This window comes from Perna viridis, chromosome 8 (assembly GCF_037379345.1).
Source record: "Perna viridis isolate PV_CMFRI_1.1 ecotype Kerala chromosome 8, ASM3737934v1, whole genome shotgun sequence".
Taxonomy (NCBI): Eukaryota; Metazoa; Mollusca; class Bivalvia; order Mytilida; family Mytilidae; genus Perna; species Perna viridis.
Genome location: NC_142452.1, coordinates 13,787,281 through 13,859,369, shown reverse-complemented (window position 1 = coordinate 13,859,369; position 72,089 = coordinate 13,787,281). Strand labels below are relative to the sequence as shown.

Here is a 72,089-nt window from a genome sequence, read left to right as displayed (position 1 = left end):
TTGTAAAAATTGCGTCCACCGCAATGGAAAGTATTTTGTCAATAAAAAATCTAAATTTTTGAAAACATTTTCTTTGCTATATATCAAATATGATTTAGAACTATTTTTAACAAATGATAAGAAATATCTACAGAGATGTATTTGTATACAGGTGTACCGTCTTATCTTCATCTACCAATGAAGTACATTTATACTTTTTATAAGTCGGGATTTCGATTTCTTACTGAGTACAGGGAAAAGTATAAAAGGTTGAAAAAACATAGGTCTTGGTGCTCTGTATTCTGATATTAATCTTGAATTGAGGGTTTCTAGATCTTTCATCTTTTTTCAGAATCCACATATGTGAGTATAGAAGTTAAGCGTTGTGAAAGAATTTTGGTGGTAATGTTGCAGATGAAGCTATAAAAAAAGTTTATTTGTATGGATTGAAATCCAATACATCGAGGCAAAATCATTGTCTTTATAAAACACAAACATTTATGATATATGTTGTTCCGCTATCTCTTCTTTGGAGAGTGTGGTAGCAGTATAGGTCTTGTTACAACTTTGTTTAGGGCTTTGTCTGCTGGTACGACACCATATTTTTCATGTATAGTAGACAAGGGGGATTAACATGTACATCATATTCAATCTAGAGTCTCATGTTTAAAATCAAAGGTGCATTATGGTATGTGTTGGTGTATTTACAAATGTACAGAATCGCATACGTTTAAGGAATAGTGTTCCTTATTTGTACCATGTCTAACCCCTAACGCATAATGTATGGTATTGTTTCAACGCCTGAGTTTTTATAGTGTTCCTGTCGTCAGAGGTAAAGTTCACAGATTTCTTAATTATACTTGCATGGTGAATGTAAAAAGCCAAGTATGCCATATTTTTGCTAATTCTCCAAGAGATGGTCTGTCAGAAACTTGTCGATTAATTTATTTCAGTTAATTCCTTACACAGCCCATGTCTTTCCACTGATAATAACCGGGAAATAACAAATAAACGGCGTTAGGAAAACTGTAATTTCGTCATGATATTGTGAAACCTCCGTTAGGGGTTAAACACGGTGTTTAGTTTTGGAAGAATGAATTCATCCGCTATTTATTTAAATAAAATTCATGTAAATAATACACACTTAAGTTCAAGACTGACTTAATTGACAGGGTAAACAAGATCGATACTATGGTGGTTTGTGTTAAAACCGAAACTGTTGTTTAAGACTTAAAACTCAGTACTAATAAATATTACTGCTTGGACGTTAAATACTAAACAATCAATTTATCATGGAACCTTTGTCTGAGTGAGGATACCAACATGTACATGTAGTTTTATTGGTGACCCTTGTGTGTTCCGTAACCTGTGATGAATAAAATAAGATCGTTTTCATGAAGCCACTTACTGTTATGAATGGGAATACTTGGTGACATCAGGGATCTCCTATATGTTCACCACCTTTGATTGCTATGAGACCTTTTTCATGATTGATTGATTTTTGGGGTTCAACGTCCGAGCAGTAATATTCAGCTATATTCAGACGATGAACATGAAGTGGATAATAAAATGAACATGAAATGATGATGAAATGAAAAAGGCATGTGACACAAGGACAATGGGGTCGACAAATTTTGATTGCCACTGGAAATAGGGAGATGGGTAGGGTCGGGCAATTTAGCCTCCTGTGGCGGAGAATACCACGGTAGGGTTCTTTAACGTGCGAGGAACGTGGCATCTTTCCCAACACGGTGCACCACTATGGTTTGCGGTCAGGTTTTCCGTATTATAGCCTGACAAACCCAGCATGTAACACGTCAGGGTACCCCATTCCACCACCTGGGGCACACAACCCAGTTGCTCTTTGGGCAGAGCGCATAAACCCCGGCTAGATTTCTGAGCACTATTTATTTTGAAAATGGATAGCTGATTACACTGTCTGATGTACCTTTATCTCAAGTTCTTTTGGCACAGCTCTTACATCGTGTGCCATCTCCCTATTCCCCACTGAGAATTCCCTATTCCTCTTAGAAAAATCCCCGTCTCTCCATTAAATCTCCATTTTATATTTATACATTCTTCAACATTTTAAATTCAATCTAATATATTTTTCACACCAATAAATACTTTAAAAAACAAATTTTATCACCCTCCACATTCAAAATCCCCATTCCCCCAATACAATTTCCCCATCCAGCATTTCCATTCCCCATCATCCAATAAACCATACTAGTACTGAAGATGCGATGTTTCAAATCCACGAATCTAAAATTTTTTAAACACGAATTGTTACAAATTTATATGTATGAAAAAATTGAATTCAAATGATCTGGTTAAACGATGTTTATTCTTCTCGGTGATAACCGACATGAAGTCAGCCGCATACAAGTAACGAAAGAGGACATTGTGCGAGCGACTGTTGAAATAACTGGACAAACATGCTGTCTATAGACAATTTAGCATATATTCAGAAGAAAGTTTTAAATCGTTTTCAAAATAAGAAGTATCTATCCAATGTACTACGTATATATATCCAGGCGTCAATTTCTTTAAAATAACGCTTTACCATGCTTTTGATTCGGGAATTCAACTGTTTTTTGTTTGTTTGTTTGTTTGTTTGTTGGGGTTTAACGTCCGAGCAGCAATATTTCAGCTATATTAAGACGATGAACATGAAATTGATGATAAAATGAACATGAAATGATGATGAAATAAAAAAGGGATGGGACACAAGGACAATGGGGTCGACAAATTTTGATTGCCACTGGAAATAGGGAGACATGGGTAGGGTCGGGCAATTTAGCCTCCTCTGGCGGAGCCCTATGGTTCCTAATCCGGGAGAATACCACGGTAGGGTTCTTTAACGTGCGAGGAACGTGGCATCTTTCCCGACACGGTGCACCACTATGGTTTGCGGTCAGTTTTTCCGTATTATAGCCTGACAACCCCAGCATGTAACACGCCAGGGATACCCCATTCCAAACAACCCAGTTGCTCTGTGAGCAGAGCGCCTAGTCCCCGGCTAGTTTTCTGAGCACTATTTAGTCGCCTCTTACGACAAGCTTAGCGCTGCTGCAGGCCTATTCTTTTAACACCCGGACCTGCACGGGGCTGTATGGTATGCTTTTAGTACAATGTTTTGGATGACTACTATTGGAAGATAAGTATTAGTGACTATAAGTAGGTTTTCTGTGAAGATCCATGGACATTTTCCCGTCTTTTACAAACGTAGTAGTATTCAAAACATTGTTGACATGTGTGATAAAATTGTCTAAATTTTGTTTCGACTCAGTCCATTTCATGTCAACTTCATCGATGAATCGAAACCAAGAGAGGGGTTTCGATAAAGATTTTGAAATTATTTGATTTTCTAATTCACCCATGAAGATTTTAGCATACTAAGGAGCAATTTTCGTTCCCATAGCTGTACTATTGATTTGGAGGTAGTGTTCGTCGTTGAAAGTGAAGTTGTTACACTTGAAAACTGAAGTGAATAAAATTACTAGGCAGTCAGTATGGGGGTCCAAAATATCTCGTGATTCCCAAGCTTCTCTGCAGGCTTCTATTTTTACTTTTAATTTTGATAAAAAGACCCCCTTTGTTATTTTCATTCAGGCTCCTTACCATTTGCTTATGTGTGCCTTTGATAACGGTACAATCACCCACAGCGTACGCGATTCAGCTTATGAATCTGTTTTGATCTTGTACTTTGCGAGTTTTATGCTCGTTAAGTCTTGTGAGTTTAATGCTCAAAAAGTTATATGAGTTTTATGCTGAAGAAGGATATCAGTTATCCGAAATATTCATTGTAAATTTTACCATCTTCTGGTGATGTTTAAACCTTACAATGTAATACTCTCGTAATACAACTTATTCACATTAAGATTTACCAGGTTTTTAAACCTTAGTGACAATAACAAAAAGAATTTGAATGTTGGGATATATTAAAAAGTATTGAAAGAATATCGGTCTGGTGAGCACACAATACGAGTACTTCCTGGTAAAACATCGTTATGAAAATACAAAATGTCAGGGATGATGTCAAGATTTTCCCTATGTCAATTTGTTTTTTTGTTTTCAGTTGAACAGGGTAAGTTTGTTTTATTTTATTTTTGTCAACAACTCTGTTTGAAAAATAATATTACTTTTGAATGATTAAACCTGTTCTTGTAACTTACAGATTATAATATCAAATACCCGGAAATTTGATCTAACCACTCCATGGTATTGTAAAATGCTTAATCTATTGTCATTTGTAATTGAGCAGAGTCCACTGTGGTTTCTAGAAACATAGGATATTAGAACCAGTTTAAGATTTCCCAGCTTCATGCTCCGAGTCGTATTGCATGTAAGTCAAATGACCAAAGCTGTTTGGATAAAAAATTAAAACTAGTCAGGTCAAATACTTGTTCCGGTTTGTAAGCTACACTGGTCATGAATGTTTATGCTCCTCTGAAATGATTTCTCTGTAGATTTATCTTCAATGAAAGATAAGTACCACGCAAAAAAGAAGTTAAAATTTCGCCACATTGAAAGTTAACCTAAATAGAAAAGGAATAAAAATAAAACATCAGTGGACATATCACACTTAGATTCTAATATTGCTCACTTATACTCTTGCCCCGTGCAGGTCCGTGTGTAAAAGGAATAGGCCGGCAGCGCTAAGCTTGTCGTAAAAGGCGACTTTATAGTGCTCAGAACCATGTCCGGGGGCTGTGGCACTCTGCCTACGGAGCAACTGGGATGTGTGCCCCGAGTGGTGGAATGGGGTACCCCTGGTATGTTACATGCTGGGGTCGTCAGGACATAATACGAAAGGTCTGATCGCAAACCATAGTGGTGCAACGTGTTTGGAAAGATGCAACTTTCCTCGCACGGCACATAAAAGAACTTTTCTATACATGGTATTCTCTCGGAGAAGGAATCTTAGGACTCCGCCACAGGAGGCTAAATTGCCCGACCCTACCCACCTCTCCCTATTTCCAGTGGCAATCAAAATTTGTCGACCCCATTTTTCTTGTGTTCCATCCCATTTTTCATGTCATTCATCATATCATGTTCATTTTATCACCCAATTCATATTCAGCACCTGAGTATGGGTGAAATATTGCTGCTCGGGTGTTAAACTCTAAAAATCAATCAATAAATCACTTATAACTCTTTAAATGTATATACTACTTTATAAAAGTGTTTCACCTTAGTTAAAAAAGCATGAAGCATCATTTATCATGTCGTCAAAGGGAAAAAATCAGCTACATGTCATATTGTGTGAAACTCTTTTGGAAAGATCTTCTGTTTAAAATATGTTAGCCTTAGAAAAACAATAAAATGAACAAAACGTGCATTTACATGTTTGTAGATATAAGGATTAATATATAGTAAACGTTTTTAGTAAATTTTAAAATTATAAATATTTCAATTTAACAAATATGAATCTTCAAAAACGATAAGATAGGTATTATTTAAGCCTTCAAGTGGAATGTGTTTACATTAATTTTAACTTAACCAAATAAGGCTTAGATGGTTTCGAAATCGACGAGAACAAATATGAATACTAAATGCAGTGTGTAATAAATAAACACCTAACAAATAATATTTGCTAACATTGAGTTTCCTTCAACGATTATTACATAGGTTGCTTATCATCTGAAACAAAATCTATACTAAAAGTGCTGTTTTCGGGTCAAATTTCAGCGGAACAACCACAAAGGAATGCTATATTAAACAGAGTTCCTTTTTTGACTTGTTCCTGTTTACCTGTTATGCTGTCGAAATGTGCGTTTAGCACAACCCACATGTATATCTAGGTGCGTGCATGACTAAACACATTTTATATTTATATTTCCCGGACGACTGTGTTTAGGAAAAAAAGTTAAACATTAGATTTTGATAACTAGATCTTACCACAATAAGTCTACTGGAACAGGGTTATGTTGTTAAAAGATTAAAGGACAGTACTCGGATTTTCTATCGTATATCGTGTATCGTAAATGGTACGCGTGAAAGTTAAAAAATAACGAATAATTCTGATTGGTTTAATTTCGTGTCGCAATTTTTCCGTATCATTTACATTTAAATTGATAATCACTATTATTTAAACTTAAAATGGTTATACATTTAATGAAATTGCCTTTACCTCATATACAACATCTAAATATCTTATATAAAGAAATTTCGTATGAATTATTTATATACATGTACCTATATACTTTCAACGGGTTGCAATGGGTAGTTTACTGGCATTTGTGTCCCGTGAATTTTGTTTCATTACCATTTTTATAAGTTTAACTACAATAAAATACGATGCCCCAAAACTGGAAAAAATGAGAGAAATCAAGATGTATCAAAATGCAACATTATAGTTTTGAAATGTTTCTGACTATTCGACCAGACCTGACTGAAAAAAATTCCAATATATGTAGGCTGTTTGACCGGATCCGCTTTAAAAGCCTGTCAGCTATTCGAGTGGACCCGGTTTAATAGCTTTTCCTTGATTGGTTATTCAATCGGACTTTGTAAATTGTGCAATCATACATCATTTTAATATATATAATATAATGCAATTCTGATCAATCCGATGTTTCATTTTGTCAAAAAAGGTGTAATATTTAATCGGTAAAGAATTTAATACGCTAGGATTTTACAGGTGAAATTAGAAGCTTTTTCTTTCTCCCTTATTTCGCTATCTAAGACGTGTCGGGTCAATACATGGGAACTTTCAAATTTTACTTACTCCTCTCATATTAATTTTTTTTCAAACATAATCCTCAATTACATGGTAGCAGTGAATGTGAAATTCGATTCTTATGATGCAATCCGCAAAACCCATGCACAACATGCGCGGGTCTAAGGAAAGGTGTGTCGGGCTAAGGAAATTTGTTTTGCATGAAATCTTGAATTGTTTTCAAATTCTACCTCCAAATATTTGTTTGACTCGCTTTGATCGGCATTTAATTCTATTTACCCTTCTAAACTGAAATACTAGGAGATGTTGTATACGTTTAAATGGTTTGTCCAAAAACCGAAGAACCCAGAATGCATTTCGGCGTTATTTCGGATACCTCGGATTTATTTTACGCGAACAACGTACAATACCGAGAAGTTGATCAAGCAGACGATTGTCACCGGAGTTCGACGGGAACTTACGAACTTCGTATGTAAACAAATCGTCCCGTAAAAACCAACATGGCGGATATTAGTTTGGGATTTTCCCGTAAGGATTTGTTACGCATGATTTAAGCTAATAAGCGACTTGTTTAGGGAGAAGCTGTTTGGCTAAACGAATGAGCAAGTCATTTAAGACAATTTAAACGACGGTTGGTGTCAATAAAGTCGTAGAAAATATTTTTATTCAAATTTTAACAGTATGTTATTTATGTGACGCCGAGTATAATTCACAATAAACACAATTCCTATAGGCATAATTACCAACTCAGAAAATGGTATCTTCAGAACGAGTTGATTTTTGAAAGAATTATAAAAAATACTGGAGTGTTGGACCATTCAGTAAAACGTTATTATATTGGAACTAAAGATACCGGAACTGGTGATAACTACGCAAATCTTCCTGTCTGCATCGTGCGTCATACTTGTATACTGAAAATGAAAATGCAGTCAAAGTTTTGGCCTCATCCCGATAGCGCTTTAAGCGTTCTTCTCTTTGATTTCATGGCTGGGGATAGATACGAATTCCGACAGTTGTGTGGACGATGGTCCTAATTTGATGACACTTGTTTTACTCCAGTAAAGACAAAAAAGAGGACCACTAAAAGGGACCGCGTAGACTGTTATTGATTTGCTAATTAAATGCAGGTTTATGCATGGCAATGGAAACATGGTCAAACTAATCCGTTCAACATGAAATATTTTAAGGAAATCTAAGATATGATGTTATTATAACCCTTTAAATTGATGGGTTACACAGTCTTTATGCATAAGGTCTATAATTGACGGTTTACGACATGTGATGCAATAATTGCAAAGTCCCAGTACACTATATACAACTTTATTTACATCTGATGAAAATGCATGTGTACAGTTCGAAAGTCAGGGACAGACTCCTCGATTCAACTAGACAAAAACCTATTCTATATTTTAAAAGAGGATCATAAAAAACTTACACAACATTCCGAATTCTTTAGGTATTAAATCTAGCGATAATTGCTGTATTGACAAATTTGCTTGGGGCGGTTTCTCAGCTTAATGACAAACATAAAGATTAACAGGGGATTAAAGAACAATTAGGCGACCAAAGTCAATTACAAATAAATAAATGTCAATCAATTAATATAGATACTATAGATAAGAAGAAAATCTTAAAACGATAATATAAACAATGTCCAGCACTTAAAGTTCAATAAAATTCTGTTTCCATTTAAAACGTCCAAGGGGTCCGGCTGTCCGTTTTCTCTTGGTTATATTCTCACCTGCTTCCCCAAAGTGAGCGACCTCGCTCACATAAATATTTATCTAAATTTCACATTATTTGAATTTGACACACATTGAATTAAACTGTTAATATTGTTACTCTGGAATTGGTGTTACGCAGATACTGCATTGCTATTAACGAAAGGTTTAATGATCAAGCACGGAACATTACTATTAAGCGGAATACAACTGTGTTGTCGTCTTATTCACAAGGACGAGTGTATCTTCAGTAGTACAAACTGAACATTATAGATGGGTCGTGTCGGCTGAATTTCAATGGGACAAAAATATCGTAACGTCTGTGTGGTGAGGGATTTCTCGTCGTGATCTTCCAGTTCCTTGGCGGCTGAAGTGTGATAATTACTTGTACAACCCTGAACACATGACAATGCACAAACTATTGAATTAAAGGACCAACACGAGCTATTGAAATGATATAAACTTTATGCGTATTGTCACCGTTTCACCACTGCAGTTTAAGGAACAATTCTATGTCGCGGCAGGTTACTATTTTCAGATGACCTACAATACACACTGGTTCCAATTGAACTAACTATATTGACTGAGTAATACGAGCGATATTTACATGGATATTAAAGGGATGGATTATCTTTTCTAGGGAAATGGAAATTGTAAATGTTTTATGCTTTAGAACTGTCAATGGTTATATATGCGCAGCACTGGAAATGATGCACTACAAAAAAAAACACTGACTGTAGTACAGAGTCGTCACGCCAATACATAGAGAAGAACTAGAATACAAGCTAGATGACGAGTCTATCTTATACTCTTTGTTCACAAAAATGCGATGATTTTTTTCTGATATAAATAAAACCATTGATAATTCCGTGGTGTGCGAAAAAAATGACACCGCATAAATATTAGCTTACTGGTAAATGAAAATGGCTCCATCAATAAAGTAAAATGACAACAACAACAAAAAATGTGTGAGTCTGGTACAAATTTATGACCTGATAACTTGTGTCTGAGACACTAGGTCCGACGTTACAACCGAATACAAATATGAATACAAAAAATAACCTCGCTCACATTCTGAAATTATGCAAAACATTATCTTTGTTTGACATGAGTTATAACTGTAAAAAATGTGTGAAACTACGTGTAAAACTAATGAATAAAATGGTGTATAAGATGCCTCACGTGGGTGATCAGTCCTTGTGAAACGATCTTTTATCAAAAATTACTAGTGTCGCTTGCGTCGCCTGCATTTTTGTGCATGAAACTGTTGTCTGATGTGGATTGGAATATTTCGAGTAGGCTCCCATGAGTTTTCATCCTCACTATAACCTTTCCACTTAATGAAATATTCCCGTGTACTGTCCCGTTTCCTACTTTGAGAATTTTTTCTAAATCAAATGTTTCATTGTTTTTATTGGAAGTATTGTTTGTTTGGGTGTTTGCATTAGGATTAATGTGCGTGTTCCTAACATCCCTGTTTGTTTTGGTTTTTTGTTCCCCTTGACTATTGCGCTTTTTGTTATGTTGCTTGATTGCGTCGTTGACTCTGTCAAGAATTTCAGGCATTTCGACTGGTACTTGGTCAGGGTCGAGATCTTCATCTTCATTAACATCATCTGGCGAGTTGGTCGGTTTGTCCTTCGGATCATGATACTTTTTCAAACGATAAGCGTGGACTGGTGCTCTTAGAAGTTTATCGTCAGTACATCGCCGTAGTCGGTAGGTTTACTCCCCAATTAGTTCGATAATGTAGTATGGACCTATCCATTTTCTTTGCAGTTTGGTGAAAGACCGGTTGGAGTTCTGGTACAACACAGACAAACTTGGTGGTTGAGATGAAATAACAGTTCACCGACGTTCTTGTCATGTTGCTGTTTATATTTTTCCTGAGCTCCTTCTATGTTTTTCTTTGCGATTGTTCTGGCTGACTTCAAATTGTCATCGATTGCCTTAAAGGTTGCTTCTGCATTTCCACTCTAACCTGTGGCTGATTCTGGAATTAATGCAAGGTCAAGTGGGTTTCTAGGTCCCCGACCAAAACAGAGATAATACGGACTGTAGCTCGTTGACTCGGTTGCTACCGTGTTTCTGTAAGCCATCATTACGCTTTGGAGGTATTCTGGCCACTTTGATTGTTTTTTGTCGCAGTACATTCGCAGAGAGGTTGTGAGTGTACGGTTTTGTCTTTCCGTAGCTGCATTGCATTCTGGATGGTACGACGAGGTACTCAACTTGGTTATTTGGAAAATTGAGCACACTTCTTTCAATAACTTTGACATGAAATTCTGTCCTCTATCTGTTAGGATTTCTCGACATGGACCATATCTGCAGATAATCTCATTGAAGAAGATGCGGGCCGTTTTGGCTACTGAACCGCTTCTCATGGGAAAAGCTTCTGGCCATTTTGTGAATGAGCAAACTACGACTAAAATCTGAGTGTAGCCTTCTGCTGACTTTGGTTTGTTGCAAAGTATAACCATTTGAACCCGTTCAAATAATCCTGTAGCTGGCAGTGGCTGTAACGGCGCCTTTTTCATGTTTGGACTGGTTTTGCATTGCTGACATTCTAAGTATGTTCGGCAGTAATCCTCAATGTCAGAGTACATGCGTTTACAGAAGTCCTTCAGCCTAATATTGTTGTATATCCTTTCGAATCCTGGGTGTGCGGCTTTAATTGCATCGTGATACGACAGCAGAACGTCGTTTCTAAGAGCTTTTGGGATTACAAGTTGCTTAACGACTCTGTCCGACATGTGGCCTTTCCCTCTCGGATCATAGTGATGAAACAAGATACCATCAGAAATATCATAGTGGTTAGATTCCCGTATAATTAAATCGGCTAACTTTGTATCCCCTGGCTGGGTATTCTGTTCAATGTAGTCACACATTTGTCTCAGTTCGGAGTCTTCACGTTGTGCCCTTTTAACTTTGTCTCTTGTGATAGCTGTTGTCTCAAATATGTGAGCAACTAGGTCGAGTCACAATACCTCACTTCTGCTTCAGTTATGGCTTGTAGTGCCGAAACTTGAGTATTGAACGATAATTGTTCCTCGTTGACGGTCCCTGTATGACTATTACTTTGGGTACCAGATGGGTGTTCAGTAAGGTTGCCCACTATTACCTCAATACTAGGTCGGCGCTGGTGCTTGTTTTCTGGCTGCTCTATTCTGGAAATGAAGTCAGCGTAGGCATCATCTTTGCCTGGTTTGTAGTGAACCTCAAAGTTGTAAGACCGTAGATACATTGCCCATCTTGCGATTCTATCAGTACTTTCTTTTATCTTGTGTAAATATTGAAGGGCTATGTGGTCAGTGTATACGTAGAATTTGCGGTTGGCTAGGTAAACATGGAACTGTTTGATTGCAGTTACTCGCGCGAGGCATTCACGATCTTTGACATCCCATAATTGTTCTTCTTTTCTTAACATTCTTCCGCCATTCGATATGACTTTGAGTTTCTTAGTTTCTGCACAGTATTGCTGTAGAACAAAGCCTATAGCTGTGGCGCTTGCATCAGTGTGGAGTACAGACTCCTTGTCAAAGCCTGGCAATACTAGTATTGTTGGCGACATTAGCCTATCTTTCAAGGAATCCACTGCATGTTGACAATCATCTGTCCATTCGAATTTTTGGTTTACCTGAAGCAATTTGTTTATTGGCGTGGTTATCTTCGCGAAAATTTGTATAAATTGTCTGAAGTAATTTATACAGCCTAGAAACATTCTCAGTTCTTTAAGGTTCTTAGGTCGGTTAAATGACCGGATCGAGTATGTTTTTTCGGGGTCAACTGTAACACTGTCTTTTGATATAATGTGTCCCAGATACCTAACTTCGTGACATGCGATCTAACATTTGTTTGGTTTCAACTTTATGTTGGCGTCTATTAGTTTGTCCAACAGGGCTGCCAAGTGTTGCACATGTTCATCAAAGTTCTTGCTGAATATCAGTATGTCGTCTACGTAGCATAGTACGCTTCGCCAGTTCAGGTCTCGAATGACTTCGTTCATTACCATGTTGAAAGTTGCTGGTGAGTTGGCTAATCCGTATGGTAATCGGTTGAACTCATACTGGCCTCTGTGTGTGATGAACGCTGTCTTCTCTTTACTTGCCTCGTCGATTTCGATTTGCCAGAAACTTTCTTTGATGTCACAAACAGACAGGACTTAGCCTTTTGACGAACCTAAGGTGTCAAAGATGTCTGACAGATGCGGTAGGAGGTGGGGTAAATATTTTTGTCACAGCTTCGAGCTTTCTGTAATCGACGACGAATCTTTTCTCTCCATTTGCGTTCTATTACACCCATGGTGTTTTCAGATAAGTTGTCTATTTTTACTGGTAAAATTATCCTATGCTTCGGTGAAATTGTAATTTCGGAAATAATACGGACAAAATTGTCAGTATTATTCCGATTGTTCCCTTGACACAAAGAAACATCTGTGATACCATTTTGAAACGACAAAGTTTGGTTTGGAAAACTTATTTCCGCCTTTTGATTGTGCATAAAATCCTTACTTAAAATAACGGGCATGTTTAAGTCTTGCAAAATATAAAAATCTTAATACAATGTCAGTTTGCCTATTTCAATTGGTAATATGACTTTACCTAAAACTCTAATGAAATTGTTGTTGACACCGCGTACACCTATAAGGTCGGATTTTTCTATGGGATATTGAACTGCTAACCTCAATTTTTTTTAATACACTTTCTCTCAGAACTGATACGGACGCTCCAGTGTCAATAAGCGAAGGAAGAACTGAAGACCCTATCCTAATATTAATTTTACAATCTGCACTAAAACCGCTGGAAGTAGCAAATAAGTTTACAATATTGTTAGAATTGAGCACTTGGGCTTTAGAATAGGTGGGATTATTTGCACTAACTTGATTGCGGGATTATACATTTTCCCGTGAATTACTTTGCCTATTACTTGTGACCTTATTAAAAACATTGAGGAGAGAAGGATTATGGGCGCGTGCATTCTCAATGTGATCACTGTTCTGTAAAAAAGAACCACACTTACCATGAGGCTGGACTTGGCTCGGTATTAGTTGGATTGTTGGCACGTCATGGGTCTCAACTGGGTTCGTCAACTTGATGGTGGACCCTGTTAATTTAGCTGCTTGGACGGCCTCTTCTACTGAATATGACGATTGCATTTAGTAGCCGAAACAAACGGAATCTTATATACAGGTCGGATTCCCCTAAATATAAATTGTTCTAAAAATGTATCGTTCCTGAAAGAAAACATTGTTTCTCCAAACGCGAGATAAACTCAAATACAGTTTCATTTGATTGTTTAGTGGCTTTAACAGCATCTTGCCAAAGTCTGGCTTTTTCTATTCCTGTTGTACAGAATCGTTCCCGAAACTTTTGAAATAGTTTGTCTTTAGTTTTCCTACCGTCGTCTAATAGCATATACCATGCTAACACATCACTGTCTATGAAGGAAACGAAACCTCTGGTACCTTGGATTTCGTCCCTCTTTGCAAAATCGCACATGTGTTCATATTTTGTAATCCAAGTTTCAGCTTTCGACGTATCACACGCTCTAAAAATTTCCAATCTAGGTAACTCCGTATTTGATTGTAAATAGGGAACTAGTTGCATGTATATGTAGCAGTACTCGCTTGGCATCAGGTGCTGTTGGTAACCGGGAGTCGGCGGATCTCCCTAATTATAACCCTTTAAATTGACGGGTTACACAGTCTTTATGCATATGGTCTATAATTGACGGTTTACGGCATGAGATGCAATAATTGCAAAGTCCAAGTACACTATATACAACTTTATTTACATCTGGTGAAAATACATGTGTACAGTTCGGAAGTCAGGGACAGACTCCTCGATTCAACTAGACAAAATCCTATTCTATATTTTTACAGAGGATCATAAAAAAACTTACACAAAATTCCGAATTTTTTTAGGTATTACATCTAGCGATAATTGCTGTATTGACAAATTTGCTTGGGGCGGTTTCTCAGCTTAATGACAAACATAAAGATTAACAGGGGATTAAAGAACAATTAGGCGACCAAAGTCAATTACAAATAAATAAATGTCAATCAATTAATACAGATACTATAGATAAGAAGAAAATCTTAAAACGATAAAATAAACAATGTCCAGCACTTAAAGTTCAATAAAATTCTATTTCCATTAAAAACGTCCGAGGGGTCCGGCTGTCCGTTTTCTGTTGGTTATACTTCATGGGTTGTCAAATTATATAGCTGCCATTGTAACATTGTACTTTGTTTACACAAAATTTTCTTGGATTTTGATGTAAACATCAAACTGGTAATAAAGTACTATGTACTGCACCGAAGAATAATGGGAAGCTGTTAATAAAACATAAACAGTGAAATTGTTGCTAAACGTCTGTTCTTGTGTAATGTCTGCAGATGCAGATATGCTCAATAAAAGCAATATACACCGTTCGTGATTAATATAGGTTCATTCTCTGTGTGTCAAGTTAAAAAAGACACCGAAGTCAAAGTGCTGGTTTTGCTCTTCTTTTGAAGAATAAATATTTCGGAAGCATTTTAGCATCGATATAATTAAGCTATGACTGATGACTTGAAATACAATAAATATATTACCTAACGATATCAGCAATTATCTTTGTGACTATATCTGTAATGATATTACTGGATTGTTTGATAATAAATTGTAATTAGCGTTTTATTCTTAAATCTGGTCAAATAGCCATTGTCTTTAGAAAAAAAGATCTATTTCCCTATTTTCTAAGAAATTAGATAGTCTCTCTGACCTCTAACAGTGCATAATTGTTTGCAATGTCCTACATGTAGTGCAAATTACCAGTTCTTTTTTTGTAGATATTTTAAGAGTTATTGCATCAACTTTAAGATTAACATTTGACTGAATATGGAATGTTTAACACTATTTTGAAATATTTTGTTGTTTTGATAATCTTGAATTGAGAAGTGTTCGCAATATCCTGTTTCTAGTAAAAGTTAACATTTTTCATGCAAAAACATATATTTTCCATTTTTATACATAAGAGTTTTCGCAGCCACCTGATGTATAACATTATAAAAATGTGATACGTTTTCGCAAAACAATTGATAATTTTATTGTTTTAAGAAGTTTCAATTAAGGAAAGCTGTATGCAATATCCTGTGTGTAGTGAAAATTGATACATTTCAGATGAAATACATGTTTTTGGGATTTTAAGATATATTATAGGGTTATTGCATGAATACTGGTAAATATTGTCCCGAGCAGAATATTAAATTGCACGAGCTTGCTGCTCGTGCAATATAATATTCTGCTCGGGACAATATTTACCAGTATTCATGCAATAACCCTTTTATAATATAGTAATAAATAGTTCAGTTAACATTGTACTAATTAGTTAGATATAAAGCATTTGACAACGTTGCATGTGTTTTATTGTACTAGTTCAAATGTGATGCACAGTAAATATATGAACTAGTGCAACATGAATTTATGACTGTTTGATCAATTGTAGTAAAATTTAAAGGAATGCATTTTTGTTTGTATTATTTGAAAGACAAATAAAATCACAATAACTGTCACCAAACACGGAAATATGTTGATCCATATAAAGAGGTTATTGCCATTTTTATAACAACCTGTCAATTTTCCTTTCAGCCATTTTTTTAGCAGACGACAACAGTGCAATAAATTTAAAAACGTATTCGGAACGCCTCCGAATTTTTCTGGATACGAATGAAAGTTTGCGTGCAAATACCGGGATATATTGCATACTTTGTTTTCTATTGATTTGAATAGGAAATTTTTTTTTCCTATATATTAATGGGAGTTATTGCATCCACCTGATATTCTATATGTATCAAATTGTGATTGATTTTACACAAGTTGTGAGAAATGTTGTTGTTTTGATTATCTTTAACAGATCGCAATATCCTGCTTCAAGTAACATATGATGTTTTTCATTCTAGAAACGTATTGTTTGATTTTTAGACATATTAAGGGTTATCGTATCCACCTGAATTGTTTTATTTTTCTAAATGTGATACTGCACCTGAATATTTGTGTGACAATTTCAAAATGAATAAAGGAAATACAAGGGGTGATTCAAATTTAAATTACAATATACCTAATTGTAAATTATGTAGTAACGATAGTTTCACATATCATGCTTTACAAACTTGGAACAAATTACCACTTACTGTTAAAAATATTACAAACAAAATTCTTTCAAAACCGAAGTTAAACACCTTATAAAGGGAGAAGCCAAAAGGAAAGAAGGAAACGAATTTATTTATTTTTAACTACAGCATGTCACTTTTTAATATAATAAATTGTATTTACATAAAATGTTAATATTTTAGCAAATGTGAAATGCTTCATAAGTAGATTCAATTATTTGTCATGTATTCTATTATTTTTAAGGACCCAATTGGAATTTTTTTTATAAGTATGGCTTTTATGGCTTGACAATGTTCAAGGTTACATATAAATGCTAATTTTTATTCATGTAATGCATTTGTCTGTGTACGTTTATGTCTATGTGTATATGTATATGAATACTGTATTTTATGTTTGTATTATATGTGCTTGACTTGTCTAAATAAATATAAATATGAATAAACAAATAGGTTTTTGTCAAAGATTTGATCATCGTGTGTTTTGATAACTTTAATTAAGGAACACAATAAACTTTAATATCTTGAAGATAGAATAAACATTCTTCAGATTTTAAGCATACATTTAGGATTTACAGACCCAATAAGTGTAATCTCATCTACATAAACATCTACATGTACATTTTGTACAAAACTATGGGAAAAAATGATGTTTTGATAACTTTCATTTTTGTGGTTTTGTTGTTTTGCGCGGTGTAAAACGTTTATATAACCCACCGTTTCGTTTGAAATGCCTGTACCAAGTCAGGACCATTGCTCCAATAATGTGTAAAATAAGTAAAGCCTGATGATTTTAATCCTACCAATGTACATTGTTTTTTTCTGCACCTAGGCTTCGATAATTCAGTTTAGTTTTAAGTACGTTTCATTGTTTTTTTTTGTGCTTTATTGTTGTTTTCGCTTGATTACGTTTTTATTTGTTAACTTCTTTCTCATTAAGTTTCCTTTGTCTTCAGTTTGTGTTATATTACAGTTATATTGTTCTAGTGCGAAAACCTTTGCTTTCATGTAACAATGTACCATCTAATAAAGATACATTTTTTGCCGATAAAACTATCTACTGCTTGTTTAATATCAATACAGACTCTCCTGAAAGATCACTTTTGCATTGAAGCAAAAATTAAACTTTCTTGTATACAAACCACAAGGAAAGAAATGAGTAAAATCGTGTTATAATTATAACAAAGCCTGGCATTATTCACGATTGAATATGACATAATTGCATGACAATGAATCCATATTCGATAATACTGCAATGCTCACAAATGGCAAATGTAACTGAATATATGTTACCACATAATTGTAACGACCGATATAAGAAGATAAGCAAGCATACCATAACAGTAATACTAGATTAAAAGTAGACTGTTAATCGTTCTTTGTTGTTAGTATTAAGGTACATGCAAATTCGTTATCTTGATCACAACTTTAATTTGCGGTCTTAATATTTTCAACACTACGATATGGAGATCTATTCACACAAACGTCGTTGTAATAACTGCTCCTGGTAAGATATATCCTTTTAAATGATAAACAAAATGTCTTTGAATATTATAAAATTAGGCGGTGAAAACTTCGTAATAATAGATGACGAGGTCTTCATGACTTTAACCTTTGAACTAAAAATCATTAAGATCTGGATTTCATTCTGAGAGGAAATTGATATGTAATACCAAGGGTAATACAGAGCAAAGATTTTTTTTTAAGTTTGTATCCTTAACAACAAAAACAATGTTTGCATTAAACACGTATAAGAGTAATCAAGGGAACCAAGGTTATAGCGGTAATCAAAAGAATGTAATCCAGGGACAAAAACCAGACATGGAAAACAGACATACACAACAAAGAACATAAAGTAACTAAAATCATACATACAAAGTAACAAAAGTAAATGAGCAACTCGGACTCCACTAAAAACTGGGAGCATGGACCAGGTGCACCGATAGGGTAAGCGTCCTCTGTTTTTCTAGAAACACCCGCCGAGTTGCTCATAAAAAGTCAAGTCCGGGGTACACAAACAAGGAAAGGTGAACAATGACCCGTTGAATAAATCAGTTTTCATGGTGCTGATGGATACATCATAACGATCCATGACTTCATGATGACGACCATAAAACTTCTGTAGTGATGACTTCAATCTTGTAGCAACATAACCCTGTTTCAGAAGCCTATTTGTTAGAGTTCTAGCGCGAAACAAAAAGTCTGCGTAGTTTCTGCAAGCTCTGGCATAACTTATGAGTTGTGAGATGAAAGGAAAGTTTACAATTCTGAATGAAAAGTCATCACGTTTGTCGTAAGTTTGCTCAAAGTATGACGAAAAATAAATCATAGTAGATATAAAATTGTAAATAGACATTATTACAATGTATTTTTAAAACTCAATACATTCAACTTCGTTCTCTTACATGAAACACCTGCCTCATTTTAATATATCATTATTACTTTCAATACGTGAATTAATAATTGAAATTAATAATCTAAAATATTGAATCTTATTTCACCTCAAAGTAAACAAATGGCCTATTTTTAGATCAGCCCATATCTGCAGCTTTAAACATGTTCAATAGACCGTAGTTGTATACAATTTAAACCAAAACAAAAATTTTGAAAAGGAAAATGTTCAAAGGAATGCAGTAGGGTATGTTAAATAGGGAGATACTTCCTGGTTCCGAATTCAATAGAAAGATATGTTTCTGATACTAGAACTATTAACAGTTCAGTTGATTATTTATTCTGTCGAATCTGGTAAGTTCTTTATGTATATCAGATGTTAATAAATTAGGCATTACTTAAATGATACTGAGTAGATAGTGATAGCCTGACAAATTATCTCACTGTTTCTGTGTCATCTCATAGTATGATGATGTTTTCCAAAAAGGTTCCCTTTCTGAATCCATCACTTATCTCTTTAAATCAATTTTTATCTTATTTATGCTAGATTAGACCAAACATACCATGATAGGTTTGTAAAAAGCTGATCTATCTTTATTTAGTCGGAACTAATTTGAATTAATCGTTTGTTTTTAATATCTTTTAATGATACCTGCCTTAAAAGAAAATAAAAAAAAGTATGTGAATATGAGCAAATTAAAAATAATGGTCTTTTACGTTCTTACTAAATTTCAGAAGGTGTTCAAAATCTAACTTACTGACATTTTTTATTATTGTACTTGAATCTACTAAGTGAATTGATGCATAAAACCGATCGGATTTTGCTGTGTCAAAACAGACTGCAATGAGTATAGACAATTTTTCCTCAATGTTTTCATCATATAACCATTACATTTTCAGGTATGTTTGTATGAGTTTCTGGCTTCATAAACTGCATCTGTTATGCGAAAAAGGTACCATCTTTTCTAAAACATTATTGAATACGAACGAAAATGTTTTTCCTCTAGGAAATTTTGCATGTAATGGATAGCAATTAATCTTTATCAATTAAGACGACAACATTCTGATCGTATCGATCTGAAATATATTGTTTTTTGTTTGTTGGCTTTTAACGTCTGAGCAGCAATATTTCAGCTATAATCAGACGATGAACATGAAATGATGATGAAATGAAAAAGGGATGGGACACAAGGACAATGGGGTCGACAAATTTTGATTGCCACTGGAAATAGGGAGAGGTGGGTAGGGTCGGGCAATTTAGCCTCCTGTGGCGGAGCCCTATGGTTCCTACTCCGGGAGAATACCACAGTAGGGTTCTTTAACGTGCGAAGAACATAGTTACTTTCCCAACACGGTGCACCACTATGGTTTGCGGTCAGGTGTTCCGTATTATAGCCTGACAACCCCAGCATGTAACACACCGGGGGTACCCCATTCCACTGCCTGGGGCACACATCCCAGTTGCTCTGTGGGCAGAGCGCCCTAGCCCCCGGCTAAGGTTCTGAGCACTATATGGTCGCCTTTTACGACAAGCTTAGCGCTGCTGCAGGCCTATTCTTTCAACACCAGGACCTGCACTGAAATATATTGAAATAGGTAGTAGCTTTATCATTTATTAAATGTAACGTGCATGTCTGTGCAAAGTAAAAGTTTGGCATCTTAAACGAAGATGTCTTAGGTTACAAGACATCGCTAAATTGGAAAAAAAAATGTTACATGTAGAAAGAAAACGATTTGTATGACAGGGAGATAACTGTCGAACAAACTAAACACGGAATTAATGCAAATGTCCTCGTATATCATTTCGATGTCTGAAAAACTATCAAAATTTGTCAGGACGGGGGTGCCCTCTTAAATCTCTTTGTAAGCGCCCTTTGCTTTTCTAAAACACTTGTGGAATTGCTGATGTAATGACAAATTTTAGTTTGAAGACAGATGAAATACAAACCTTTTAACATTGTCTTGTCCCAATTACTTTTTTGTAAGTACTTCATAAACGCTGCACTATTAGGCCCTGACACTATGTGTGAGTTGTGATCTTTACCCTCAGTAAACGGTAGCTATAGACAAATTAAAAATTTGATATAAGATTTAACTATGCTTTCGATATGACCATTACTGACAGTGTATAAGGATTGGGGTAATACACCCTCCGTAGAATAAATCCTTATTAAGATATTAGCAGTTGCCGATATACATGTATTACCATTAACCAAAACAATGTAGCAGTCACTGCAAATGATCTATTTTGAGATGTATGTCCCAAAAAACAGTCAACCTGTGACTTAATAGGCCCAAACAGGCACATTAGATTATTACATATTATATAGATGGCAGTGGATTATGTCCCTTGTGTGATAGTTTTAAATAAATTATTAATAAATCTAGTCATTATATTTTGTTCCCTACGATCAATCCATTAACCCTGGATGCATTCCCTATCAAAACGCGTCAGCTCGGAATACCACTGGATTAGTGCATTGTGGGTAAGTACAAATTTGCAGGTAAAGAAGGAGGAGTTTGAAATGTAAATATTGACATGTGGAAAGGATTATGGCGTGTGAAAGCTTAGCCTACGACAACAGATTATCATCTGGCAGATGTTTATATTGTTAACATGTTTGATTTATCAAATTTAAGTAGTGATCGCCGAAGAAAGATCGGGAAGCATTAAGAAGTTAACAATATTCAAGTATTTGCAAACAGTTTTGATGTTGATGAGGACACTTTTCAGATGAGGCATATTATCTTTAAACAATCCTAATTTCGTGGATTTGATACATCACATCTACCCCAAATACCTTGAGATAAAGGATAATACAGACACAGTGAAGTCAGCCTTATATCTTGACCTACACTTAGGAATTGATGGTAAAGGAAAACAATTGACCAAACTTTACGACAAACGTGATGACTTTTCTTTTAGCATTGTCAACTTTACTTTCTTCTGTGGCATTATCCCTTCAGCACCTGTGTATGGAGTGTTCATATCATACTTCATAACTTATGCCAGAGTTTGCCGAAACTACGCAGACTTTTTGTATCGCGCTTGAACTCTAACAAATAGGCTTCTCGAACAGGTTTATGTTCCTACAAGATTGAAGTCATCACTACAGAAGTTTTATGGCCGTCATCATAAACTTGTGGATCGTTATGGTGTATCATCAGACCATGAAAACTGATTTATTCGCAGGTATTAGTTTTTCTTTTCTTGTTTGTCTACCCCGGACTTGACTTTTTATGAGCAACTCGGCGGGTGTTTGTGGAAAAACAGAGGACAATTACCCTACCGTTGCACCTGGTCCATGCTCCCAGTTTTATGTGGAGTCCGAGTTGCTCATTTGCTTTTATTACTTTGTATGTATGATTTAAGTTACTTTATGTTCTTTGTTGTGCGTGTCTATTTTCCATGTCTGATCTTTGTCCCTGTATTACACTCTTTTGATTAACGCTATAACCTTGGTTCCCTTCATTACTCTTTCAAAGCATCATTGACGATTACGATGATTGGTACCTTAGCATCCAGTGTTATTAACAGTTGGAAATCGATTTGTCAATATCCATGTTTGTTTTTGTTTTTACACGCTAATAAAACATGTACTGCGCAGTCTCACACGTGATACGCATTTTGATTGGTAACCTAAAACAGTGGTACAGATAAAGAGACTCTAAGTGGTTGCGTTCAGGCCCTCAATAATGAAATGAAACGGATTCGGGTTATATTGAAGTACGGTTACTTTACTCATGATTTTTCTCTCGCAAAAAACGTCACAAAACTTTTCTTTGTAACATTTATATACATTTGTGAAATTAGCATATGGGAAAACAGCTTCTTTACACTCCGAGTTACATATAATTAATTATTATCATCCGAAGCAAAGCGAACGGTAATAGTTGAAATAAAGGGGTAATAAATTTAATGTCCACCGAATGTCAACCAATTTTTATCACATCAAACCATAAAGACGTTTTTTTTTTATAATTCCACTGTACCAGAAAAAACGAACTGTTGTCTGACCATGCTGTATGGGAACGTATTGAGCTGCTGTATTATAAACATCCTAGAACATCTTAACTTTGATAAGCAAATAACAATCGGAAGGAAAACATGATAACTACTGCATCGGTCAATAGCTTTACCACCTTTTGATCGGCTAAAAACATGTCTTTTTGGGGTAAATAGTTAAAGTTTAAAATTCATTTACCATATAAAAAATATTGAAGTATACTTGTAATACCGTTATATGACGTCATAAGTTTATTAAACTGGAATATTAATCCGCAAATCACAAAATATAATAATAATTATTTGAAAGAAAACAAAGATATCTAAGAAAATCTATACTAGAAAAATCAATTAGTTACATGAATCAACGAAATAAAGATATTCGTGCTTAGAACGCTGGGATGTTTTACTCTTGCTGGCGCATTATACATACTCCACGTACTTGCTGAACATTGACATTTGTATGCAGTCGTGCTAAACATCTTACGCATATTTGAAAAGGAAATTCAAATTACTAGGGGCTTTAAACCAGGTGTCATTTCCTTATACTTTTTTTTATCACTAAACATGTTGTCTGTCTGTTTGCTACTAAGTTAATATATAAAACCAAATGTTATGCAGACATTATCTTTAAAAGTTCCTCGTACAAGTAGCTTAGGGCATTTTGCATTTCGGCGATTCATTGTAGGTTTTGCATTCCTTTACAGTTTCGATTTTGGGCATACTACCGATTAAACACCATCTGTTTTCTTTGGAAAGAAAAGCTTTTAACAACTTTCAGGCTACCAAATCTGTCGTAAAGTTTACTCACGATTCCCACACTGACAATACCACTTGTGTAGGGTTTGTAAGAGTCGATTACCTATTGCTTTGTTTGTGTAAAATCTTACCTTTGTTTAAAAAACCTTCAAAAATAAACTGAAGCAAATAAATGTTTTTTTTGTTTTTTTTTTTTAAATTTAACACTTCATTTTTCATATCCTTTTTACATTCGTTTGTGTTGGGACTTTTTCGAGGTGTGCTGTAATTTCGTTTTGTAAATATGATGTCCGCGGACTCATTACCTTTCTTCATAAAACGTTATCATTACTTAATAACAGACATAACTTGTAACATTTTCGTCTGTAGATTCCCGAGCTGATCAATTTATGATTTTTTTGTACATTTGTTATCGCCCTAGACTACAAACAATTAGGCTTCTGGAACAGGGTTATGTTGCTACAAGATTAAAGTCATCACTGCAGAAGTTTTACGGTCGTCATCATGAACTTGTGGATCGTTACGTGCATCCATCTGCACTGTGAAAACTGATTTGTTCAACGCATCAGTTTTCCTTTCCTCTTGCGTCCTCCCTGACTTGACTTGTTTTATGAATAACTCGGCGGGTGTTTCTAGAAAAGCAGAGGACGCAAACCCTACCGGTGCACATAATCCATGCTCCTAATTTTTAGTGGAATCCGAGTTGCTCATTTACTTTTGTTACTTCGTATGTATTATTTTAGTTACTTTATGTTCTTTGTTGTGAATGTCTGTTTTCCATGTCTGGTCTTTGTCCCTGGATTACACTCTTTTGATTTCCCTACAAACTTGGTTTCCTGGATTATTCTTTCATCTTACTTAGCAACCCTTTGTGTTCCGAACCGACTATAATATGATTCAGACTCGGTTTACTCTGAAGATTTATTGAAGGCTTGTTTAGATTCAGCCTAAAATCTGAATGAGGCAAAGCATCTATTAAATGACTAATACATAATGATAATACGTTATGTCTTTAATTCAAACAAAATTCGCATATTATTTAATTTGATGACTAGTTTACAATGAGGTTTCGTATATATATATGTACATAAAGGATAAAATACAACTAAAAGTAATTTAAAAAATGACAAAAAATATTAGCCACGCATACTGATATGTGTTAAAACATGAGGAGTAACATTTCTATAGTAATTATCTAGATATGTTTTTTTTAAACCCTCAGTTCTACAATTTTTGATATGTGTTTGCATATTGTTCCATATTAAACACCTGATATAATGAATTATATTTCAGTATCTTGGCACATACAATATGTTGCTTTCACTCTGTCTAGTATTTGTAGAACTTACTTTGATGAACAAATTTAAAAACATACAAGTAAACTTAAACACTTATATAGCTTTTCTAGATACAAAACAAATCAACATTGGCGTCCATCTTGATAAGTCAAATAATATTTGTGATGGTGTTATTTTCTATTACAATACCGTCTATGTTAATGCACATTTTGCTATATCTAAATAGTTTCTGCTTTGTGACAATACTTTTTTAAAGATTCATTTTGAGCTTGTTATATATATATAGATATAGTTTACAGGACCTTCTTCTTTTAAGTTTCTCTCACAATATCTTGTGATACATCATCAGAATAAATAGTTGCACGTGAATAAACTGAACAATCTGGATATTGTTAACTTACAACTTACTTATTTGAGAGTGTCCCAAGCAATCGCAAATGACATAAGCGCAGAGCAAATTAATGACAATTAATCGGGTTAAACTTACATGGAATGAAAATTGAATCACCTCCAACAAAAGTACATGTAACTTTTAACTCATTACAATACGTTATAAGTCTATCTTTTCGAATGAAAGTCGGGCTAGGAATCCAACTCACACGATGAATTAGACTGTTTTTCTTGCTTTTTGAATACGCCTGGCGCAATGTATAAATCTTGTTGACGAGTCCAGAGTTAATATCATCTTCAGAAAGATGTTGTTTCTGATCTTAATGGAGAAAAAAAAAGGAATTTCCATTTTAAGCCAAGTGTTTTCAAAATTTCAGTAGAATGTTGGAATCCCTGATGTACTAGGAAAATGTCGTTTTAACCAAGATTTCATTTCCTGATTTTTGTTTTTGCTAAACATTGATTGTGTTATTCACTATTTATAATTAGTTTAAAAATAAACGTATTATCTACACCCTACAAAAAGGTCAAAAATTGCAGTCCACCTTCTTTTTTTCTTTCTAGAGCAACAGGAAGACAAGGAAAGTGTGGTAAAATTGGTAAACATTGACAATATATGTCAATAAAGCAACACAAGTTTTAAGGGGTCAATGAATTATATGAATTCGAATTATGAGTGCAGTTTGATACAAATAATTTTTATTCCATAGACTTACTTTGTACTCTAATTTCAATGCGAAAACCTGTTTCACTTTACGACAGTTATTTGTCGTTTCCAACAGTTTGAAGTTAGACAACAGCTTTTTATAGATCTTCAATTACAGTATAGTTGTCAAAGCTTTTAGTGCGCTTTCTGATATTAGGTTCTAAAGAACTAAATCTTAGCGTGCACGATTTAAACAAGATTTTCCTGAATGTCTTTCTAAACATTGATTGTGTTGTTCACAACTCTTAATTAGTAAAAAAGTGAACGTATCATCTACACCCTACAACAAGATCAAGACAACCACTTGAGTACCGATCAACACCAGTCCACCTTCTTTCTTTCTAGAGCAACAAAAATTCAAGGAAAGTGTGGTAAAATAAATCGGTAAACATATAAACAAGATATCTCAATAGAGCAACACAACTTTTGAGGGGGAATAATATGAATTCGAATTATGAGTGCAGTTTTCATACAAGTAATTTTGATTTCATAGACTTACTTTATACTCTAGTTCTGAATACTGATTGATGAAGCCAAAACCTGTTTCATTTTACGACACAGTTTTTTACCGTTTCCAATGGTTTCAAATTAGACGACAGCTGCTTATAGATCTTCAAATGCCTCAGATCCATCTGCAGCATTGTTGTCCAAGCTTATAATGAACATTCTGATATTAGGTTTCAAAGAACTCAATTTTCGCATGCATAATCTGTTGTTTTAAGTGCTGTTAAATTTGTTTCAAGAATGTAGGTTAAACAATGCATAATGAAAATACTTTATTATGTTTACTTTCGAAAGGTTCTTACGCGGGAGTTCTCCCTTTCAAGATTTTCTTTAAGCACATTCTTATTGTCTTCAAACAAAAATGTTGTTATGATTCTAAATATCTATCCAATATCCCGTCTCTGAAATCATTAGTATAGGATAGAGGTGGGGTGGAGCTTTGTTTGTGTTCAACAAAAGAAAAAAGAAAAAAAATTGCTTTTTGGACCTGTAGCAACTGCTGCAAACTTTCGTTGATGAAAACCAAAGAACTCCTCATTTCGAATGGTTCCTGAAGGAAAAAATGCTCCATAAATAACATCATACATAATTGAAGTTTTTTGTGGTGTATACCAGGGCATCACATCTTTTGAAGGTAGAACACATGAAGCACAGAACTATTAATACATGTACTACATTTTCGACTTTCATTGAAACATGCAAAACGTATCTATACATATAAGTCTTGAGACATCGGTTGGTGAAATCTTATAATATTGTTACAGATGTTGTGTTTGTTTTGATTTGTTTGTCATGTTTGTTGTTTTCAGAATTTTTGTTTTTGTACTTACGAAGCGGAACATTGAATATTAAGCCTTACTTTTCTTTAGTAAAATCACTTTTTATCCCTATTAAACTATATCATGTTTTGTTTATTTGGAATGTTAGGCAGAAAGCTAAATTTTTCGTATTATTTTTCGTCATAGAAATGCAATGGCCACGGGAAATATTAAATTCAAGTTGTTCATTACTTCACATTACATTTGTTTTCTTGCCTGTATTGCTTATCGTCTTCGGTATCCTTGGATGAAGAGCCCAGATAATTTAGATGGGATAAATCCATCAAAATTCCGTATTTAAAATTCCAAATATTTTGTTTCCACCCATTTCTGTAGTTGATAATTTTGCGAGAAGTCATGCCTGGTGTTGTTGTTTATTCATTATTGCAATGTGATCAATGAATTTTGAGCAAAATGACTTTAAAATTGTCTCTTTTATCAATATATAAATTATTTCTTGCCATTGAAACAAGGCAATTTTACAATTGTATTCTTATTTTTTTCCATATCCCTGTATACAGATTAATTAATTTAAGCAATTTTATGCACTTGGGTTATTGAACTTCGCTTCAGTCATGATAAATATTAGTTTGTACTATTTGGGTTATATTTGAAAATTTAAGGTATTATAAAAATATAAACAGAAATTCATTTTTTGACAAACCTTTCTTAATAATTTAACATTGGACCCAAACACCTATTTTGGTTTGACAATTTCCACCAATATGCTATATGAAGCTTCATGGTCATTGGCACTGCCTCTTAATGGTCAAATAATTGCAATCTTACACAATATGTTACATGTTGATATTTGAACATAAAAGTATTTTTTTTTTATTTTGTCTACAATTTCAAATTCGCTACATGAATGATTGAAAGCTTAAAAATGAACACAAATGTACCAACAAAACACAGTAGAATATCGACAACTTAATTCCCGACTTTACAGAGTGATGGGAAATATATTCAAACGTTTAATTCAACAATTGTTTATTTAACGATATTCGGCAGTCTCAAACTGTAAATATATATATACACTATGTACATGCATATTAAGTTGATATCATTCCCAATGCAATCACATTAAAATGTACTTGCAGTAAATGTACTTCTTTTTGCAGTGAATGGCGAATGGGGAGTTTGGTCAAGTTGGAGTTCGTGTGGAGTAACGTGTGGATCTGGAACTCAAATTAGACATAGGCACTGTTATAATGGTGGACCGCCCTGCTATGGAACCATTTCAGAAACACAGAGTTGTAGCACTAATGTTTTCTGTCCAGGTATAATTGCAAAACATTTAAATACATGCCTTTATTTTATATAATCACATGTAAAGCTGAAAAAAAAACAAAAGAATGGGTTTTTTTTTCAAATACTGTAAGTTTTATTTTTATTTTTAATATTTACATGTAGGTATTTGGTTGGAAAAAAGAATTTATGTATTCAATTCACAGTCATGAAATACACAGGAAATGCATTTTACTAGCTTTAGTATACATGTTGTGAAGGAGTTCGAGTGAAATTGTGTGAATCGAGTCTTTCCATGAATTACATCTACATTAACAAAGAAAATCATTTTGATTGAACAGAACATAAAAACCAAACTAATTTCATGTGAACTATTGTTGCTTTTGAAGATAAAAATACAGTGTTCGACACATGTTTTAAATACAATTAAAGAGACATTACGGAAGTCGATTTTATATCATTTGTTTATATATTTTATATCTATTACTGTAAATATAAAACGCATAAAAATGATATAGAATAATAAATAGAGGTATCATATCTTGGTTAAATAGATCATACCCTTAGACAATTTTTTGTTGATATTGTACAAATTGTCAAGTTTTACGTATTATGCTTTTACTAGGGAATCTAAAATTCCATATAGTAATAATGACTATGATTGATTGATTGATTGTTGGGGTTTAACGTCCGAGCAGCAGTATTTTAGCTATATTCAGACGATGAATATGAAAAGGATGACAACATGAACATGGAAGGATGATGAAATGAACAATAGGATGGGACACAAGGATAATAGGGTCGACAACTTTTGATTGCCATTGGAAAAAGAGAGGGTTTGGTAAGGGGGGGGTGGGATATTTTTGATAATTTTACTTTGAAGAAAAAATAAATAAAATGTGTGGCTAGAAAAAAATAATTTAAGTTCCACAATGGTAAAAACAAATAATGTTGTATTCCGTTTTTCATCAAAAAAAGTTTAGGTAGAAAAAAAATTCAAATAAGGAAGGGGAGTAGAGGAATGTCATGTACATATAGTGAATGAACCATAAACTGCCATTCAACATGTTTAATTAAATGTGAGAAAGTTTATAACCAATGTCTTTAATACTAAAATGTTACGGTTTACAGTTTCGAAATTCATGATGTTATAAAGAGCAAGTAAATGGATATCAATATCCAGAGACTTTTGTTTTATATTAATCCAGTATGTTAAAGAAAGTATTAGAAAATTGCACAAAAATACACGAACAACCACTAAACATTATAACAGAGAAGAGATAAAAAATACCAAATGGTCCGATTATAGAAGACTATGCTATACATTTGAGAAATGAGAACTTACTTCTAATAATAGAAATAGTTCTTAATATGACATACAATGGGGCGCTACAACCATGATATTTTGGGACGAAGTTAGATGGAAATCATCTTGAGCGGTCATACTATCTTCGGGGCAAACTCTACTGTACCCGGGATTACCAAAAAGGATGGTAACCATCAACATCAGGACTGATCCAGAATTTTGGATTAAATTTTTGAGTGGGGGCAATGTAAATATCTTTTGTGGTAATATTAGCGAGAAATTAAAGTTTCAATCTTAAAACGCTTAAATCTCTTAAAACCCATGCTTTGCTAATTTTAAGGGGGCGCACACCAGACGCGCCCCGCCTGAATCCGCCCCTGAAAATGGAATTGGAATCTTTCTCAATAAATGTCAAAATCACTCATCGAATGAAATCCTGTTAGCGAAAGAATTATCATGGCAAGATTGTTTTCAAAGGTACAAAAAAATAACAATTTTTCATTCAATGCAACTCTCAACCAACTTAGCAGAGGAAGAAGACAAACAAGGGGTTTTACAACCAGCCCCAAGCTATCCTGGATTAAAAAACACCACGTGACATCTTGATTCTAATGGGTGACATAAATGCCAAAGTTTGGAAAGATAACACAGGGAAGGAAGGAATTTGTAACATCAACTCTTTGCAGATCTTTGCTCCCACAACGATATGGTAATAGGAGGTACGACATTACCATTTCCCAACAAAAATTGCATCGAGCAGTCGATAGAATGGCAATCAACTCTCTTCAAAAAAGCCTTCGACATAGTTGACAGAAATACTCTTTGGAAGGTACTAAGACACTATCGAATCCCTGCCAAATAGTTAAGATTATTCAAGAATTCTACAAAAACACTAAATGCCAAGTCATCTACAATTCAACACTGTGAACGCTCAATTCAACATACTGTGACTTCAGCCTCATATCTTGACCTACACTTCGATGGTAAAGAAAAAACTATTGACCAAACTTTACGACAAATCTGATGACTTTTCATTCAGAATTGTCAACTTTCCTTTCATCTGTGGCAATGCCCCTTCTGCACCTGCGAATTGAGTGTTCGTATCACAACTCATAAGTTATACCAGAGCTTGCCGAAACTACGCCGACTTTTTGTATCGCGCTAAAACTCTAACAAATAGGCTTCTGGAACAGGGTTATGTTGCTACAGGATTGAAGTCATCACTATAGAAGTTTTATGGTCGTCATCATGAACTCGTGGATCGTTATGGTGTATCCATCTGCACCAAGAAAACCGGTTTATTCAACGGGCCATAGTTTTCCTTTAGTCGTTTGTCTACCCCGGAATTAACTTTTTATGAGCAACTCGGTGGGTGTTTCTAGAAAAGCAGAGGACGCTTACCCTACCGGTGCACCCGGTCCATGCTCCCAGTTTTTAGTGGAGTCCGAGTAGCTCATTTGCTTTTGTTACTTTGTATGTATGATTTTAGTTACTTTATGTTCTTTGTTGTGTATGTCTGTTTTCCATGTCTGGTCTTTGTCCCTGGATAACATTCTTTTAATTACCGCTATAACCTTGGTTCCCTTGATTACTCTTCCTCAACATCCTTCAATGTACATACATGATTACGCCAAGAGTATGTCTTGTCACCCTTTATTTTCAATATAAGTGTGCAAGAATTTTAATTAGATATTATATACAATCATGAATTACATCATAGATTGCTCCTTGTCTAATTGATATATTTTGGGGTGCTATACAAGGTGATCATTACAGATTGGCCATGTATAATTGATTGTGACGTTGGCTGCTTCTCTGCACAAGTCCCAGACTTTCTCGTGCTATTGCGGAATATGCAGGGAAGCTTCCCGTCTGCACGAGTCCCAGACTTTCTTGTGCTTTTGGAGGGGAAGCTTCCTGGCCTGCACGAGTCCCATATTTTCTCATGCTCCGTTATTGTTTAGAAAGAAAAAGCAGAACCTAATCCAATTTCTGGCAACAGACAAAGCTATGTCTTGTTTAGGGCAAATAAATTTCATCCAACCATCACAAAAAATGTTGGATGGTTGGGAAGGATTTTTTGCGGGGGTTTTTACTCGTGACCTTATATTTTCTAGCCTAATTTTAGCTATTTGATATAAGACATGTTCTTAATCCATAGTCACCTCAGTTCGAGAGAGGAAACATTACTTTGGACACCACAAAAATGAAAGATTTGTATATTATATTGCCTAAATACAAGAAACTTACGTAAACAAATCGTGATTTTGAAATTTTCGTCCCATTTTTTAATAAAAAAAGCTATTTTTAGGAGCCGGAGATGTAAATCTACTAACAAAATTATTTAGTCTTAAATAGAATAAAATATCTGATCGATTTCCATATTTTGTTTATCGTTAAGTTGACTTGACAAAAAAAAATCTGCCGTATTCTTGAGAAAAAATGAAATAATTGTAAGAGTAGCAGAAAAAACATATTTAGCAATATTGAAAATACCAGCCCCTCCCCCCCCAGGTATAAATATGGTCGGTGCCTAAGTTAGCAATAGCCACGTTAAAACTGAAAAAGGAACTACATATAAATAGCATATTAATAAAACTTAACATAATAAAGAAAATGAGTCAACATTTTCTGACTAAATAATCCGGGTTTGACATTTATTCCAAAAGGGTGGACAGTCAAGAAAAAGCTGATTATAGGCTTTTCTAGGCCCTATAACCCGGTTTTTTTATTGCTTTTCATCAGGTCGGTACAATTGTGATTTTTCATTTTGAACTGACGCATATTCATCAAGATCAATTTAAAACGGCACCTTGTCTCTGTGGTAGGGGTCGGAAGTTGTTATTTCCTCTTTTTGCTCCGGACGAATTTATTCAAAGCTTCAATCCCTCTCTCGTCAATACTCGTTATCACTGATGCGTCATACAGTTCAAGCTGTCCAACATAAACTTGTAAAAGGACCTCATAAAAACAAGCCCTTTTATCGTTGTCATCCGATAGTTACAAAGAATATTATCGAAAGAATTTGTCAGCACAACAATGAATTGTTTGACATCTTCTTTTCCAGCAAACAAGTCAGAATACAGTCAATAATCCAAGTTCGTGATCGGGAACTTTTCAAAAAAAAAAAATAAATTATGCTTCTACTGTATTTGTGGCTGATTCATTCAAGAAACAAACTGACCTCCAATATTTCTTTTGTCGTCTCTTGTTTAAGGTAGGAGATACGTAAATATCGCGTCCTAGAATTTTTCTGAAATTTTGTATACGGAAAGATCGAATCGAATGCAATCACATAACAGAAAAAAATGACATCGTATCGGATTTCATTTTCTAAGTACATATATTTGAAATATACAAATACAATGATGAAAATACATAGGATATGTAGGGAAATTGAAAAAAAAAAAAAAAAAAAACTGCAGGTATTAAATTATTTCATAGTATTGTGAAATAATCGTGCCTAGGATTTTCTTTAAAAAATAACATATAATTATCAGTTGTGATAGCTATCGAAAAATGTATAAAAATCACTTGACAAAGGGACTCGTTAACCTGTCATGCGCTCCTACTTGTGGAAATACTTACCTTTTTTTTTTTTTTTTTCGGTAACGTCAAACTTTATTACGGCGACGTCACACGTCTTTACATGTTATACGGTTGCAAATGAAAGGCTAGGCTTGCACGACACTTGTTTCATGTATAGTACGTATGGCAAAATTAGTGAACTGAAGGTCCTGGGCACAGTTTTTTTCTTTAGTTTCAAATGAATTCAAAGATGTTGGAAAAGGGAATTAAAATACCGAAAAGGCAGAGAAAGAAAGTTTTTAAAGAAGGCGATTTACAAATACGTGTAGCATTGTGTAACCATTCTATTTCAGATTGCTATATTTTACGAATGAATTTTCTGTATATTCATTTAATTTATAACACGTATTTGTATCGAAAAAAAAACATCTCTTCAAAATTTAAAAAAAATGGATATATGATCATATCTGTGCTCAGATTTGCAATTATGCAAAAACAGAGTTTCAGCATATCTGCCAGATATCTACTACTCTTCTATCCTGTCTTCATTACAAATTGTCGTTATTACTTTCGTGTGCATTATTGTTTTCTTTCTCGTGAATATCTTCTGGTCTCTCTTTTCCGCTAAGGTTATACTATTTAGTATAATACAATTTACGAACGAAATATTCACGGGAATTTCGATTGCCGTCGAACATTTTTAGTCAGTGGTCAAAGGGAAATGACTCTCGTAGTGACGGCAACGACAATGTTTTTTCCCGTAATCCGCAAGGGGCGTTCATGCACGTAACTCCTACCTTAAGGCACATTTTTTTTCTGTCAAGGCCGTTCCAAAGTCCCTAAACCCCACTGAATCCCATCCTTGACCAGTACATTTAAACTTTTCAAAGCCAAATTGACAACTTGAATACATAACCCCTGAGGGGACATAACTGGACAACTGAGGAATAGGCCTCTCTCTGCAATATCATCAAAGCTGCGGACAATGATGGAGCTGTTGTTGCCTGGGATGCTCAATGCTATGTCTCAGAGTGTGATTTTCAATTTTCAGATTCTGAATTTTACAAACTCCGGGCTAATAATACAAATGACAACCAGACAATAATCAAGAAATTCACTTCAACACCAATAGATAATCAGGATCTCCCAAAAAAGAAGCCGTCGATTTGGTTGTAACTAAACCCAGAGAGTCACGCTTCTATATGCTTCCCAAGATATATACAAATGGGAACCCTGGGAGACAGATTTACTCAGCCTGTAGCTGTCCTACTGAATATATTTCTACTTTTTCTTCACGACATGTTCATGTCCATCGTGGATACTCTACCTTCATAAACCAAGAACTCTACTAATGCCCTCAGTAGTCTTTTCAAACTTTTCACTGGGGGTGACAGCCCTGTATACAAGCATTCCAAAAATGATACCACTACCGTTGTCAACAAAGGTATAGATGCAATTAATTTGGCTAACATCCTCCATCACAAAAAGGTAACCAACAAAATTTCCCCATATTTCAAAAACAAATCCATACCAATTATTTTATATTCCTATACTTCACCCATCGCATCCAAAATTTTCAATTATCAAAGACTATTGCAGAACCTCGAGATTGAGAACTTCAAGGCTAAACCACCTGACTGTTCTTGCAAAACCTTTCCATTCAAATATGGTCCTTCTGGTCACGTCGTTACGGGAGATTTAACCATTATCGAAAACGAATCTCTGTGTAATGTCCTTTCTAAGGTCCAAAGTACCGTGAACCACGCTCCATAAATTGGAATTATAACTTTAAAGTTCTTATGGATGCCGTCGAGGACTATGCAAGAAAATGGATAAAACAAGAACAAGAAGACATTGACTCGCTGTCAGAGTGGTTAAAGGCCGTGAGGTCTTTAATTTTGAAACGAATGAAAGTTTTAAGTAGGTCAATAAGTGCCAAGGCTACATCAGTTTTCAAAGACCCCGATGTCGCAAAAACATTGTCTACTATACATGACAAATATGTTGTCGTACTAGCAGACAAAGCCCAAAAACAACATTGTTTTTGTCTGCAAAACGTTTTATATCCAATGTTTATTATCAGAGGTAGACGTAGAAAATAATAGCAGTGATAAGACCTATACTGCTACCACTCTTTCCAAAGAAGAGATTGTGGAAAACCATAAATCTGTGCTATCCTCTTTTGGTCTCTCTACCAAGGACGATAATTGTGATTTACCGTGTATGTACTGGATTTCTAAACTTCACAAGAATCCAAACAAACAACGTTTCACAGCTGGATCTACAAATTGTACCACCAAACTTTTTCAAAACTTTTAACTTCTATACTCACAACTGTCAAAGATGGTCTGCAGTCCTACCACAACACTTGTTACTCCCGTAGTGGTATTAATTCAATGTGGATCCTGAAAAATTCGAAAGATCTTTTGGAGACAATCAGTTCAAGACTATTATCTGAATATAATATCATTAAAACCTATGATTTTTCAACACTGTATACTTCTATTCCCCATACTCAGTTAAAATCCCGACTTAAAAACATTATACATCGTTGTTTTTCCAAAAAAAGATGGTACACCTAGATACAAATATACAGTTCTTGGTAGAGATTCCTAATACTTTGTAAGAAATAATTCCAAACCATCTTCCAAATATACAGAGGAAGATTTTTACGAAATGCTGGATTTTTTAATTGATAACATATTTGTCCAGTGTGGTGGACGTGTTTTTCAACAAAAGGTCGGCATTCCAATGGGAACAAATTGTGCTCCTTTACTTGCTGACCTATTTCTTCACTCTTATGAGGCTGACTTTATAGCTGATTTGATCAGAAAGAAAGAATATCGTTTGGCTAGATCCTTCAATCTCAGTTTCCGCTATATAGATGACGTATTATCTAATCCTAATTTCAGGTATTTGATACAACGCATCTACCCAAACAAACTTGAGAAAAAGGATACTACAGACACCGTGAAGTCGGCCTCATATCTTGACCTACACTTAGAAATCGATGGTAAAGAAAAACTATTGATCAAACTTAACGACAAACATTCAGAATTGTCAACTTTACTCTCATCTGTGGCAACATCCCTTCGGCTCCTGCGTATGGAGTTTTCATATCATAACTCATAGGTTATGCCAGAGCTTGCCGAAACTACGCCGACTTTTTGTATCGCGCTAGAACTCTAACAAATAGGCTTCTGGAACAGGGTTATGTTGCTACAAGATTGAAGTCATCACTATAGAAGTTTTATGGTCGTCATTATGAACTCGTGGATCGTTATTGTGTATCCATCTGCACCTTGAAAACTGATTTATTCAACGGATCATGATTTTCCTTTCCTCGTTTGTCTACCCCGGCTTTGACTTTTTATGAGCAACTCGGTGGGTGTTTCTAGTAAAGTAGAGGATGCTTACCCTACCGGTGCACCTGGTCCATGCTCCAATTTTTAGTGGAGTCCGAGTAGCTCATTTGCTTTTGTTACTTTGTATGTATGATTGTATTTACTTTACGTTCTTTGTTGTGTATGTCTATTTTCCATGTCTGGTCGTTGTCCCTGGATAACATTCTTTTGATTACCGCTATAACCTTGGTTCCCTTGATTACTCCTTGACAGAAGATCCAAACTTTATGCCAAAATTGACGTCGTCTTAAGGCTTGTCCTCAACCTCAATACCTTCACTTTAATTTGATGGCAAACTCTAACCCAGTTAGGTGGGGTGGCAATAGGAACTCAAATAGGACCCAGCTTTGTCTATTTGTCGAAGGTTGGGTGATCGATTTGTAGAACACGAACATAGAGTCACCAATGGAAAGGATTGTCCAGTCGGTGATCATTTTCGGGTAGCGACATGAAAGTATATGTCCTTTTGGAAACATGTTCCAACAAAAAATAACGAAACTCAAGAAAAGCATATCATCAGCTTTCTTGGTACTGCCCGCCCCTTTGGAATGAATGTCAAAACCCGAATTATGTAGTCACCATAACCGGTTCTCAATTGTTATTCGTCATCTCACTTACAATTTTATGTTTGATCTTGACATTGTCGTATATTTCACAGTTATCAAGATCAATTTTGAAGGTCATCTTGTCTCCCAGTTGTTAGTTTTCTCATCAGTACTTGTTGCCTGTGATGATGGCCGAAAGGCCGAAAATTTGTGCTCATTTTCTTTATTTTGTTTATGTTTTTTTTTCCATATTTTATTTTGTTTTATTTTCTTTTGACCTTTTGAACGTGACTTTTGCTCATCTATTCCATATTGTTATTTACGTTTCATTTGAGCCACGTCACAACATATATTATTTTTTAAATTCCATATAGCTGCTTAAACAGCATAATCCTACAGTAAAAACCGGACGCATCAATTCCGAAAGAGCGGCAAATATAAACAAATGTTTATTTCATCAGTCGGTTGTTTGATGACGATGGATAAATGTATCAAGCTGATGAATTTAATGACAAAATAAACATGCATTTAAAGTTCCCATTTGTGATTAAATTTAAATGTACTTTTCATTGCAGTGAATGGTAACTGGGGCGCGTGGTTAAGTTGGACATCATGTAGAGTAACATGTGGATCTGGAACTCAATTTAGAAATAGGAACTGTAACAATCCGGCTCCAGCTTATGGTGGATTATACTGCTCTGGAACCGATTCTGAAACACAGAATTGTAACACTTATATTGCATGTCCAGGTAACATCGCAAAACATTTAAATACAGGCGTCTATCTTATATGTTCTCATGTTAATTTTATGAAAACAAAACAAGGTCAATCCAAATACTGTACGTTTTCTATTTTTGAAATAATAAGATATAATGTATATTTCTGTATCAAATTTTTTCCAAAGAATGTCATTCTATAAATGCGTTTATAATTTTAAATCAGAATGTGACCACTGTATTAGCTTTTAATGTCCACGTATTATCACGATACTTTTTTTCTCATTCCAGTTCCCATTTGATTCCTTTTAAAGTTTTGTTGTGTTTGTCGTAAAACATTTTGAACGTTTTAACTAAAAGAATATTTTTAGTTTTGACGAAATAAAAAAATAATTTCTAGTTTAACTACATTCCATTTATAATTTTTAGTTTTATATCATTAAAAACTCTTTTTTTTTTGTTTATCTTCATTTCTCATTAATACTCTGATAATTGACATTTGGTTGTGATAACTGCAGTAACCGACGTTAAAAGATTCATCGACTATGTAATAATCATTATAATTCTGTGTTTTGTCTTGTACGCACATTAGTACAATTATTAATTAAACAAAAAAAAAAAAAAAAGGTTTTTGACATGATTTAGTTGCAGTCTTTAAATACAGATATCAAAGGTACAAAAGTCAAAGTACATTCCCGTGAAACCTATTATCCGTATGTTACGATCTTTTTTAAGTAACCGGATCCTAATCATCTAGTTTATATAGCTTGTAATTGTAACTTGCGATGAATGCAAGATAAAAAAAAATCATATTGTGTTTTGATTAATTCTCAGTAATTGGTTAGCTATATGATATACACAAAATTATGTTTGAATTCCTGTTTCCACGAGATCTTGTAAAAAGTTTTGATTTCATAGCCACTTTGAATAATCCATTTTAACGAAATTGGTTTGATAGTTACAAATATATAATAAGGATATAACAATGTTGTTTTACAAAATTTAAATAGGACTTTTTACACAACCATAAATTTTGGAAAAAGCAGTGTTGAGCCTTCCAATTCTACTCCCAAATTAATGAATTTAAAAAAAAATCAGTTTTTCCCCTTGGATATTCTCAATTTCATAATTCGAAGCAAGAAGGGGTTATATATTGTCTTTTATATTTGTACTTTTGAATATACAATGTCGAATATTGATGGGATATTGCTGAAAGTACCATTTCGCGCCTTAAATTGGCTAAATCCTCTGTCGTAGCAATTGCATGTTTTCTTTTTGTGGGACGTCTCGTTTTCCTCGTCTTTAGTTTATATATGTAATTTGTTTTCACAAGTTCGTAACATTGTGTATGTATATGTTTATTTTTGCTACCTGTTTTCATGTTCAAGTTATCATATTGCTGACACTTCGGTATTTTTTGCCGATTCATTTTAAAATAATATTACTAAGGTCGAAGAGGTATAATATTTTGGTTAAAAGTATCATATTCTTTAAAGTATAAAATACATTTTATTTGATATTGTTCGACTTTTCAAGTACATTTACAGATTATAATGTTTTTACCAAGGAACCTTGAATTCCACATATTAGCAGCTGTGCTTAAGCAGCATAATTACACAGTAAATAACATAACATTTATTCCATAACAGCGGTAAATATACACCAATATTTACTTGATCAGTCAGTTGTTTGATGACATTGGATACTAGTTAAAAGTGATACATTTCTTGACTCAATAGACAGGCATTCTAAGTTGATGTCTGGTATCGTTTTATTATAGTGAATTTAAAGTTGGCATTATTCCCACTTGTGAATTACACTGAAATGTACCTTTCATTGCAGTGCATGGTAACTGGGGAACGTGGACAAGTTGGACATCTTGTGGAGTGACGTGTGGATCTGGAACTCAAACTAGAAATAGGTACTGTAATAGCCCGGCTCCAGCTTATGGTGGATTACAATGCGTTGGAACTAATGAAGAAACACAGAATTGTAGCACCAATGTACCTTGTCCAGGTAAAATCGCAATAAATTTAAATACAGGCCTCTATTTTATAGGTTCTCCTGTAAAACTGAATGAAGCAAAAGAATGTCATTCCAAGTACCGTATGTTTTCTATTTTTTGTACTTAGGTAGTTTGTTGAAATAAAAAATTCACGTATTCTATTTACAGTCATGAAATACACAGGCAAAGTATTTTACTTGTTCTTTACTTGAATAAAGCGTATACATGTTGTGCATGAGTTCGAGTGAAATTATGTTAATCAAACCTTCATATGTAATACATTTAAATTGTAAATGAAATTCATTTTGATTGAACTAAACTTAAAAACCATACTTATGTCAGGTGAAATGTTATTCCATTTGCATATAATAAGGCAGTATTCGACACATGTTTGTTGTATAACAAAATAGACGTTAAGAATGTCGATTATGTGTCATTTATCTTTATATTATCCTAGTATATGCGCATGCATTACTAGAATTTGAATTGAACAACCAAGGTATTGTTTATAACTTAGCTGCAGTCTCTAAATACATATACTGTATCAACATTACAAAAATTACAGTACATTTCTGTGAACAATGATATCCGTGCCTGTTATAATTAGAAAAGTCTGGACAAGAATATCTGTTCAATTATATCGTTTTGGCATACATTGTTTTTAACACCATTTCAAGGATTTGACGATCGTTTTTATTTCACCAACCTTAATCATCCAGTTTATATATCTTGCAGTTACAGATGATTGAAAAAAAAAAAACAAAAAACAAAAAAACAAAAAAAACTCATAAGTACACTTTTCACTAATTGGTTAACCTTTGACTTACTGCTATACACAAATATAGGGTTACACTGCTTTCCCGAGGTCTTGAAAACAAATGTTTTGTTTTCAAAGACACTTTAATTTTTTTATTAAGAGTTACGACAGACAAATTAATCCATTTGTTAAATCGAACCTTTGACACACCCATAAATTGTGGGAAAGTAATGTTTGAGCCTAATAATTCCATTCCAAAATTTCTGAACTTAAATAATCTTTTTTCATAATTCAACCGATAACGAGACATCGATGTCTATTTCATAATTCGAAGTAACACTTGTAACTATAATCTTTCAAATTCGTACTTTTGAAAATACGATGTCGAATATTAGTGGAATGTTGCATAAAATATCATTCCACGCCTTAAATTTGCTAAATTTTATGTCGTTGCAGTTGTATTTTACTCACTTTTTGTGTAATGTCTTGTTTTTCTTGTCTTCAGTTTATGTATGTAATTGGCCTCATTTTGTTCGTTACATTGTGCATGTAAATTGTCTTTGCTTCCGGTTTTTCGTTCAGACCATGTTTTTACATTTTGACGAATTTGAATTATCCCGGTATTAGACCGTAGATGGTGAACAACCAGTAAAAATGCACGTGAAGGACACATTCTTATTAGATTGGAGTTGTAAAGATACATGCACTTTGGCAGTCTTACAGGATAAACTCCCCACTTGCCCATACCCCATTGCCCATCCCCCATTGCCCCATTACTCATTGCCTCATAGCCCCATTCCACTTTTGCTCCATCCCCTATGCGCATATTTATTGTTTAAAATATAAAAAATTGTTAACATAAGCATCATATTTGTGGCTGTGACATATTAATTTCAGTCAAATTTCTCAAAAAATGACATATGTCTGTACATTGTAAGGTTGCGAACAATTTTTTATTTCAATATAGTCCAACATTATTGCTTAAATATCAAAAATGGTAATATTAGTTTCCTATTGGTGGTAACAATACTCATATTTCATTAAAAACACCTCCAAAATGACATATTTTAGTGGAGTCCTAGTTGCTCATTTGCTTTTGTCACTTTGTATGTATGATTGTAGTTACTTCATGTTCTTTGTTGTGTATGTCTGTTTTCCATGTTCATGTCCCTGGATTACATTCTTCTGATTACCGCTATAACCTTGGTTCCCTTGATTACTCTTTGCAAAGTGTATGTGTGCGAACACTTAATATACATAATTAATCTAAAATTATTATAAAGAATGTTAAAATGTCACTATCAGTATTATGTTGATGGATGTAACACATATATTTCAGATCAACTTCTTGAAAATCAAATATTTTTGCAAATCAAATGAGTGCGAACACTTGAAATTACCTTTATGACCTTATTTTACTGTTTAAAATGTTAAAAATATCCAAATAAGCATCATATGTGTGGCTGTGACACATTAATTTCAGTCAAATTTCACAAAAATGACATATTTCTACAGATTGTAAGGGTGCCAACAAATTTAATTTCAGCAATGGCCCACAAATTATTGTTTTAAAATATTAAAAATTAAAACTTGCAATATGTGTATCCGGTTGGTGGTTGCGACACTTATATTCAGTCAAAAATTTTCAAAATGACATATTTTTCAAAGTGTATGTGTGCGAAAACTTTTTAATATGTCTATTAGTCTAAAATCATTTTTAAAAAAATGAAAATTGTCTGTATCAGTTAAAATGTCACTATCAGTATTATGTTGATGGCTGCGATACATATATTTCAAATCAAATTCTTGAAAATGAGATATTTTGTTGCAAATTGAATGAGTGCAAACACTTGATATTGCCTTTATGATCTTACAAATTATTGTTTAAAATGTTAAAATTGTCAAAATAATCATTATATGTGTGGTTGTGACTCATTAATTAAAAATGATATATTTCCCGTGAAAACAATTAAAGCCAAAACACCAAGAATAATAAATAATAAGAAGTATAGCATACAATGGGAAATATCAACTGTGTAGCCCCATATAAGGGATTATGGTTTTCTAATAACGAAGTTGTAACCTGAGAACTATGTTCGTAGAAGAGACATCGACAATACTTATCACCACTCTTGTACATATGTAACGACTTTTAAATGCATTAGTTCAGATTATTAGAATATACATGTAGTTTTATAATTACACCTTGTATTAGACTTTGGATTCTGATTGGTTGATAGCAAGTTTATTTTTAAATCTTTTTTTTTTAAATTTCTGAAATTTTTACATCTGCCGGGAAATATACCAATAATATGCCTTTCTATCCCCTTTTCCATGGTATGTGCTAAAACGTTGCTAGCCCAGTACGAACAAAATTCATTTGAAGTTCTTTCATTTCATCGCATAAAGTTACGTTAACCAGACAGGAAATGTTCCAAGTAAAAGTGAGTCAAAATGAATGCAATAACGCAACCGTGAAGAAGAACTAGAAAGAAATGGGAACACTCATGAAGGAGACTTTGAAAGCGAGAAACAATCGATCACCTTTTACATTGATATTCAGTGTAATTAAATGAAAGTATCATGACAGAGAGGAAGACTTGCGAAAAATATCAGTCTGGAGAATTAAATTTTCCGCGCCTACAGCTGTTGGGATAGTTTCTCCTTTTATAGGTGTTTTTTACTGCAAATGCCTCTTCCTCTCATCATATATCTGATCAAAATTCAAATCAGTAATTTCAATTGTTTTTCATACCGCCCATAGACATCATAGATTTCAATTGACGCACATTTCTGTGCGGCTGATTTCTCCATTTAGCAATGAATGAATGAATAGCCCTTTTGGAGATCAGTTCAAAATTCAGTAACATATTTACTAAGTAATCAATCTCAATGCATTTTTCATGACATAAACGGCGATAGAAACACTGAACAATTGTTGAATGTCGGTCACTGCAATGACAGGTATCAATATAGCTAATGGACTATATATGCGATAAATATGTGAAGCTTACTGCTTACTGGCTTCAAAACCTTTGAATTGTTTAAGGAAGTACTAGTTTTTATTTTACAAATATCAAACTAATCAAATAGACATATATAAGAATACATCGCTACTTGTATCGACACTATATTAGCTAAAAATAAACTACACGACGTCACGCCTTCGAACTTAGCAACAATGAGTATTTACATGCTTTATTCAACTGCTTTCAGCCCTCCGAAACTTTACAAGATTTTTAAATATTCACAATATTAATGTATTGTCTTCTAATAAAGTTTCCAGTTATTACCTATACTTGTCATGTGAAAATAGTTTAAAGTGAGAAAGTATTTAAAGAGTGTTTTTATATATCATACTTTATGCTCAATAAGCTTAAGTGATCAGTTGTAAATACAGTGCCGTGATATCTCCATTGCATGTACTAATATTTGTCGATTAAGATTGAAGTATATAAGCTAACGACTTTAGAACTTTGCAAATACAGTTTGGTTTTTCGTGGGTATATGTAATACATTTCATATCTTATTTGCAAATAAAAAACATATTTCAATATAATCAATGTAAGATTTCCATATAATTACGAAAACAGTCGATGGCGATTGGACGTTTTGGTCGGAATGGTCCTCTTGTTCCATATCTTGTGGCGGTGGAAACATGACCCGAGAGCGCAACTGCACCAATCCATCTCCCATGTATGGGGGCAAAATTTGCAATGGTAGTGCCGTGGAAATTGAGGTCTGCTCAGTCACAAATTGTCCAGGTACATACCAAATATGATCATATAATAAAAATCTTAGGAAGAACAATGCTGCAGTAAGTATTGAACTAAATAAACAGCAACTTAGTTGGGGTGAAATATATTAGACGGAGTAATAAGAATAATAGGTCTAAATGATATATGCATAATGCAGCATAGAGCAATTCAAAAGGAAAAGGTGGGTATCGTAAAATAGCTACAAAAAAAGACTACTACCACTTTGAACACACTGATAAAAGTCAATTCCTACCATCCGTTTATCTAAGAATATTTTAATCTCTAGAATGATTATCTCTTTTGCATGCACATTTAAATAATGATGCCTTTTGTTTTAGTAAATTTTTACCAAAATCCTTGTGCGTTTTGGATGGATACACGCTCATAAACAAAAACGCAGAAAAAAACGCAAAATTTTCCTGTGAGAATATATCTAAATTATAATGTTTAAACTCAAAATTTTTGAAGCACGGTTGTTTCAAAATAAAACATTTTTATTATTAATATTTGGGAATCAAAAGACAGGGCAGCACAAGATGAAACATGTAATACTTCTTCTGACCCTACACTCTGATGGTGACAAATGGAAGCACGGAGGGTCAATTACTAAACGAAAAGCTTTGAATAGATTACTTAAGTTAGAATATCACACATTTACCTAAATCAAATACGATAACAACAAATTTTGGGAATATGTGTCACCGTAAATGGATTGATTTTATGAGGTCTTACGGTTATTCGACATATATGATGTAATTATCAAAATCACTCATAAAGCTAACTAACCACCAATTGTACTGAAAAAAAAAAGAATACGCCTGAGTCTATATTATAATACATACAAATATAATGATGCTAATAAGATTTGCAATTTGTAATTGTCTTGAGAATTTCTTAGCTCATGTCTCTATTTAAAATTATCAGCTGCATTGACTACGGGTGGAGATTCCAAGGGTGTGGCTATTGGAGGATCCATTGGTGCTGTAGTGATGGTTTTAACTATTGTGATTGTTATTGTGGTTCTTAGAAAAAAAAGGTACCTATTTAAAGGAAAGGCAAGAAATGAAATGATAAAATATTACAAATAATATTCCTAAATATTTTGACATTTTGTGAATAGTTGACCTTTTAAAAAATGCAATATGTTATATATATGGACTAGTTAAGATTATATTAATAGAAGACGAAGTCAGTATAATCTCAATAGGTCTATGCATAATGTATTGACCGAGAAAAATGTTGTTATTTACATATTACACATATAAAAACTGCATTTTGAAAATGATATCGCATTTGGTGCATTCGAGAGTTTGATTCCGCATGTCATTTTCCCCCTATTAACCGAATTTAATCCATGACGAAGCATTTTGAAATTTTGGCTCGAAAATTGGTCGTCATGGAAAGTTCAATATTTGATACGTTTCGAAAACGTACATTTAGACTTGGCATATAAAACTCAAAGACCAAATTCATTCAAATTGGAGAAATGTTTGGCTGGAAAATTGGTCTCTATGGTAACGGGCAACATTTCGTTCCCGGTATTTTTGTTATACAAACTTGTTCACCACGGTATCAAACTTCAAGTTCTTGGCTACCCAGATATCGGAACGATAAATATCTGTGTCTGTTTAAAGAGCTATATATAGTTTAGCTGGCTGAGTTCTCTAGGGCGCTGGACTTTGAATATATGTATAAAGAAACAAGTGTCAATATATATAATTGATTGCTTTTTATTGTGTTTCACATTTGTGTTTACTTTGTTCATCTTTTATATTTTATTTGCATTGATATGTGCATGGCGGTATGGCATAATATGTTCCAAAAATGAGTCTGTTGTCTAACAAAGAAACTAATGTATCAATTTCACATTAATCATGATGCTTCTTCCAATCCCTTAGTAAGGAATATGTAGGTAGGCTGTATCTCCAATGCAGATAGATCATGTCAGCAAGGATATTTTGTCCATTCACGGATACGGAGAGATCATTCACAATTTTACGTCACGTTTTATTTCTGGTCACGTGCCACGAAAGTTGAAAACAATAACATAAGTCTTATTTTCTCAATTATTTGTTACGTCACAAAATGCCAAGAAGTTGAAGTTACCATAAAATTCACTACAATTTTCTAGATTAAAGTACTTAACACGTTATGTGGTGCCATGATTTGTTTTTACATGTAAGGATAAAGGCGTCCGTTTCTGATACTGAATTTATACAGGATTTTGGCATTTACATTGACATGTTCGAATGTAAAAATAAATAAAATTCAACGTACTTACGAGTAAATCAGCAAATTGTTTTATTGATAAATAAGATTGTGACAAGATTTTAAAGACTGAAATGAGTAGGTTACATTTCTATATTTTGTGTATTGCCTATTTAAAGTTGTGTAAAACCTCTTTATGATATCATTTCTCCTCATTAGATTTATTTTCATTTGTTCTGAAAATTAAATCTAAAATACTTCGTGCGCCCCGTGCAGGTCCGGGTGTCAAAAGAATAGGCCTGCAGCAGCAATAAGCTTGTCGTAAAAGGCGACTTAATAGTGCTCAGAAATCCACAGAGCAACTGGGATGTTTGCCCCAGGTGGGGGAATGGAGTACCCCCTTGGCGTGTTACATGCTGGGATTGTCAGGCTATAATACGGAAAAACTGACCGCAAACCATAGTGGTGCACCGTGTTGGGAAAGATGCCACGTTCCTCGTATATTAAAGAACCCTGGTATTCGATAGGAGTAGGAACCTTTGCGCTCCGCCACAGGAGGCTAAATTGCCGACGCTACCCAGCCCTCCCTTTTTCTTGTGGCAATCAAAATTTGTCGACCCTATTATCCTTGTGTCCCATCCTTTTTTTCATTTCATCATCATCATTACATGTTCATTTTATCATCCCTTTCACGTTCATCGTCTGAATATAGCTGAATATTGCCGCTCGAGCGTTAAACCCCAACCATCAATCAATCAATAAAATACTTCTTGCATATTTGAGAAACATATTCTTCCAAACATATCCCCTTTTAGATTATTATATAAAACCAAATTAAAGTTCAAAAAGAAAGCGATGGTGTGTTTGTTTTTAACTTTTAGAGACTCAACATAAAAATAATATGTTATTTATTGTTTATTTAGTGTTAATACGTACATTTTTACAGAAATGGTAGTCCATCAAAAAGGTGCGCAAGATCAACTTCAAGTAAACCTTTAGAACAAGCAGGGATAAATGTAATTTTTAGACCAGGTATGTTGAAAAGTCGAAACTTACTTAACATAAGTTCAGAAGCCTTGTTGCTTGGTATTAACCCATTAAGTAAACGTGAATGATTTCATATAGATAAACAAACTATCGGATGGACACATTTTATCATGAACAGTCGAATTGTAATTCCAACTATAAAAGAACATTGCCTAGCTATGTATATTGCTTAGTATGTGTAATCTGTATTCCATGCAGCCATGTTTTAGTGTTTTTAAAATCACTTATACAAAGTGTTTGTAAGAATATGCATTTAATTATAAAAGTAATAAATTATCATCAAAATTATTGCAATGTGTATTTCATTCAAATGTAATATTTAGGAATATATTTGTCCTTCAGAACCAAAAAGTCAGGACAATTTGTACTTAAACATCGGACGAGAAAGTGGTTTGTCTTGTACCGACACAGATGATGTTTCTTGCCAAAAACCTATAGATGCTTCCGAATACAATAGTACTGATGATAACGTTTACTGCAATATAGTCCTAAAAGATCCACCTGAAGTTAAATTACTTATTAATGTTAACGAGTTGAGAGATTACATCAAAAAGAGAGAACTCAATGAAGGTCTAAAAAACGAATATAAGGTATGTTACAAGTTTGGATATAATTTCATAGGGAAGATTAGAACAAATATTATGCTTGTCACTTAGGTTTTGTTTTGTTTGGTATGGTTTCACGTTTTTTCCTTACTATTTTCAACTGAAGGGAGTGTCCACAATTTTATATCGAATCCATCGAAGTGAACGCACAAAACGGACATAAATTCTACGACAAACTTTGAAATTTTATGTTTATTGGGGAAAAAGTGCAATGTAGCAAACGACTTCAGATATTGAAATAAAGTGCGGGAAACTTCTCCCGTGCTGCATCAATAATAAGTGTTCTATTTACATCAACAAAATTATAATAATAATTTGTTTTTTATTAGATGTTTAATTGCATTTCCAAACATTTTTTAATTATATGAATTTTGACACTATATCCGAACAATTTTTGAATCGTTTTATTTCAGACTCTTCCGTATGAGGCCCAGTATCCTACGACGATTGCAACCACAAACGAAAACATGCCGAAAAACAGATTCAAGTTTATATTTCCCTGTGAGAAATAGATTCAAATATCAAGCTCTTTGAAATAGGGAAATGAATAATTGATTATTGAATTTCATGTTTGTATTGTATCTAATATGTAAACGATGAAGCCTGTCCAAGGAATATTCTGGAGAATTGTACCTCCACTTCTTTAAATGTCAAATGTAGTAAGCCTAATACCACGATGTTGTGTTCTGATTCTTTTTTACTTAAGCAGATATTGGTCCCTACAACACTTAGTTATATTGTTCGCGATTTGTTAAGCTATAATTATAAGATGAAGTGGAAAGTTAGTATGCAGTGCAGTAAAAAAAAATCTAGTTTTATCAGCGTGTAATGGATACATTTACCATTCGGGTGAAATTTAACTTGTTCATTCAGTATTTCAGTATCAATATTATGTTTCAGATGACCATTCCAGAATTGTTCTACAAAATGGTCCTGATTACATAAATGCGAACTTTATTGATGTAAGTTGGATGCATTTCAAGAGAGAACATATAAAAGTAGTTTTCCCCATTTATATTATTTTCGAGAGTATATTTCAATAATCTCATCCTTTCAAAATAATTTCCAATTAGAAAGCAGACAGTGTGTAGTTAAATAATGACATTTATATTTTACAAGGTTGAAAAAGAAACATTGAAAGAGTAAACAAGGGAACCAATGTTACAGCTATAATAAAAAAAGAATGTAATCCAGGGACAAAGACCAGACATGGAAAACAGACACACGCAACTCGGACTCCACTGAAAACTGGGAGCATGGACCAGGTGCACCGGTAGGGTAAGCGTCCAAACTTTTGTAGTGATGACTTCAATCTTGTAGCAACATAACCCTGATATTGACATTCTGCATTATGGTGTGACCAATAAACATTAGGGACTCTTAACTAAAGGCCTTATTTAAGACAGATAATTTTAAACAAATAAGTTCAATTTCAGATATTTGGACAATATTTGGCTCTTAACTACGACTACTTCAATATTTAAATAAGGGATATATTCTGCAGAACTTTCATTGAACTATTGATAATAATATATATCTGCTTCTTGATCTTAGTTTTAATACCTATTACTAAAATTTTGCTGTAAATTTAAAAGGATAAATTTTCATTCCCAATTGCTAATTGTTCGGTTTCAGATGGTGACGTCCACTTGTCACCATCACATGATGTTTACATATTACAATCGGTTCGGTTTGTTCATTTTTGTTACAATGCTTTTTTTTTATAATACTTGCGCAAAATATATCAACCGATAATAGGAACGCATTCTAAAATGAAGATGTACATGTAAACGGTAAATACGTGCGGGTATCACCCACCATAATTATTATGGTAAAATTCTTCACTAACAACGTAAAACTCCATACTTATCCAATAGTTGACTAAAACGTTAAGTTGACTCATTCGAAAGGGAATAAACTAAAATCATTAAAGCTAGCATTTTTTTGTATTAACATTGATACACTCATAGAGTCTTTACATAGAAACTAACACACTATATTCAAAAACAGTTTTTGGCATGAAATGGGTTGTCCTTATTGCATGAGTTGTGATCAACCGTTTTTCTAAACCCCACATGTGAAAAATTTGGATTGATATTGCATACGAAAAGGATATACCTTTCGTAGGTTAAAACTGGTCAAAACCTGGCATGCCAGTTCACTGCTAGTAGTACTTGTCTTACGCATTTGTGTAACCTAATATCAGTTTTTTTTTACATTTTTGAACTGACTTTTAGATATGTTTAATTGTGTAATATTTTTTCTACAGTGGCAAGATTTCAAAAGGGGGTTGTGATCACGCCGAAATACTTTAACCCTGCCGTATTTGTTGCGCCGGTCTCAATTCAAGAATAAATGGCCTCTGTATGTCTTGTTTGGTTTCAATTTCAGTTTTCTTTTGTAAAGGCAACTATTACGCTGTATCATTGCATGATGCTGTTTTGGACCAGCTGCAACCCTCCTCTGTGGTGTGAGAGTAACCTTATCGTTTATTGAAGACCAATGGGTGGCCTTGAAATGACATTTTTCATCCCGAAGGGGTTGTTGTATCTTTGACATATTCACCATATCCGTATTCTCGTTATAAGTTGGACAACTAATTTTTCATAAGATGTATTTAAATTTATTACTTGTTCAAATAACATTCTGCCACTTTCTATCCGTCGACAATGGGCACTTATTGCTTGTCGCAGCCACCTGAAAATGTTGTTCTTCAAGCGACCAAAGGGTGATCTTTATCTTACAGTAGAAATCAATTTTGAATTTTGGAATACTATTTTTCTTTACAGGGATTTGAAAAAGAAAAATGCTACATTGCAAGCCAAGGTTCGTACAGTATCTTAGCATAACTGGCTTAATTCTTGTCATAAAAACAGTCGTATGAAACTATGCAGTTTGATATCAAATAAGTAATATATATAAAAATATATATATATATTTATATATTTGCTATCAAACTGCATGTTTACAAACGACTGTTTATATATATATATATATATATATTTATATATACAACGTCTCAGAATGTGACGACTCTATTCGCTACACTGCTCCATCGGATGAAACTGATACAGGGAAGATAACGTAAACTTATAGAAGGGTCTGAAAAATTCCCAACGATGTTAGAACTCAAATTTGCGAAGCACATTTTTGGTCGTTCCCTCCGCGGGACTCGAACTCGTACCGCTGTGACATCTATGGCAACACCGCCTGCACTAAATCCAGCGCCCTAGACCACTCGACCAACTAGGCTATATAAAAATATAGCTTTCGCTGACCGGGTCATTCCTCCTCTTTGGATTAATCTAGGGCTGAAAGCTATATTTTTATATTTTGCTTCGCAAATTTGACAGTTCTAACATCGTTGGGAATTTTTCAGACCCAGCTAGGCTATGAAAATATAGCTTTCGCTGGCCGGGTGATTCCTCCTCGTAGGATTAATCTAGGGCTGTTACTTATTACACGATGTATGGTTGTACGGGACAGTTCATCTAGGTGTTATTAACGACAAAAATTTGCTACGCAAATTTGACAGTTCTAACATCGTTGGGAATTTTTCAGACCCTTCTATAAGTTTACGTTATCTTCCCTGTATCAATTTGTTTCGGTGGAGCAGTGTAGAGAATAGAGTCGTCACATTCTGAGACTATATATATATATATATAATCGTCTAAATAATAGTCAACAATCACTCTTACGGTGTGTTGAATCGTCAAAAACGATGCGAAACATAACAATAAATTAAATAAACGTCTAAATATGTTTAACATCACCAGAAGATGGTAAAATTGAAATTTATCGTTTAACTCCATCAGTAAGAGTATATTTTTAAGGACCTACCAAAACAACACTGGTAGACTACTGGAGGATGATATGGCAACTGTACGTCAGTACAATAGTCATGCTAACAAACTTAGTGGAAGGAGCCAAGGTATTTAGGGAAATGCTTGTTGTATAGAATAACATAAAACATACTTAAAAATATCTGTACGTCATGTCACTAATTTTATCGTTCCAGGATTTCGTGAATAGTAAACTGTTGTTTTATCTAATGTAAATGTAACTGAAGATAAAACAAACGTCTATAACATTTTCGTAAGGAAAATGTATGCTTAAGATAAAATATGACATTTGTAGGTTCATCAGAGTACTCAGGTACAAAGCGCTAGATATATCAATGACATTCAAATATTTAAAAAAAAATTGTTTACCAACTAAAAGTCTAGATTGTACTGGAAATCATGAATAGAGGTTGGATTTTGTACACTTGCGATGAAGTGCTGCAGATCAATTTAAAAAAAAAACAATATTATGATTTTACATTTATTTAAAGGCATTTATAAATGTAATTTTTTCTTGCTATTAACAATATTGATATATATTAAAGAGAAAATGTGAGCGTTATTGGCCGGAAGAAGAAATGGCTACAACACATGGTAATCTGGTTATCACTTTGTTAAATATAAAGACCAGAGCTACTTATGTCACAAGACTAATGTCTGTGGAAGACAAAACGGTAGGTTACATCAACAAATCAACAAATGCATTTGTTTTAAATGCAGTTTTTCTTCTATTAATGGTAATTGTTTGGAATACGAATTATTTACAGTATTAACAATATTTGGCGATTGCGCTTTGTGAATGCTCAGATGATTACACCATGAAATTAGTTTGGGATAAAGCAACGAAATGCAATGCGTTTAGCTATTGTACATATAAATCAACACAAACTTCTGAACTACGTTTGAAAAATGAAGGACACTGAATATAATATCCATTTGAAAGCCTAATTCCGGATAATTATACCCGGCAAACATAAATGCATAATATGCACATACATGTATGTATTTGAAAAAAACCACACAGAGATATACTTTTTGTTGAAAAAAACGGGATTTGACTTTGATATTTTCTATGCATTGGTACAGACAAAGGAAAAGAGATCGATAATACAGTACCATTTTACGTCTTGGCCAGACCATGGTACACCTGACCCGCTTTATCTGGTATTGTTCCACAGACACGTACTGTCAGAACAGTCAGCTTCTTTGACAGGTCCCCTTCTTGTTCACTGCAGGTATGTAGTTTTATATTTTCTTTTACAAATATAAGATTTAAGAACTTTTGTATCTCTAAGTACGAACATGTACAGACGCTAATGACTCAATTTAAAAACGAAAACTTACTCACATCGGGTATGGAAAGTGCCCCTACCAATTCAACTAAAAGTACCCAATCACACGTTCAGTCTGCAGACCATCTATTCAAGTACAAAAATTCTGACTATTTCAAAATTATCAAACCATGTTCCATCACTTTAAACGATCTATTTGACTAAAACGATGACGAACCACATTGTACCATATCAAAATGTGGTATAAAAAATTGCAAAACATGCAACATTCTTATAACCGACCCTTACTTCTCCAGTTCCCTTACAAACAAAACCTTCCATACAAGAAGGCACGATGACTTAAGTTGTAAATCAACAAACTTACTATATGGATTAGAATGCAACTTATGTGGTTTAATATATGTCGGAGAAACGCAAGAACGATTAAATAAAAGAATGTGCGGTCATCGATCGGGAATTAACACCACCAAATTCCCGAGAATTTATAAACACTTTAATCAACAAGATCATTCAATCCTCTCCATGAAAGTTCGTATTTTAGAAAACATTTACCATCCTACGAACAGTCCCGTTCTAAGTAAAAACTATCGTAGGGAAAAAGAGGAGTACTGGATACGCAGACTAGGTACTGCAATACCTTACGGATGCAATGACAACATCAAAAGTATAGGAAACCTTTCAAGCCAATATAACTATAACATAAATGTGATGAATTTATTTGACAAAAATCCAAGACGGGAAAGGAGTCATGGCCATCGCCACTATACGTCACCTAAGTTACATGATGTCTCCATAGATGGTCTCCTTCTTTTCATACAAAAACCTCTTGGACTTCATCACATTAGAACCAAACTTTATTCTATACCTCTCACTCTACTACACTCCCTTTACAAAACAAGTCCTGACACTCCTGTTTCTGACCCAACCTCATCATTATACAAGATGTTTACAAAATACTGGAATTTTTAAACGACAACATCTTTGTCCAGTGTGGTGGACGTGTTTTTCAACAAACGGTCGGCATTCCTATGGGAACAAATTGTGCTCCTTTACTAGCTGACCTATTCCTTCACTCTTATGAGGCTGACTTTATAGCTGATCTGATCAGAAAGAAAGAATATTGTTTGGCTAGATCCTTCAATCTCAGTTTCCGCTATATAGATGACGTGTTATCTTTAAACAATCCTAATTTCGGGGATTTGATTAATCGCATCTACCCAAAAGAACTTGAGATAAAAGATACTACAGACATTGTGAAGTCAGCCTCATATCTTGACCTACACTTAGAAATCGATGGTAAAGGAAAACTATTGACCAAACTTTACGACAAACGTGATGACTTTTCATTCAGAATTGTCAACTTTCCTTTCATCTGTGGCAACATCCCTTCGGCTCCTGCGTATGGAGTGTTCATATCACAACTCGTACGTTATGCCAGAGCTTGCCAAAACTACGCAGACTTTTTGTATCGCGCTAGAACTCTAACAAATAGGCTTCTGGAACAGGGTTATGTTGCTACAAGATTGAAGTCATCACTACAGAAGTTTTATGGTCATCATCATGAACTCGTGAATCGTTATGGTGTATCCATCAGCACCATGAATACTGATTTATTCAACGGGTCATAGTTTTCCTTTCCTCGTTGGTCTACCCCGGACTTGACTTTTTATGAGCAACTCGGCGGGTGTTTCTAGAAAAGCAGAGGACGCTTACCCTACCGGTGCACCTGGTCCATGCCCCCAGTTTTTAGTGGAGTCGGAGTTGCTCATTTGCTTTTGTTACTTTGTATGTATGATTTTAGTTACTTTATGTTCTTTGTTGTGTATGTCTGTTTTCCATGTCTGGTCTTTGTCCCTGGATTACATTCTTTTGATTACCGCTATAACCTTGGTTTCCTTGATTACTCTTAGTATGGTGTGGTTGGAATATCTATTAGCTCAAACATAAGCTTCATACTTGATACTCGTATGTAGGTACAACCTATGCAATGGTTGAAATTTTAAATGATGAGTTACGTTTCAGCATGGACAAAACCTATAAACACCATAGTATGAAATACCATTTGCAATAGCATGTCTATTTAACATTCTTTAAATATATTTACTAGCGCTGGAATCGGTAGAACTGGAACTTATATTGGACTTGATGCTTTGTATGAAGAAGGGAAGACAACCGGATTTATTGACGTTGTTGCTTTTGTCAAGAAAATGCGACAAAACAGAATGAATATGGTCCAAACACCAGTAGGTTCACTTTTCTATACTCTAAGTATATGATAAAACATTCCTCATACTATAGTTTAGGGTACTTCTTTTATATATTAGGACTTTTATTCATAATTAAAGTACAAACGATATTAATAAGTTATCGTTTATATATGTACATATACCAAACTGCAAGATATAATATAGTCTTCTAAAATAGACTTTTAAATGGATTATTTTTAGTGGCTGGTTATATTTTTAAATATAGACAGAAAATGTCAATAAAGAACAAGAAGTGTGAGAAGGTCTTAACCTTCCAACTTTATACAGGACAAACAACTTCATGTATCTTAATCATATTTACAACAAATCGCATCTTCATGATATAAATACAATCTTTTAAAAACAAACTGTGTTCTTCAGTTTTTATTGTTGTGAGAGTTTTCTGTGAATTTTTCAAAAAAGGAAAATTGTTTTCTAGGAGCAATATGTGTGCCTTCACCGCGCATTACACGAAGCGTTTACGATGAAAGACAGGAAAACTAGTAAAAATGATTTTGGCATGGTATGGAAAGACATAGTGTCAGACAAAAGACCAATTAATCATCAAATACTGAGAGAAGAGTTCAAGGTAGCATAAAATGCGATATGACATTCTTTCAGAATGGAGTTTTAGTCTTAAAGTCAACTCAACTTATTAAAGATACCAGTTTTATTTCGATAAAACATATTTTAGGTTTGTCATAACTAAACAATATTCACAACTTTCGGAAGTTTAATATGAGTCGCGATTAAGCTAGAGATGACTTATCGGTGACGACTTAAGTTTTAGAAGACTTTGAACAACTCATTTATGGGCCCAGTTGATCCATATATTTACCAGCTTCTGTTTGTTTTGTCATTTCGAACCAAATTCATAAGTCTCGAAAAGTGCCGCTGGATATAACTCCCTGAAATGAGGCTGTCAATAATATAATGTTTTATTAACCAACTACCCCAAAAAAAGTTGAAATATGTCAAAAACTGATATGAATTCAAACCGGGCATCTATACAGGACCAATATGAAAAAAGAGGGCCAATATGTAACAAACCCGGGCAAATACGGCATCATAACTTCCGGTCGTTTGACACAGCCATTTTGAGTTAGAATTGGGTTTAATGAACTTTGATCACCAGGACTTAAAGCAGCAGAAACACAAAAAACCTTCCATTTTATACAAAAGAGTAATCAAAGGAACCAAGGTTATAGCGGTAATCAAAAGAATGTAATCCATGAACAAAGACCAGACATGGAAAACAGATATACACAACAACGAATATAAAATAACTAAAGTCATACATATAAGGTAACAAAAGCAAATGAACTAAAAACTGGGAGCATGGACCAGGTGCACTGGTAGGGTAAGCGTCCTCTGATTTTCTAGAAACACCCGCCGAGTTGCTCATAAAAAGTCAAGTCCTGGGTAGACAAACGAGGTAAGGAAAACTATGACCCATTGAATAAATCAGTTTTCATGGTGCAGATAGATACACCATAACAATCCACGAGTTCATGATGACGACTATAAACTTTTGTAGTGATGACTTCAATCTTGTAGCAACATAACCCTGTTCCAGAAGCCTGTTAGAGTTCTAGCGCGATACAAAAAGTCTGAGTAGTTTCGGCAAGCTCTGCCGTAACCTACGAGTTGTGATGTGAACAGTCCATAAAGTATAATTAAGTAATTAAGACTGAATAATGCAAATAAACCTACTTGTTCCTGGAAAAAACACAAAAAACAACTGTTCTATCAATTCATATTGGCCCTGTGATAGATTTCGGTCAATCATGTTTACCTCGACAGCATATTGGCTCTCGGCGATGCCTGGGGACCAATACGACCGCCTCGACCAATGTGACAGCCTCAAAACTATAACAGGGCCAATATGAAATTACATATTTACTAACATATAATATTATCGTTTATTACTGATACGAGGACTTCACCCACTACAACGATGTTCTTTCATTTTTTTCATAATTGTGCTAATTTTTATATGTGAATGTATATGAAAAGCGCTCATTGTAATAATTACATTCTGTACTTATACTTGTACTTGTAAGTAGATAGAATTATATATATAAGCCATTATATATTATTATATTATAATAATGATGATAAATAAAACATGTTTTTTTACTAAATAAAAGATGCTGGAAGAAAAGAAATTAGAGCATTCCAATAAAGAGCATGTGTTTGCCACAAGTCCTGAGAATAAGGAAAAAAACCGGAATCCTTCTGTTTTGCCAGGTAAAATTAATATTATGCATCCCGTTTTGTTTGTGTCATATGGTTGTTATAAAAGGAGGCGCAACTATATTCTGTTTATTTTGGGAAATAAAATTACACCCCAATAATGAATTTATTCTCTTTGTCATTTCCGTTTGCTGTGCCAAAATTATATTGTAGTTATTTTTTTCTTGTCGTAACTGGAAATAGTCCTTTTTTTCAGCTGACACTGATAGAGTATATATGTCGTCTTTTGAGAAAGGACGAACTGATTACATTAACGCTGTTCGAGTACCGGTAAGGAGTAATGAATCTGTAGGATAGAAAGAAAATGTTGAGCAACTGTACTTAAAACATTAAACGGTTTTACTAACTAAAACATTGAACGGTATCACTAACTAAAGACACTAAACGGTTTTACTAACAGGAAATATTGAACGGTTTTATTCACTGAAAACATTGGCAGAAAGCAAAATTATCAAGAGGAAATAAAACGGAACACATACACTGTATAGAAAATTTATGTAACTTAAAGCAAAGTAAGGACAGCCCTTAATCTATAAATACTTTAGGGCATTATTCTGATGTACTAGTAGGAAAATATCTTTTAGATGTATTTTGAGAATTCTTCGTTCCATGTGTATGTGCTATCTTTTACTCTTTGTCGTTATACACATTGCTTAAATGAGAAAAGTGTTATACAAGTATGATTAAGTTTACAGAAACTGAATACGAATACCGAAACTGTTACATAATTAATCGTGTCTAATTTATGTCACATGTAGTCATACACAAAGTTAATTGGATACATAACAACACAACTGCCATTACCAGATACAAAAGTTGATTTCTGGGCGATGGTCAGAGATCAGGATTCTACTACCATTGTTTTATTTTTGACAGATCATTCAGAGGTCAGTTTAATTTCACTCAAATGCTAAAATCCAAATAGAACATTATTTGTTGAGACAAGGAATGATGTATTAGTGAAATTATATATATGCTACATACTCCATTGTACCTTCTGGTAAGATAACTTTTATAGAATACTCCGGTTTTATCCTTTAAATAGTACTTTGACAATAATGAAAAGTATAATTTGCTTGACTTACACAAAATGTATTTTAAAAAAGCTTCAATAGAAGAGACAGTGATATTGAATGTTATTGCAACATACATGTACTGAGTCGATGGATATGTAACATGTCTAATTTTATTTCAATTATATTTAACATATAGGCTGATTTTGTGTATTCTACTTCCAAATCAACTGGCTCACTTGGGCTCAATACTTTAAAAATCACAAATACTGTTGATGAAGAACATGGAATCAAAGTTGTATCTCTTACACTTAGCAAGAAGGTAAATGAGCTTAATATTTACATATTCCTGAATGTAGGTATGCCACAGAATCATGTACTTTGCACTATGTTATTATTATAGACATAAAATAATTATCATCAAAAGATTAACAAAAACGCTTTAGAACATTGAGAGTCCCTCTTTGAGAAAACCATGCAAAACTGGAAAAATCGTCCGAAAGTCATTTTGCAATTGCCGTAAATGTTATGTTAGGAATGAAAGGAGGTCAAAAGAGATTCCCAAAATACATATGATAATGACCAGACTTTGTTCTGTTTTTTAGTAACAGCCGTTTTTAGGTGTTAGGGGCATTTCTTCAATGATGTGCCGGATTTCATGGTCAAATGTGGATCACATTCACCAGTGATTGATGTTTGCTTTGTTTTGTGAAGTAACAACATTTTATGTGAAGTTGTTAAATTTATATTCATAGAAGTGAAAAAAATGAACTTATTTATTTAGCGTAATGTGAAAATTGGCTATGTGCCAAGTTTCCAAAAAGACATTTTTCATTCTACTTGCTATTGATAATCAAAAAGCCTAAACAAGCTAAAATAACGCTTAAAAAGGTGGAAAATGTATTATATTTATATTGCTATAAAGTTTCATGCTGGGCATTCATAGTTTTTTCAACATGTAAAATAGACGTATTTTTGGTGAAAATCTTAAGCGATTTATTCAGCCATAATGTAAGATATATAAATATTCCCATTCAAATTTTATATCAGAAGTACAGAAATAATTGATTTCGAATCATTTAAACACAGCAGGACGTATAAAACTGACTGAATACAATTTTCTCAGAACCCACATGTATGGGACGAGTTAGTCATGGTACGATGTAGTCCAGTGCACAGGAAGACGTTCCCTTCCCCTGTACATGTATTCTCCCCTAAAAATGCCTAATTTCTTTAGCTAAAAAGACTTAATCATAAGTACCTACTGACATGAATTGAAATGTGTTCTTATATTCCGAATTACAGAAAATGAATGTATCGCAAATCGTCGGTATATAGTTCGTTCCTAAGTATACAAAGGACCGATCATTTTATGCCTTTCAATCAAGGAGATAGTCTTGTTTATATATTTTCGATATTCAGTAACAGTATATCACATGTAGGTCCTTTCATGCATGTAGAAATGGATATCATACTTTCACTGTTTTTGGCTTCATTGGATTACGATGAGTTTATGAAGGAACATCGAAGACAGTTTCATATTCAACTGTAATGATAGAAGAGGACCCGCAAATCATTGCATTATTTTACATGTCATACAAACAAGTATATTTGCACATTCATCGTTAAACATATAAGCTGGGACAATGACACACTGTTTGTGTATAAAAGATGAACTAATCGAAGGAAAACGGAATTATTAAAGGCATATTACTGATTATTAGGTAAGGTACTTTTAATTTTGTCGTACAAATACAAATATTTTATTGTACCAACACATTTACAATAAATGGCCATGACACATAGACAATGGTTGAAACAAGCATACTTAACATGCTGAATATGTGAATAGGTTTAAAATTAATAAAATAAATAAAATGAAATAGAGGTAAAATATATAAGGTGAAGAACGCTTATTTTTCATTCAATTTTGAAAATTTTTCCTATTCAAATCTGTTAAAAGGCGCATTAACATATTTTACCAAGAGTTTAACATGTACTGGTAATTGGGGTCCAAAGTGGGGCCACATCACAGAAATCTTTTAATTTTTTTAATTCTGTTTTGTTTGTTTTTTTGTCAGATTTTGTAACATATTTATTACATGTAGATTCCTCATAAAAAAACTACCTAAATTTCCCAATTCATTTTCAGATATCTCAAATGGTTTTGGGTTACAGGGATTTAAGGAAAATTGTTTTATATCACCCTTTAATTTAGCTTCTTTCAACCTAAATTGAATTTCAAATTTTGTGCCAAAGCCAGTTGAGCTGAAGTTGCTTTGTTGAAAAAAAACTAACATTGTGTCTACACTTGCCCAAAGTGAAGAGAGTTTAACATGTTGTAGTTGCATTGTGCTATGTTCTGCAAAACTCTTTATTTAACTATAAATTAGGAGGTAACATCATTAAGTTTCAAACCGTTAGGACCTCCACACACATGGATACATGTACATGTATACCAAATGTATGTGGTTGCTACGAACAAAACTTAAGTTGCCCCATCTGTTTAGGGTTTGACCTCTATAGGCAGGTTAAGCAGCAATGGAGTATTTTATTTATTGTATATATTGTTATGCTTAATTTGAGCAGATCCAGAGGTTTGCAAAAAAAGAAAAACCCTTATCCAATTTTGTCCTCAAGAAATGTGGATAAAAATAACCAGTACATGTACAAATGTATATTCACTGTAATGCTAGGTAACAGATATGTTCTAAATATTTTTAGTGTCGAAACATACAGAATATAACATTTTTTTTCTTTTTATAAGAATTTTATAAGAGGGACGACGAGCCGCATGTGGTCTACACTAATCAGCCTACATGTATGGCAATAAATTCTGATATACATGTATACGAATACAGTCTCTACAATATAGAATGCATATGCTTGTTATATTTGATATATAAATATATTTACATGTGCATGTATTTCAATCAAATAACTAAATATTTGATTGTGTTTGTTTTAAAAATGGGTTTTATAGTACTCATTCTTTTGAAAGTAATTCATTGTTGTGTGATTAGCAAGAGACTGATACAGACCCTGCCATGGGTCATGATTGATGCACTACAACTATTGTAGAAGATGATGGAGGAAATTCATCGTAACTACACACCTCTGACCCGGTTAAGCATCAAGTAGACATTTATTCAAGATTTTAACTTTAATATGTACATGTAAAATTACTATCTGGTATTTAGGATACATTTTTGCTGCCTTTCTACTCACATAGCAAATATAAAAAGTCTATCTTGAAAGGAAAAAAAGTTAAAGAAAAAAAGCGTTGACATGTTTTACAAGAGGCAGATGGACGCACAGACATATTGAGGGTTGTAGGGCATACACCATATTTTGATACGCCCTGTGCAGGTCCGGGTGTCAAACGAATAGGCCTGCAGCAGCGCTAAGCTTGTCTTAAAAGGCGACTCAATAGTGTTCAGAAACATAGCTGGGGGCTAGGCGCTCTGCCCACAGAGCAACTGTGATGTGTGCCCCAGGTGGTGGAATGGGGTACCCCTGGCATGTTACATGCCGGGATTGTCAGGCTATAATATGGAAAACCTGACCGCAAACCATAGTGGTGCACCGTGTTGGGAATGATGCCACGTTCCTCGCACGTTAAAGAACCTTGCTGTGGTATTCGATAGGAGTATGAACCATTGCGCTCCGCCATAGGACACTAAATTGCCCGACCTTACCCATCCCTCCCTTTTTCTAGTGGCAATCAAAATATGTCGACCCTATTGTCTTTGTGTCCCATCCTTTCTTTTTTATTTCATCATCACTTCATGTTCATTTTATCATCCATCTCACGTTCATCGTCTGAATATAGCTGAAATATTGCTGCTCGGACGTTAAACCCCAACAGTCAATCTTCTCCAACAATTGTCTTTACCCTTTAAGCTAAAACACAAACAGCATCTTGTTGGGTATAAACAAGTCAGCTTGTTAAAAGTGTTATTTTAAGAAATACAGGGCATTGAAATGTGGTAAAGATGACAATTTTCTAAATGGTGGCATTTGGCCAAAATTCAAGGTCAAATATTTTTTCAAGGTCATTATTAGAACCTATATATGCGTTATGTTTAATAGAATTGAATTCACTTATCTGGAAAACATTGGTTTAGAAAAGAGCAGTTATAGGCTTAATACCTAACTTTGATCTTCTTTTGCATATCTCAACCATGACAAAATACCATTTTTCAAGGAATTTTCCGTAACACAAAATTGCGGCCATATCTCCGCCATATTTAATTTTTCGAAAAAAAATATTTTGCAGTTATAAGTTTTTCATGGTGTTCTACCAGATGCACTAAAGTTTATATATGATAGCCAATATCACTTTCGAACGGTTTTACATAGTTTTCTCATGGACAGCCTCCCACATGTAACATACAAGTAGTACCAACAATGCATCAGAAACAAGAATGGCGTAAAAACAATCTGTCGGAAATTACGTACGTAATTTCGGAAATAATTGTTCGAACTTTTAGAACGTTAAATACAAGTCAGGGAATGTGTCTAAGAAAGCATGGTATATTTACATTAGTGAAGACATTACTAATAAAATCGTTTTTGGACATAAATAGAACCACCCAATAAAACTGGTTACAAGTCAATGAGAAAGGTAGCTTTGTCATGTTGGTCCATTTCAGGCAAAGTTGCCCTAGAAAAACATCTATTTTAATAATGTACAACATCTTTGATATTTTACAACACAGGACACAAAATCGAAAGACATTATTATTTACCAAGTGGTGTGTGATGGCATACCGGAAGCAGACATTCTATGTAAACTTACAAACCTAATATCGACACATTTCAGTATGACAGAAGGTCCTGTTACTGTTGTCAGTAGGTAGGCGATGTTATCTTATTGAAAAAAGGTATTGTTGTTAAACGAAATGTACTCATTGTTTCTATTTTGCAAGACATTACGCAAAATATAAGAAAAAAAATATGATTTAATGCGTTTTATATTGTTTGCTCCTCTAGAGAAAAAATGTTTTAGATAACTCTGCTTATCTTTTGCTTTAGAATGATCACTGTGTTCGAAGTATAAAGTATATGTGATCGTGTTGAATAACATATCATAATCATAGAAAAGAACGTCAGATAATAAGCTCTAAATCTAAAACTGCATTTTACATTATCAGTGACGGAGCCAGTATGTGTGGTCTGTTTTGTACCTTTACCAATGCGGTGTCTAGTATGACGATTGATGAGAACGCTGACATCTTCCAGTTAGCAAGAATACTTCAACTCAAAAGACCAGAGTTCTTCAAAAACTTTGTAAGTTTAAATTAAGACCATGATTTTGTTGTTTGCGAAATAAATACATGCAAAAGCGCGATCATTGCTTTGCTCAATGCCATTTAAAGCATTTAAATATAAAGCAAATTAACAGTGTAAATGACGATAACGTTATACAATGTTCTTTGTAAGTATGTCGTATAATTGTTAAAATTATCAATCCTACAAAGCAAAATTATTGACATCCGCAAGTAAAGAAACGCCTCAGTTAAAGACCCATGAATAGCTATGAGCTGACATTTAACATCCTTGTTGGATTTTTGTCTTTTTGGCGTGTTCACCATATAAATTGTCATTATACTGATCTAAAAATTTCAAGATTTTTGTTTACATTCCAAAAGCACATGCTGCACAAGAGGCAGGCAATTGCACATACAAAGCGTTGGCAAACAGGGTAAGATGAACGAGACATAATGCATACATGTAATTACATATAAAACAAGCAAATTAAACGGCAAATGTGTACTTAAATAGTCACGTGTTCATCTGGAATCAATGACCCATGGCAAAACGATGAAGGATTGTAGTTTATATCTGGTAGATATACTTTATCAAAAACAGTACTAAAGCAATTTAGCTATCTTTTGAAGAAAAAATGTCTGATTATTCCAACTTCTGACATTACAAAGAGTCAATACACCCTTAGGTTTGTTTTCACAAGGGTTTTGAAAATAGTAATTTGGAATGTACATAAGTATGAATCGCCTGATTTCTGGATTCTGACATACAAATATATAATGAAATTCGTCAACAATAGCTTTAGATTCACAGAGATGACATATACGTTCATTGCAGAGTTCCAGCGATCTGTCTCAATAGGAAATCATAGTTTCGATGTGCGTAATTTACAAATGAATAATTTTCTATTCCTTTTGAGTTTTACCGGATATTGTTCAAAACCAAAATTTTCTTCGAATGACAGATATAATTGACCTCTAGAAGTTTGCTCGATAATCACTGTTATTGTGTAGGATAGAGGATCAAATTAATGATACATGTCACAACAAATCGATATTATACAAACGCCTAAGAATGTGACATTATAATAACAGCCCAAGATTAATCCTACCAGGAGGAATGATCCGGCCAACAATAGCTATATTTTATATAGCCTAGCTGGCCCAGTGGTCTAGGGCGCTGGACTAAACGCAGGCGGTGTTGCCATAGATGTCACAGCAGTACGAATTCGAGTCCCGTGGAGGGAAATACCAAACATTTGCACCGGAAATTTGACAGTTCTGACATCGCATAGCATAGTCGCTTAGTTGCGGTGAACATTGCAAACATTTTTAGGCGTGTTCTCTGTTTTCTTTTTTAATGAAGCAATTGCAAATTGTTGATTTAAGTGAGGTGAAAATAACCTTTCATGGAAGTGTCATTTGTTTACATTTTCATTACAGGAAGAATATAGGAAGGTCTATGAAGCAATAAACTACTACTTGGAATCAACGAATGTTTATGCAAATTTTTAAGATTACGTTGAACAGTTTTGACATATACTTTATTCGTAGAATATAATTTTTTTAGGAAACGTATAACAAAAAGAATATAGATATTTATCTTGACATTTACTCTTAATTTAATTTCAGCATATCCATTAACTGTTTTTTATGTTCATTTCTATAAAGTTAATGCCATCTAAAAAGAGGATGGGGATTAGTGTGAATGTTTATGCACAGATGATAAATCAAATTTTATTTATAATTACTTGCGCTGCTTACTTGCCCTTTTGGTTAATTATGCATCCAAGATGTTTTAAGACACAGCATCTACTAAGCTATATGATTAAGAATTCTTGAAATTGAGTTTGTTTTTGGTTGTTAATTAAAAGTAACTTTCAAACGTGATTAGAAAAGGTTTTCCACTAGATATACCCAATTTAGACCCACTTAAGATACAGATAATGTATAGTTCAAATAATAAAAAAAATATAAATAGCATTGTTTTCACTTGTATGATTCACGGTAACATATTTATATTTCGAACGTATGTTTTTATCATGTGCGTGTCTACGATTTCATAATTGGAAATATGATACGATTCATTAAAAAAAACTCTCAATAATTCATAAATCAGATGGTCATGGGTGCCAACATTGATGATAATAATTTGTTTCGTATCAATAATTTATATGGACGTCTTGTCTTTACTTGCATTTTGACCGAGAAAAGCGCAGTGACCAATTTTTTTTTAAAGTTTATTCTTTCATATACCATAGTTGTCGGACATTTTGAAAATGTGAAAATACCGTGGTCATACACCAACAAGTTACTTGGATTAGAATTAGACGTTTTTTTCCTGACCAATCGACATTAACAGCCCTTCTGAACTAACAACATAAGTTATACAAAATCACCTGACTTGCCGAACAAGATCTTACCAATCAAGTGCTTTGTTACTCATCACATCAAATTATCACCAACTTAACCGAAACAATATTGAGTAGGAAGTCAAATTATCCTTCCAACTTAAAACAAAATCAAAAATTCAACTTATTTTGATTTGAGTACATTTGTTCATTTACTGTGTATTTATACGCAATTGTAAATAATATTGTTATTGTATTTATAAAACTTCTATCGTTGTTCAGGAATTTTGATCAGATCATAGTATATTTATTGGAATGTTGTGATATGCTTACTTTTTTAAAATGAATGTACATGTTTCATTACGAATTCTTTTTTAGCTTACCTGACAATAAGGGCTACATATATGTGAGCAAGTGCCACCACTAACTTTATGTTGTCGTTGTTGTCTGTCGTCGTCGCCCGTCGTCTTCGTTGTTATCATTTTTTTTAAATTCTTATCCTCTGGCAGCACTGGACTAATTTCAACTTAGCTCTGTATAAGTGTGTCTTAGGGTATTGTACCTAGAACTAATGTCGGCATTTACAATCATGGCAAGTGTTACTAATAATAGAACACAGGGATAAGATCAAAACCGTAAGGTTAAGCCAAAATCTCACTTGGGTCAAAGTGATTAAAAAGAATAGATCTTCCTGTGATCAAATTAAACCCATGTTAGAGTTAATACCTTTTTGTACGTTTGTACGTGTTTGTGTGGGTATGGGTGTGTTTTTTAAAATTTTATTTCTTTAAAAAATTTTCTGTGTAACAGCTAGGCAGAATTCAATGAAAGTTGATACTTTTCCTTAGGTATGAGAGATGGGATTTTTCAACCATTAAAGTACAAGACCGCTTTAACAAACACAATGAAATATCATGTAGCTTATCAAGCCAGGTGAGCGAGTCCGGCTTTTTAGAACCTCTAATTATCTTGTAATATTTGATTTGCTTTTTATTGGAAGGTGTAAGGATATCAATCTATAAATTTTGCCCACAAATATCAACTTTGTTGTAGTAACATGGAATTTTTTCATAACGTAGTAAAATACAGAGAAAAATAACAATTTGTGACGTTAGTTCATTGTACTGACGTCGTAATGGTGCAAAATTTAACATTTTACGTCATTTAGCAAAACCTGCTGCTCGAACATATTTACATCCACATTACCTAAAAGTGACAGAAAAGTTTGACCGAATATCTGAATATTGGGAAACTGCAAGCAATGTTTTCATCATATCATATCAATGCTAGAATTATCATCAGTTTTTATTTTTCTCATTTGTGACGAATTCAAGGCTCCAAATTCACAATTAAATCATTCGACACTTTCTGATTAATTTTCATTTGTATTTTAGGCAAATAAGACCCTTTATCGCCCCCTACTATCAGCAATATGCATTAGTTTATGTTATGATTTGTGTTAATAGTGTAATGCTATGTTTGTCAAAAACTAAGTCTGAAAGAGAGCAAAGACTTTTATTCTAACGAAACACGAAACAGATGTTGGAAATGATTTTCTGTCTCTACACTTCTTGTACCTCGACGTTACAATGCATTAATTAAGAAATGTGTTTTAGGATATTATGTCATGTTTGCATTATGATGACATTTATTGTATTTTATGATTTTAATTATGTATTTATTGCGTATGATATAGGTTTTGTATTTAAATTTTAAGCTGCGCTTTGCAATAAAAAGCTACACCAAATATATGTTGTTATTGCTCAAAGGGTAATCTATTTACGTTCGCGGTTGTATGAACTACATTATCAATATTATTTATGCCAACCTCCTTCAACCTATACCAGGGTTGAATCAACAATAATCAAATTGCCAAATTTATACTACAATAGTAAAAACTTATATTTCGAAACATGCAAACAATAAGAAAAGTAACATCAATATTTAGAATCTTAAACCACTAGTTTCAAAAACAAACAGTAATCAAAACACAAAATTAGTTTGGCATAGAAAGGGGTGAAAATTCCATGTGCATAGAAAACAGTTTGTTGTTAATTCATTTCTGGAAATCGAACAAAATGTTGAAACAATGCGTTTTTGGTTTGCCCTGTCATTCTACTAAACTATACGCTGGTTGAAAAATATTCTGATATCAAAAACTACTTACAAGCTCACCATATATCTAATATCGTCAGGTATGTCTTCTATAGAAGTCAAGAAAAAAACGTCTACCTTCTCATACATTGAACAGTCTCTACAATACTTTTATTTATCTGAATTGAAATTAAAATGGTGCATTAAACTATCAATAACCCAATGCTTTTGTTGTATCATAATTAAAGAATAGGAAACTTTTGTATTTCCATTGGTACAACTTCCTATTGCATTCTATGGTATATAGAAAGGGAGGTGCAAAGGATTTGGAAATATTTTGTTTATTAATAAGTACATGAACAATTATTGAATTTAATTTAAAAGTAAATTTAAAGTAAAACTTTTTAAACGAATTGAAAGTATGAAATCCAATGGATAATGTATAGAATTCTATGGGTAAAGGTGTTGTTCTATGGGAATTAAAAACAAATACTCTATTTTGGAACAGGGTTGGATCAACTTTGAATGATGGAGATGGTATATTAGTTTATACCATTCAATAGCTTAATTCATGGTAAAGATACCGTCATTGCCACACACACGATTGCAGTATACTTTAAAGGTTATGGGATCCAGAGCTCTGTATTTTACCAGCAATTTACTTGTCACTAATAAGCTGAAATTTATTGATAAAACGGTTAAATCATGTCTGCACACAATAGTATTTGCTTCTTATTCCGTTACCATTATATTAGCTCTGACAGGAACAGGAACAACCTGATTGGTTTAAGGATTGTAGCACATGTCAATTGCCACGCAGTTTATCGTTTACTGAGTTTGTGCAGGCGGATACACTGGTCTCTGTGCCGAAACATAACCATGAAAATAATTTGACTTGGTATTGTACCTTGGTTCTGATAAATGCCATTCGAGATCCTTGACTAAAAACCTCTGTGTGCAATGAATTGTTCCATGTAGGCTTCCAGCCATATGTTGGACAGAAATAAATTGACGCAATTAATTGTTCATGTTCAGATTCCTCTTCAGATCTTTGTTCTTTGTTCACGTTATGTTTGTTGTTTTTTATCGGTTATTTGATGAATCAAGAACACCACTTTAGATATTTGAGTAAAAATGAACATTCAGAAATTAACGACAATAAAGTAAAAGATCCACATTCATCAGGCAATGATGCAATAAATGCAAAATTAAATACCAAAGTACATGTAATGTAATGGAATAATGTACGCGCAGTGAAATCTCAAGAATAACAAGGCCTTTCCAGGAGAAAACAGCATAAATGAATATCTAAAGTCAACAGATAACAGACTTATTAATCTTCACGAAAACAAATTAAATGTTATATTTGATTCCTTAGCACTGAATAAAAGGAACTATTTAATCAATATACAAGAATAAGGTGACAATATGATCCAAATAATTTTTGACCAATCACCATCGTAAGCTGCTTTGAAAGGTTTCACGACTGTGCTGATCAAAGAGTCTAACAAAATATCCAAACAAACAGCTCAGAGAAAGTCAAAGTTTGTGCTGCGAAAGTTATTTGCCGATCGACTGTATATTTGTTCTTATCGAAATTAAAAAAAACAACTATTTTGTGAGTTTGGCTTTCGTTAGCCTCGTATCCGATGCTCTGTATAATAATAACTATTAACCAAACACGCTGTACTTGTGTATTGGCAAACAAGCAGACATGCGTTTCAAATACATTGTTTATAAATCTATATAGGTTTACAAAGGGAGGGGAGGTTGATGGCTATGCTAGTCCATTGCCTAACCATCGAGTATTACCCTTTTGATTAACACAGTTCAACTGCATTTTTTTAAACAAAACTTTCACCTTTTTAAAAATGTCCTGTTGACTGATGGTTATTCGAGGAGGCTGAAAAAAACAAATGAAGATTAATTTGTCCAAATATTTTTTTTACAGTTTTAGCAGTTGCATGTTTCATAATACGCATACATATTATATGGTGCACGTCGTTGAGGGTTTGAATACCATGGACATGCTTTCATTTCATAAATTGATAATTATCCAAATAAGAATTTAAGAAATGGACCGAAGCACAAAACTGCTCAAACTGAAAATATGGGACATGGCGATTTGCCATTTACAAAAGATAGAAAGCGTTAGAGCAATACACAATGATTGGAAGCATAGAAGAACAAGATTATAGGGACCTCATTACTGCTGAACCCTGTTGTAATAACGAAGACAAACCAATACGTTTGTTATCAACACAAACCATATCTGGTTCCTGGAAAATGGACCTAACCCAAGCTTTTAACAAACGCACTCAAGGGGTTTAAAGGTTCCGTTTATTGAAAAGAATTTAAAAAAGTACACGGATTTTCCTTCCAACTTTCAATATTGAAAGTGGATATAATACCGATTAGCCGGCTATTTTGTGGGAACGCTATTCGAGTAACCGGTTAGTAAAACAGACTGATTTGACAACACAAATAAAAACTCAATTGATATATTTTAAAGATACCTGTGTTTTAACTGTCGTGCATTATTGTTCATTTGTCATGTATTTTCATTTTTACAATTGACGGTACATGAACGGGTTGACCCGTTTGGATGTCCTGTACAATAACCATTGATAGTTGGAAAAAGACCAGAGTTCCATACTGTACTAAGTCACCTCCACAATTATTTAGAACTGCAACGGTGAGGGATTTGAACATGGCAACTGTTCAGTGCAACATAATTCAGGTTAGAGTTTATTAGGTTTTAATGAGAGAAAAATACTAGGAGTTATACCTATCGTATCGAGCAAATACATAAAGTGTTGGAAAGTACAAGCACAGAACCGAAACATTCAGAATAAAGAACGGATAAGTATTAAATTTATCAAGTTAGTTTTATTACAAAATGCTTTTAAGAGCAAATGTTCATGATTTTTAAAAAATGATTTTTAAGTGTACTTTGATATGCAGACAAGACCAGCGGTTGCAATTATCGGGGGACTTGAAGCTGCAGAGATGACGTTAGTCCATAGCAAACATTACAGTGTGTAGAATGAGGTAAGACACAAATGCTCCAAATTAATTTAATTAACCTAATTTTTGACAAAATGTTTTGTTTCTTATATCACACATAATACATGTAGTTTTAAATGTAAACATCTCGTTGTAATGAGAGAACACAGGCATTTTTTAGGATTA

General features: G+C 33.9%; 1 protein-coding gene across 1 annotated transcript; it reads left to right on the top strand.

The window, feature by feature from the left end:
- The first annotated feature begins 19,197 nt into the window (after positions 1-19,197).
- Positions 19,198-68,550, top strand: LOC148609420 (receptor-type tyrosine-protein phosphatase alpha-like). Its single transcript, XM_088542501.1, has 24 exons — positions 19,198-19,279; positions 19,826-19,878; positions 28,528-28,686; positions 38,013-38,186; positions 39,996-40,169; positions 44,509-44,679; positions 45,598-45,709; positions 47,828-47,913; positions 48,271-48,518; positions 48,947-49,034; positions 49,434-49,495; positions 51,323-51,359; positions 52,367-52,464; positions 52,921-53,049; positions 53,462-53,610; positions 55,775-55,910; positions 56,353-56,502; positions 58,064-58,163; positions 58,366-58,439; positions 58,928-59,056; positions 59,382-59,504; positions 63,904-64,040; positions 64,339-64,474; positions 65,896-68,550. Exons 2-24 carry the CDS (start codon positions 19,836-19,838, stop codon positions 65,965-65,967), a joined length of 2,787 nt encoding a protein of 928 aa, XP_088398627.1. The 5' UTR covers positions 19,198-19,279; positions 19,826-19,835; the 3' UTR covers positions 65,968-68,550.
- The last annotated feature ends 3,539 nt before the right edge of the window (positions 68,551-72,089 follow it).

Coding starts and splice junctions, on each gene's coding strand:
- LOC148609420 (XM_088542501.1), top strand. CDS start 19,836: ATGAGTTTCTGGCTTCATAAACTGCATCTGTTATGCGAAAAAG. Junction 48,519..48,946: donor GTCTAAAAAACGAATATAAG/GTATGTTACAAG, acceptor GTTTTATTTCAG/ACTCTTCCGTATGAGGCCCA. Junction 52,465..52,920: donor ACTTAGTGGAAGGAGCCAAG/GTATTTAGGGAA, acceptor TATATATTAAAG/AGAAAATGTGAGCGTTATTG.